The sequence below is a fragment of the Micropterus salmoides genome, unplaced genomic scaffold (genome assembly GCF_014851395.1).
Source record: "Micropterus salmoides isolate LMB-PRFRI ecotype aquatic unplaced genomic scaffold, ASM1485139v1 Ms_hic_scaffold_14, whole genome shotgun sequence".
In the NCBI taxonomy this organism is placed as follows: domain Eukaryota; kingdom Metazoa; phylum Chordata; class Actinopteri; order Centrarchiformes; family Centrarchidae; genus Micropterus; species Micropterus salmoides.
In genome coordinates, this window is record NW_024040485.1 from 3,476,716 (window position 1) to 3,548,804 (window position 72,089).

Below are 72,089 nucleotides of genomic sequence, written 5' to 3' on the forward strand. Positions count from 1 at the left end.
CAGTATAGGTGACTTTACTTGAGTATTTACTCCACTGCATTTCAGAGGAAACTGTTTTACTCTAAATTCTCTAAAAAATTTTAAAATTCAACACAATGATTAAACCAGTGGTCCCCAAACTTTTTGGCTTGTGATCCCTGTCGTGTTTGTGGCTTGTCGTGTTTCTGATGTATGATCTCTCTCCACCAGAGAGACATTTTCACTTCTGAATGATAAAGTTAAGGTAAAATTATCCAGTATTTTCAGCAACAGCACAGATTAGATAAAAGAAATGATTAGAAAATGTATTTTTGTCTTCCCATTAATCATCTCAAGTGAATAAAATAGAGTTTAAAACAAGTTCCACTTCAGTAAAATACTGCATGTACATGAATGCATTAGCATTAACACTCAGTATTAATGTGATATATATCATATATAATAATAAACTAGTCACAGGGGACATTTTCCTGCAGAACAAGTGCTCTTCCTTTTAATACTTTAAATACATTTAACTAATTCTTCTGTAGTTCCACTTTACTACTACAATTTTAAATGCAGGAGTTATACTTACAAAGGAATATCTTTACATTGTTACATTGGTACTTTTACTTAAGTAAAGGATCTGAGTATTTCTTACACAAATGTTTGCATCAGTGATTTATTGTTTCATAAATAAAATATAAACTAGCAATGGTATTTCAATAGAACATTTGTTGGTGTTTGCACCCCTAGCATATTTTTATTATCATTAATACAGTTATTAGATACAGCTTCCCATGTAAACAACCACCTAACTGAAAATACACTTCATTAAAACTGACTGAATAAACCTGATTAATATATAATTACAGTTATGCGATATCAGTGTAGTGCTAAAACGTAAAAACTTTGTAGTACAGTACAGTCAGTCATTTGGGAGATGTGATATCATCCCCCAGTCTGTCAAGAAGGAAACCACCAGTAAATATTTAATCAGTAATTTGGTTCGCCTTTCAAATATTCATGGAATCTAATCATCTTAATCACGGTGTGATCGTTATTTCACAGCTTAATGAAACTCCCCTCCTCTTCACTCAGGCGTGACCAGGGTGACTGACTTCACGGCGTCGCTCTCAGAAACAATAAAAACTAATGCACCCCTCATCTACACACACACACTCGCACACACACACACACACAAAATGATATGGCGGGAGACAGTAGACTAGAAGGGGAAAAAGGAAGCCAGGAAGGGGGAAGGAAGAGAACGAGGAAAGCAAAGAATTAAGTCGCAGAAGTGACGGAAGGAATTACATTAAACGGAATGAAGAAAGGAAGAAAGCTAGGAAAGAAACTATAAATGGTTTCTTACAAAATACTGTTCAGCACTGTTATCTGTAATTGTAAAGTTCTGTTCAGAATAAAGAAACAACCTCAACCTCCTGTGGAGGTAGTTTTCACATCCTGAGGACAGTTGTGTGTTTAAGTTTAGGAAACAGCACTTTGGTTTTAGTGTAGTTAGGAAAAGAATGTGGCACTGCAGACTTTTCCTAACCTTAACCAAGTGCTACCAGTGCCTTACCATGACCATATGAATTAATTTTAATAGTCACTACAAGCATAGTACAAGCAAGTATTGCCCGCATATGTTGTCAGTGATCATTGTTCTGATGCTTTCAGTAACACTTTCCTCATTATGTAAATGACTGCTTTTAGCATGTTTACTATTTTAGATTAGTAGGGGAGACAGCACTACCGGGGTAGGTTGTAACACACACTGGGGTATTACACAAAAGAAGCTAAAACGGATGCGACATTATGTGATATAGGGCCTACTTCAAAACAGGTCTATTAAAATAAAAGAACAATGTTTCCCTCTGTCTGTAACAGACTATGTCTGATTCACTTACATGTGTGTGTTTGTGTATGTAAATGTGTCGACTAGAACAAACTTACTAAATACTAAATAAACTCTACTACAATGTACCTAGTTAAAGACAATCTTTGTACATCTTTAGGTCTAACAAAAAAAATGTGATTATGTTAATCAGAGCCACAGTCAGTGTTTTTTTTTGTGCACCGGTTTGGGTGCCGATACACATACCTACATGTGAACAACATGTGAATAGGGGAGTACTGGCACCACTTAATGCACTGGTCGCAGTGTGGACAACTGAATGCTGGTAACCCTGGAGTGCACAGGGCACTCTATAAAATATTAAAATCAAGAAAGAAGTTTCTAAAGAAGTGTTACAACCCACCCCACACCTGTCAACCACTGTTTAGCTAGATGTATTTCCATAGTGATTTAGAATTAGCAGGGGGAAAATGCATCACATGTTGCCTAAGAAACTACACTTTAATCTGATATAAGTCAAACAATGTTATCTGCAATAGTATAGATACTAAACAAAATGTATTCTTTGTCAAAAAATGGACTTTTTCCCTCAAAATCAGACTTGATAACCACCATGCCTGATTGGGGAAGAATACTGAAATGATCACATAAGTCCTATCTTATCTCTAATTAGTGCAATTGGTGTTGTTACAACTGTCCCCATGTTACAACCATACCCGGTCTCCCCTATGTTAGCATGTTAATTTCATGCTTATTAGCACTATACGCAAAGTACGGTTGAGGCTGATGGGAATGTCACTGGTTTTTGGCCAGTGCGGATCACTAAAGTCAGTAGGATTCATCCTCTTGGGAACATGGCAATCCATCCTATATAGTTTTTGAGATATTTCAGTCTGGAGCAAAGCAGTGGACGGATGGACTGGCCGAAAGACTGACAGCCTGCTGTAACTTAACAGCTCACCCTCAGTCGTCACATATGGACGCACGGTACAAAACCTGTAGGCGTCAGTTTGTAATCCCCTGGGAAGCCACTTAGCATCATAGTTTAACGCAGTAGGGGAAGCCCTGTAGTGTCATTTTACTGTATGAATGCTAAAAGCAGATGTAGGACATAATAACAGAAAAGTCAGAGTAATAGATGGGTGGTCCAGAAAGATGACTTTTGCCCAGGAGACTGGTATTCCTTTACTGTGTGGAACAAAGTCAACACTGATTATTTTAGTGACGTTATATAGGTTAGGTAAGCGTAAATAACGTTACTTAACTTACGTAAGTTAAGTTTTTAACCTTAACCATGACTTTCTGTAGTTTTGGTGCCTAAACCTAACCAAATTACGACATTTCCCAACGTTAACCACTAGTTTTATTTTGAAATTCTAACTAGATGTTGCATATTTATTGTTGCTAACTTCACCACAGAGCCCTACAAGTTAAAGAGTGTGCGAAGTGGTCTTGACCAAGCGTCCGTATGTGATGAGCTGGGAGTAAGAATGTGTTGAAAGTTTGTACACAAAAAAGAGATCATCAGACAACACAGGAAAAGAAAGTGTGGACTGAGAAGAAGAAAGAGACAGACAGAAAAACATAAATATGCTAATTCTGTAATTTCACACAAATGTCCAGATGACTCAGTACGCCTTCATTTATCCTGTACATGCAGCCAAATCTGACTGAAGAAGCTGGAGCGAGCCCGCAGGCTGCAGCAGGGGAACAGTGAGATGGATCTAATGTACAGTATAATGTTTGGCCTCAGGAGTGTACAAGGAAGCTGCTGTGTCCTATTTGCTGGGATGTGGAGCTCATTTTGGAGAGCACTTCATTCTCCCTGCCCTGTGGGATCTTAGCCACAGGCTGAAATACAGTACAATCTATCTGTTTTTCATCAGACACAGTAATAGCCTCTTTGTTGTGTCTGCATGATGCTAAAGTTGCACATCCACTTTATCTCACCTTAACAGTTTAGATGTCTGGAAACAGCAGGAGATGATAGGCATGTCATTATTTTTGCCGTTATATTTTGTTTCTATCACACAGATACACACATCAGTAGGCCTACATGTTGCTGTTTTCAGAGTTTTAGGTCCCTTCTTTATTTCACAGGAGCCGGGAAATTCCAGAAAAGTTAGTCAATTTGAGACAAATAAATTGTACTTTAAAAAGTTTTTGAAAATGAATTGATGCTTTAAGGTTAGAAACCACATGCGTCAGTATGCCTCTGGTCTCATCTAGCCTTCAGTTTAAAGCTTTTCACAGTGTTGAGGAGTAAGGCAGCTAATTAATGCAGAAATCCAACATAAACACCAGATGAAGCTGTCATCTTTTTTTGCAGAGAGATAGATGAAAGATATGTAGTTATAGTTTGCATATTAGCTTAGCATAAAGGCTGGAAACGTGAAAACAGCTAGCCTAAAGCTGATGAGCCACGGAGCATTGGTGCTGGGCAATGTTGCTGTCAATGATAATGAGTAAAGATTACTACTGTAATCCCCTTCCCCTACCACTCCTCCACCCGCCCTGCCCTGCCACTATCCGTTCAAAACATAGTTGAACTTGCCACCAGGAAGATTGCTCAAAAAGTGTATCATCAGTTTAACTCTGTCCAAAAGAATCTGCCTACCAACAGCTTTAAATGTTACTAATTAACACGATCATCACAGCGCCTGATCGCTAAGAAAGTTTCAGCACAAATCTCCCAGTTAAACCACAACTGGATGTTTTTACTTTTCTGAAATTTAAGTCAAATCCCCTAACACTTCTCCAGCAACAGCTTAGAATAATCCTCCAATGGGAAGTCAATAAATGAGAGAGAATTACAGCTGCCTTCAGTTTATTCCTCCATTCACTCTGCTGTGCTCAAATTTACTTTAACACGTGATGAGTGAAGCCACATGATAAAAAAAAACTGTGGGGAATCTTACAAGAATGCAGCAGTGGAGCTTTGGGAGTCAGTGAGGTGAAATACTACAAGAAATGTGAATCCCAGAGGCTCGACACGAGCCCCACAGCGCACCAGCTTCAGCGCACACCTGGAGATAAACAAAGAGGTGCAGCATCTCGCTAATCCTCAGGAGAGGGAGTCTGTCACTGGAAAACTGCAAACCGAGAGGATCGAAGCACACGAAAGGCCGGATAAAATGTGATGATAGCAACAATAAAATGATGTTGGGGAACAAAACAGAGGAGATGATTGGGATCTTAGCTTGGATGTAACGCAGTTAGATTATCAGTTTGAGAAAGGTGATTGGCAGGGATTAAACAGCTGCTGTTAATTGGGAGTAAAAGTGAAGAGGGGAGGATTATGCAAAGCTGGCATTATGATGCAAAATAGTGAAGTTCAAATTGGAGCAGGAGGTCTGGCATCAGGCAATAAAAATGTTTTATATTGTGTCATTTGTTCATTATTGATGTTCACTCCTTAAAAACTAGTTTCCTCTGGTTGTCCCGTTAAGCTTTAATGTTGTTGAGATAATTTTATTCCACACTGCTGCCAGCATCATATACATTATATAATCTGTATCAGCACTTCATTGATGTTATATGATGCACACTGAAGCAAATATTGAAACCCAACACTTCATGTTTATTTTTTATCACTATAATCAAATATATCTTCTGTATAGTTTTATACATATTTTGCCAAAATTCAGCTTCACATATTTTGTATATTTTGGAAACTTTGGGATTTAGACTAGAATTAGAAACCAAGTTCTGTGAGTTTAAACAAACTGCTGGCTACACAGCATAAGGTCTGTATTGTTTGACCCACCAGCAATGAGGAAGCTGATTTAGCCAAAAAAGGAAAGAAAACATTGTGACCTCCACAAGCAACTAATAAAGGCTAATGAATGGTTTGCCTATCACGGGATCACATATGCAGTTTTTTTGACAGGAGCACTAATGAACCAGAAGTATCGATCATCTTGACAACAACACACAGAGCTGAGTTTTCCTACCAGTAAGTCAAAACTGAAAAGAAAAAATGATAAAATTCTTTTGTATGAAGGATTTAACATCTTCGAGGATCTTCAACAATAGCCCATTTGCCCTTGAGTTTAACCTTCCTTGGATAACTTTGACTGATGACTGAGAACCTTCACACACACACACATACACACACACACACACACACTTATGGAAATTCAGAAGACTCACTTAAAGGACAAATTTCCATTACAGGGGGCATGTGAGGGAGGAAAAAGTTAAATTACTGCCTTTGTAACATTTGTTTTAAATATGACAGTAAATGCATAAATAAAAAGGAAATACATAATACATACATAAAGCATTGTATTTCTCTGTATTTCTTTGTTTAAATTTAGGCTTTTTAAATCTTCCACAGTGTTCATTTTGCAGCCTGCAGACCAAACAGGAGAGACAAAGAAGATGAAAGAGTTGCATGACTACAGAAGCTCAGTATGTCTCCTGCTGCTGCAGTAACAACACAGCTGGAGCGTCTTTCTAACCTACATTTCATTGCTTTAATGTTTAATACACATGTATACGTGTGTAAAAGTAGCATGTTACAGCATGCTTGCAGTATTCAACTGCAACGTGTACCACATACATGTATTATTTCACATATATGTCAGGATAGTGCAGACTTTTCCTGATTATTGAAATCATAATCATCAATTCGTTAATTTTTTTGTGCCTTAATCATATTTTGATTATCAGCCATATCATTTTCATAACCACTATGAATTTAGCTCATTTGCTCATAACACATGAAACACATATTTTGCAGTCAATAAGAGCAAGTATATATCAGTGCAATGTAAGAATTCAGACGTCAAACGTTTATTATTTAGATATTAAAGGACACACCCAGTGATTTAATATGTTTTAATCCATGCACTACAAATTTGGTGTTGATTTGAGTCCTTTGAAAGTATTTGTAGACCAACTCTTTGCCTTCATCATTTGTTAGTACGAGTGAACTGTGGGATTACAGTTGTTTCCTTGTTGATAATGTGGATAATGGATGATGTAGTGCGCCCACTTCATACAGGAGGAAACAGTGGTAGATGGAAACGTAAAGGGTGAGTCTGGTTTAATAAAACTTGAATCTCACTTTCATAGTTATGGATATAATTTGTCATCAAGTTACAAATTGAAATCTGGGAAGACGGTGACGCCTTAAAGTTAAGTAACTTGTGACACCCCTTCAATTCTTTTATTCTGGTTGGGAACCACTTGGTTAGATAATCTGGTTCAACTGTTAGGTATTACAAATGATGGTCAAAATCAGGATTGTAGCCAGGATTTTAGACATAATGAAGGTCATGAGTCTAAATTACCCCATCACCCACTAAAGGAATGTATTTTTTTACCACCATCAACCAACATCTCTGGAAATATTTCTGGGTAATAAATTTCATAGAATTCCTTATTTCATTTATTTATATATTCAACTTTTCAATTAGGCTACGTATTCTGTAAATACTATCTCTGTACATTATAGTGTAAGTGTTGTTTTTCTACTCTGCCAGGTATGTACAGTATTTTTGGTTCTTAAAATGTAATTTATTATTTTATATGAATGTATTTCTCAATTTTTGCCTAAAAACAGTCAAACTTTATATTTGGGATCCAAACACCAGATGAGAAATGTAGTTTCATAACGTGTAGCTCTTTCTGAATGCACTTGTTGTACGCTAAATGAATGTATTGTACATATATTTAGATAATGAACAATATAGATGCTGAATCACAGCCTCTCCTCATGATGTCACAGCCTGAACAGCCGCCTGCCTCCTAAAGCCGGCAGCAGGGGGGAGAAGTCAGTCACTGTACTGGGCTTCCTGCTGCAGAGCCGCACTCTGAATCTTCCCTGAGCATTTGCTTCAGACAGGAAAAAGAGAAGAAGCAGCAGAGGATTAACTACTGGGAAAAACACTAAAAAGAAGAAGAAATCTCTTGAATGGCACCGGTGCATGGGACTTGCAGCAAAAACATGGAGAGGTCAGACCATGATATGAAAGGAAAGTCCAAGAGGAAGAGGAGGAGGAGGTGTAAAAGCAAAGGTTAGTACAGTTAGTCTTAAGAAACTTTATTTTTATGCTTTATGGCATGCTGTTTTAATTCCAGTATGATATGTCTGTAAGACTCTTGTGTAGGCTCACAGTTCTGCTGTGATATTAGGGTCAATACATTACATCACATGACATTCATTTAGCTGATGCTTTTTTTCAAAGAAACTTACAGTTAAAACTAGGTGTGTGTTTATGTGTGTGATTAGAATATTTATACAATCCCCATGAAGTATTTTTCATAGTAACTTTGTTTGTAGTGACTTTATTTATTCTTTATTTATTATATGGTGTTTTGGAGGCAGAAATTACTGTTTTACTTGAGTTAAAACCTCTATATATTATCCAAATAATCACAGTTATAATGTTAGACTGAATTCTTTTTAATTAGACTGAATTTTTATTTAAATGTTTTATTAAAATAATGTTTCACTAGAATTTCTTCTTTGGGTTTGCTCTTGTTGTTGGTAAAAGAAAGGTGTATCTTTTGCTGCAGTCACTTAGACTTACCAGAATCAGAGCTCCACCGCAAGTCAACACACCATGACTCCTCCTCCAGCACACTCTTTGGCTCTCGGGTCCTCCAGCGTGCAAATGTATTTATTTATTTTTATATGTGATCAGAACTCTAATCTAATCTTATTAATTGCAATCAAACTTATTAATCAAGTTTATTTACACAGCCCCAACTTAGAGATGCATGGTGATGAAGGTGAATCTGGTTTCAACTAGTTATGAATCAATGTTAAAAACAATTTCTTCTTCTATCAGTGTCATTGTGAAATTGTGCATCAACAGGCCAGCGACTTAATTCTTTATCTTTATTCCTTAGACTTGAAGTAGAATAGGAAAAGCTAGTGTAAGTATACGCAGCAGTGCTTTAAGATAAAGCTAAAGGGTTCACCATTTTAGTTTAGCATGTCAGCATGTAAACATTTTCCACTTAGTGTTGACGAAAAGAACAGAAATTTTGTTGAATATTAACCAAATTTTGAGATGATGATGGCACTAGAGAAAATTCAGAAAGTTTGGTTAAAAATAGGGAAAGTTATTACAGTTGATCCGATTCTAACCTAATTACAATACCCAACTGAGGACTTCATATATAGACAAGGTAACTTTAAGTGTATAAACAGAAAGTTCCTTTGCTCCCAGAGATAAATGATAAAGTCCCATGTAGTCCTCATCTTTGTGTCAGTGTATGTTTATATCTGCTAATATTTTTTATGCACTGTGTTCAGAGGCTCAACGGGTGGAACAAAAGTCTTATGAACCTGAAAACACTTCACATTCACTCTCCATTTACTCTTCTGTATCATATGAATGTGTGTGCATACATGAATTGTCTCATCATGGTGTGAGCTCTTCTAATCATAATTACAGTCGTCTGGGCAACAGGTCGGCCTTTTAGGATTAAACTGCCATTGTTCTACACATGCTAATCCTCTGTAAATGCTCCAGATTACTCCATGATGGCTTCTGTATTAAGTCCAATGGTTATTCAAAGTGCTCTAAGCCTATTCCACTTTCAATAATGACCCACTGGCCTTTTTTGTACATCAACTCTGGAGTGAAAGCGTGTCCTCTGGAAAATCATTACTCGATGTAGCTCCTCAAATCACACTATTTTAGGGCCAGAATGCACTTAGCTAATGCTTCCACTGTATCAAACAATGAGCGGCACTTTAATGCCAGCTGTCATTTTAGAAACAGAAGGTGGCATCTTTTTCTCAAATGGCAGACGTCTCTGAATGCAGGAAAGAAACTCATATCATGTGACTGTCATAGTCCCTCTTCATCCGACAGTGTTCTCTGTTGCTCGGAAGCTTTGTCTACATTATGCTCTCTAAATTTTAAAACACAAAAGAGACCTCCGTCTACAGTAAAACACCTGAACAACATAAAAATGGCCCCTTCCTTGTCGCCTTCTTTCTTCAGTTGGCAAACAAGAAGACTGCATCAGAGCCAACATCTGGTGAGGAGTGGGACAGACCGCCGGCTGACCAAATCATTATTTCATGGTCACGACTTCATCTGACAAAATCAACATAAATCCAGATTAATGACGACAGCTCTGCTGTGTGTTCAGGTATATTGACTTTTAAAATGAACGACCAAAGAGAAAGTTAGAGGAGAACAAAGGTTGTCTACTTGACTTTACTAGCACACAGCTGACTCTCTCTGAGCTGGCTTACATCAAGAAGAGCTAGGTTTACCCCGCAGAAACTGAAACACCAAGCCAGCATTTCAAAGATGTATACACTCTCAGGTCATTGTGGAAAAGCTCTGTTTTGAGGGGCAGAATAATGCTGTTTTAGTCTAGATGGAGGGTTGAAACAGGGTTAAAAAAAAAATTTAACTAGCTTAATGTGAATAGCTGTAAATCAAAAAAAAAAAAAAACAAGTGAAGGCAGGCAGGGAGAACTGGATTCTCTAACTTTCTGTTTGCAGTTTCATGCAGTGGCGTAATTACAAACGATGCAACTGGTGCTACGCACCGGAGCCCAGCTGATTGCAAGGGCCATACGAAAGACAGCAACAACTGACACGTGGATCCATTCATTGATAATGTGTTGGCATAATGAGTTGCTGGGCTTTTCTTGATTGCTATTTGTTCTGTGGTTATTGACAGACTGTGTCAGCTGTGTAGATTTGATAGTGTAGGCAGGTTAAAGCTACTTTGGTTGTTTGATAGTTGGAGACAGCAGGTTTGAGTCGAGGGCAGGCTGTAAGAGTTATGTTTGGCTGCTGTCCGTGGTGCTGAATGTTTGCACCAGGTCCAATCACACTTGATGTTACACTGCTAAACATTCTTGTACATAAATATACATCTTGTAGTGAGCCTGAGAGTCACATGTTTTCTAAAAGATGTGAAAAAGTCTTTGAGTAATTCATTGTTTTGGATGAACATTTTGCAGAAATAGGCTTATTCACTTTTACTTCTGAGGTTTTATGATCGGGAAGTTTTTGCTGACTTGAGTTGAAATAGAAAAAAAAATTAAATAAATGATTTTCTAGATGAAAACAGTGAACAATATTAATTTAGCTTCTTTGTTAACTAAAATGATCTTTCCCTGTCATGAATTACTAGACAAGGCCTTTTGAGTACATAATGAAATTACTTTGTTAATAAGGTTTTTTCTCTGTGTGCAGATGACAGGGTGAAGCTGTTGCAGGCTTTTAGTAAAAACAAATTTCCGTTTGGCTGTAAAATCCCCTTCTGCTGGCTTTTCAGTCTATTTTAACGAACTGTCATTTGTTGGCTGTAAAATCTAGTCTGAGAAAACATTTGATTGTCCCGCTTTCAGTGAGGATTATAATTCTCCAACATGGAACAAACAGCTGCTGTCTGTGATGCGTCTGTCAGTGTTTTTTTGATGGCACGTCAAGCGTTTGGACATATCTGTATATTGGATGCATTTTGGATAAGTGAGCTCTGTCGTGCAGTCAAATTTAGTGGGGCATGTCAGTGTGCAATTTCACTGATGTATTCCGCAATCTCCACACTTCTCTGTGGCTCTGGCTTCATGAAAACATTAGCAATATGGTTTGTGTGCCCATTTAACTTAATTGCAGTGATGCTCAGTGGGTAAAGTGTGGTACTAACTCTGCAAGGGTTAGGGGTCTTATTTCCTCTGCAGCTCAGTGTGAAGGGAAGTCCTGCTAACCCTGCCAAGGTTTGAGTTTTGATCCCCGCTGGGGCTGAATATGCAAAAGAAAAGTTACATCAAAGGTGAAATGTATAGATTTTCTTGCATGCTCTGGATCTTATCGAATGCTTCTTCTTCCTTGTGTTGTTTCTCCTGTTCATCGGCATTATGGAGAAACTGGAGACAAAAATACCCCAAAATATAATCCTACTTCTACTCATTTGCAGACTCGCTGACTTGGCGTCCCCAGGTACACCGTGAATAACAAATGTTTACCAAATCCATAGTTTTAATTAGTTGTTGGACTTTTCACTTAGATCCAGCAATGCAGTGTGAGATCACCACTGAAGAGGTGCTGTTTTGCAGGAAGAAGCACTAAATTCCAAAAAAAGCTACATACTTCAACCACACTCTGTTGGCCACCGAGCAGCTTTATTCAGAGGTGTAGGGATGTGTATGTGGCGTATACCTACCTCTGTGCAGTGGGATTTACCACATTCCTACCTAAAAGTAACCAGATACGTATCAGAGCTCGTCTTGCAGGCTATAGACAATCATGTTACTGTCTTTTAAGCAATCTGTGATCAATACTACACATAAGAGACTTTTGTTAAATATAAAAGTCTGGGGAGAAGAGCTGTCTGACGGACAAACTCGGTGAACAAATGTTGCTTTCCTTACTGTCGATCCATAACTTGGAAGTTCATGGGGGTCTGACATGGATCAGTAGAGCTAATAGCTATAGACAATGAGACAAACATAACGTGCATCAACAACCATGGTAAATACATTCTGTGTAAAATGTAAAATTTTAAATCTGATCTGAATGTTTTAAAAGACAGATGTCAGGTCAGCCAGTGACACCGGAATGGGGGGGGTTTGTGCGCTGGTACACAGACCCAACCCTCATTGGGCTGCCATGTCATAGTTAAAGCCCTGTTTACCCTATAGGCTACACATTTCCAGAGTTTTAAGATTTTAAGACACTGGAGGCTTTTTGGAAAAGCTCTGTTTTGGGAGTCTGGTTGAAGAGCTGAAACCAAGACAAAAATCTGCATTTATAAATTTAACAGGCTTAATGTTGACATATTTTAAATACAGCCTCATACCGCCCCTAGCATGACTTTTAGTTTTGTTATATCTTTTTTTTGGTCACTTTTACTTGAACAAAGGAATTCCTCTTCCTCTACCTGTCATGAGTGACAGCTAGATTTTTTCTTTAGACTCACAGAATTTCCGCTGGCTTTCTTTTAGAAGTTCCTAAAGTGTCCCAGAAGAAATCTGGTGAGGCTGGTTTCTGTTTCTATGGCCCTAAACTCTGGAACACCCTCCGTTTGGATCTCAGAACAGCAGACTCCCTTGGTATTTTTAAAATAAATCTTTTCAACTAGGCGATTAATTTGGGGTTGATATCATTCCATTTTTTTCCTGTTATCAAACTCTTTCTGTTTGGCTTTGTTTGTTTCTTTTATTACTGTTGCTATTTATTACAGCTATTTTTTTTTACCTATTGTTATTCTGATCTTGTTTTGTTAATCACTTTGAGCTGCATTTCTGCATGAACTGTGCTATACAAATAAAGTTGTTTTAGTGATAATAATAATAATTGCTATTATAATTATTTTGTTAGTGACTGTTTTATAAAAATCTAAATGTTCATATAGCTTTACCCAGAACTCTGTTGCCTAATCAAAAAACTAAAACAAAAAACAACAAGTCATTCCGTCCAAAATTACAGACAAAAGAAACCTAATCTTTCAAACTGATAAAGTGACAAAGCAGCAGGCGAGGGCATTAAAAGTTGAAACGAGGCCATAGTCAGCAGTCAACAGCCGGCCATAGATTATTGCTGTCATTGTTATTATCTCTCATTGCAATTTCATTACACATTACCATATGTTTCGGGCAATAATTTCATCACTCATTTCCAAATAATGATCATCAGTCTGTTGATTTGAAAGCAGACGTTTAGCTTTGGCTGGCTTTGTTGCTGGAGTGTGATTTGATGAGTTGCTGCACTGAACTATATTTAGACTCAGAAGAGCTTTGTAGTCTGTTCACACTGTGCGGGAAAGAAAATTATATTTGACGTGGATCTGCAGTAAAATCACAAACACTCAAGTGCAAACATTAAATTAGACAATAAATGATTCAAAGCAGTACACATACATGCAAATGCTGAATGCAATTTCCAAAATCACATACCCTCCATTTGGTTTGGAAATTTAGGTGGTTTAGGTTTAGATTTTAGAGATGCTGTGAGACGTGTTTTTCCTGACTGCCAGTGTCTAAAATCACTTATTTAAGTGTCCAGGTTCTAACTTAAATATATACTATATATTACCCTCAAAAATTCCCTTAATGGAATCAAACAAGTAGTATTGGTTGTGTGTACACTACTTTCAGCTAAAAGTCCTCCGATGCAATGCTTCAAAGTTGATAGATGTAATGTCAATGTATGTGACACTGAACCTGTCAGTGATGCTGCAGAGTGAGGATGACCCATAAGGGCCTGAGTTTGTTAGAAGCATTATTAGAAACCTGGTTTTGATCTGATGCAGGATATGACGTTTACAGGGAACCTGGTCATCGATACTGCTGTAGACATGATTCAGGTTTATGATCATCTGTAGGCAGATTTGTCTTTCACCTCAGCCACTATGTTTGCACCAACAGAGAATGTTTACTTGTCGACACCAAATCTTAACCAGGATACTGGTGCACATGTAAACACAAACAATATACCAGTGATGTGCGATACCACTTAATTCCTATACGATCCAATACCAAGTAATACCCAGGCTGGTATTGCCGATACCTATACAGATACCAATACTTTTACTCCCTGTTAATAATAATAATAACTTTTTATACAGTGCCTTTAAAGGCTCCCAAGGCAGTTTAACAAAGAGGTGGGGTATGAGCGTTATGTTTAGGGCCTGAAGGCGTCTGTCTGTTCAGCACTTAGTAGTAGCACACTACATCAAAGCAGAGTTGAGGGCTGCGTTTGAAAAGTCTTTTTTGCTTAGGAAGGTTCCTAACTGAACTAAAATTGGGATTGATAAATAGGCCTATAGGTGGGCAGGAGGGTGATTGTGAGCATTCTCAATGTGACAACCCTGTCCATTATTTGGTGACTGTTACCATATCTGCCTTTTTGCTATCTGGGTTATGAAGTAGCCTAATATTTTCCACCATGTTGTCCACCTTTAGATGGCCTGCATTACAACAACACAGAGCGCAGTGTCAAAGATGCGCTTTTTGTAGTCTATCTTCAGGCCACCACAGTAACATCAGCCGTCGCATAATTACGTCGCTTAGAAAAGAGCAGTTGGATTCTCTGAGCCCTGCGGTCCTCTTTTCCTAAATCCTTATGAATTCTCCTTCACATCTTTCCTTATGCCGCATTCAGACCAAACACAAATTTTCGCCTTGCGATGCTTTCCTCGCGTGAGTACATTCGCTGCAAGTGTTCACACACAACGCAAGAAGGCGATTTTAACGCGATAACGTTAATAAATACAACTTGCCATTACTACAGCTGTATGAACCCAAAGTAAACATTACCAAGTATGCTAACTTGGTCACAGTAAAGTACAACGATAGCTGGACCAAAGTTACATACACATGTTTTCTTAACTCACCCAGCAATGTCCAGTTTTGTCCGTTTTTTATATAAATATGAAGTAGTAGTCCAACAGAGCTCTGCGTGCCAAACGACGATAACAACACTGGAACCGGATGTGCATGGAACCTAGCTGCTAAGAAGCTTAAGTGAAGATAAATCAACGTTGTAATCTGAAAAACTAAAGTTTTTAGCTAATTTAATAAAAGTAGTTTACTCCAAGCTCCTCCCTCGAGCAAATGGCGTAGTTGCGAGCAAAGTCCTGTCCAACCACGGGTGTTTGTTTGTCCGAAATCGCAGCTCTACGCGTCTTTGTATGTATGCTCACCGCCTCGAACGCTCGCTTTTGGTCTGAAAGCAACATTAATCTCATGACGTTTTCCATCGAGGTCCACAATCCTGTGTGGTCATAAATGCTGGTTACACTTGCAAAGACGGCATGAGCAAATGACTTAAATGATGTCATGCTGATCTTTTTGGCTACGTGGATGTGTAAAGTACCTAAAAAAACTTTCAACCCATAGAGGTCAGTGCAGCAATACTTTGCCCCGAGTGAGTCCTAATGTGCAGTTACTCTTTACAATAAATAAATGTATCTGAAAGGAGGCTTGGGCTACAACTTCAGTATCATTTTTATATGATTCTCCAGTTTTACACTGCAAAAACTAAAAACTAAATTAAAGTAATTGTCTTAATTGAAGGCAAAATATACTTTTTACCAGGAGGCTTTTATGTTAGAGAATTTCACTTGTTTCAAGTTTTTTGTCCTTACGTAGCAAGTGAAATATTCTTGTTCTGTTGGCAGACAATTGTGCTTATTTTAAGTAATATTTCCCCCATTTTAATGCTTTTTCCTCTTGTTTTTGAGAGCTCACTTTTTGCAGTGTGTTAAGAGGTTGTTTCACTCGAGTCACTGTCTGCCTTGATTTGCCCTCAGACCTCAAGTCCTCGTTCATCCCCACTAAAGTCTCACCACTTCTCTCTCACAACTGATTCAGCATGTAGATTATGTCAAGTGGGATGCAGACAAGCATGAACAGTAACACACTGAGAGGTTGGAACATTGACCCATTGCTTATGGTCGTGTGTCAAACTGCAGAGATACTGGTCGGAGGTGCTGAAGGAAATGGGGAGGATTCTGGGTAACCAATTGGAAATGGACCCAGTGTCCTTGATATTAGGGCTTCCAAATAAGAATATAACTAGGGCAACTAACAAGAGACTGTATAACATATTGACATTTGCTGCCAGAAAAAATATATTATTGCAGTGGATCTCAGATGCCAGCCCCTCTATTCAGGGCTGGCATAGAGTTATATTTCAATTAATTCCATTGGAGTATCTTACGGGTATCCTCTGCTCCATAGGTCGGATCAGTTTCTTGGAGTTTGGGGGCCCTGCCTTAGGTCTCTGGAGTCTGGCCTGGCAAATGCTGTGTGGCGGGGAGTCTGATTGGGTGTTTTTTGTTGTGAACTTAAGATATTTGTCTAGGCTGTTGCTTTAGCTATTGTCGTTTCTTTTGTTTTTGTTGATTGTGTTTATTTATTTAATTTATATTTTGTTTGTTGTTTTTCTTTTTTCTTTTGTTTTTCTTTTATTTGTGAATTGGAGTTATGTTTTTGTTTAAAGAGGTGGTATTCTGCTTTTTGGCTTTTCCCCTCTCCTTTATTGAATCTCTTTTTTGTGCATGTAACAGGTTTGCTGGGTGAAAAAATCCAAAGTCCAGCCCAAAGGGAGTTCCCATCTCCCACAGAAAGCTCTGCTCTGAACCGCTTGAAAACAGCTTGTTTGTAGTCCAGCCCTTCACTTCCTTTACTTGTGACGTCACAATGAAAACGCGTCATAAACTTGCCAAGCGGCTAGCGGGGTCAGCCACGCCCTCAAACCAAGCTAGTCTGAGCGGAGGCCCTTTGGCTCGACTCGCCTTTGTTTGGCTTTCCATTGTAGAAATGCTGGACCTGTACCTGCTTCCAGGTACCTTTTTTTCGTTTTATATTTTACAGTTTTCGTATGGAATTTCATCACTAAATCCACTTCTGAGAAGTTTTGAGGTGAGAAATCAGCTGTGTAGATTTCCAGTATTGACAGTTTCACGAGAAGTGATGGCGGAACAAAAATGTGCTTGAATATTTTTAAATTACAGTCAGAACTGTTGGGCTTCTGTAAGTATCATCACAGAGTACGGTCTAGACCTGCTCTTTTATGAAAAGCGCTGTGAGATAACTGTTGTTGTGATTTGGCGCTATATAAATAAAATTGAATTGAATTGAATTGAATATTTTTGGAGTTGAGGAGCTCTGCAAGTGGCTGTGGGGGGAAGCCTGCACCAACCCGCGGGAGGAGCGTGTGAGGCCGGCCAGCCGCCCGCTCACAGAGCCCTCTGCTCCCGCCGTCACACAGACCGCTGCAGCAACAACGGCAGAGGAAAACACAGCTGGAAGCTTTTCATACCGCTTATCTGTCTTTACATTCTGAGGAAGGTTGAAACGTTTTAACTTAAAAAAGAGAAAGCTGTGTGGATCGCTGGTGTGTGTGTCGCATTGAACATTACGTCGTGGCAGTTGTGTGTGGCGTCGCTATGACAACAAATACGTACTATCTCTGGGTACTATCTGCAATGGAGTCGAGTCTATCGATTTGCGCTATGGTAGCATTCCCATAGCCCGACTCTGTTTGCGCCTGGAAATTTATTGGTTGTGAATTATATTTAAAATAAACACAGCAATGTAACTTCACAGACTGTTCAAGTGCGGAGTTGTTGGCTAACACAGCTAAAGTTATAACTATAATGATAATGTTACACCTGATGTGAAAACCACTGAGCAAATGTTCAAATTGTTTGGCCAATTTTTATGTGAAATTGAGTTGAAATATGGTGATTTTTGTGGTGGTTTATGGTAAGATGTGGAACAATAATGTACTAATGGACTTGTGAGTAACTTAAACCGTCTGCTAGGTTACGGTCGCAGTCTGAAGCGGCTTTGATTTGGATCACACTACCTTGATTGGCTAGTAGTCCTTACCTGGGGACTGCGCATGTGCAACTCCCAACAAAGATTTTGTACAAGTAAGATGCATCACTCTGTAGCTCAAGAGCGGCGCGTACAACACATAGGGTGAAAAGAGGAGCTGCAGCAATGTGCAGTATGAGAAAAATATGGTGTTTTTTGAAAATTAAACCATGTAAACCTGTTCTGGTACAAACCCCTAATTAAGATTTTGAACCTGAAAATGAACAGAATGCCACCTCTTTACGTTAATGTTTGTGTGATTGTCTGTTTTAATAATCCAATAAAAATAGGGGGGAAAAAAGAAAAAAGGAAAGCGGTACAATAACTGTGTCTGTGTAAAAGCATACTGCAAGAAATTCTTCTCAACAATATTTACATGAACCTGCTTTCTTTGAAAAGAGAGTCAGAAATCTACATATGGATTAAAGAAAGAAAGCAAAAACATCAAACAAACAAAATGTGGCATCATCAGAAATGAGGCACTGTGTGTAAAGACTTCACTGAGATAAACAATGTACATTATTGGTGTGGAATGAGCGTCCAGGGTTTTGGAAGTCTTTCTGCAAAGATTCGATCATGCCGCTGTTGACATAAGAACACGTGCACTCGCCTGAACTAACATCAGTATTAGACAATTATGCAAAACCCTGGATCACATTCATTGATAATGTTTTTGAGAGCTCGCCAGCAACATTTTTTAATTCCAATACTACCCATGCAACTCTGCAGCAGACAGCAGCAAACAAAGATAAAGAGTAACATCTGGCAACTAAAGAGCCAAATAATTTTCTTTCTTGGTGGAGCACAAACCAGAGCTAAAAGGAGAGTGAATCTGTCTGCTGGATGTGTAAATTTCAGTGCCAATATGTGTCCCCCCTCCTGGGAGCAACTCCCCTAGTTGTAATATAAAAAGGCCTATTGACATGCCAACATGTGAACAGCATGTGAATGGGGAGTACTGGCACCTGTTTGTTTTCACTTCAAGTACTGCATGTGCACATAATACCTAAGCTGGTATCTTCAACGTTGTAATCTGTATGTGTAAGTAGTGAGTAGTAGTAGTACTAGTGAGTTCCTTTTATTAACTTGTATTCTATAAGTGTGAGCTCCGTGTCTATAGATGTGGGCATTTGTTTGTGTGCATATTTGTTTAAGGGTGTGAGCATTATGCATTATGTGCAAATGTTTTCTTGTTCATCTGCTCACTTCAACATGATGTCAGCTGTTTGTTTTCTCAACACCTACAGAGACCTGATCAAAGCTCCAAGTGTGGCATTATCAGAGCATATTTTCTCAGAGATGAAAGATAAAAAGGAAGGTTTTGCTTTTTATGTCGAGTTAGGAAAATGTAGACTACATTAGTTCAGATCTTTTGTGAGCTGAAAAGCAGTTGATTGATTCAACTTGTCTTGCAACAAGGAACTGGGTCATGTGTTGGCTCAGCTTCACTGCAAATACCTTTCTTTTTCATTCCATAGGTTGCCTACAAAGTGAACATCAACAGGATTTCAATAATTAGAAAATTCTGGCTATTATTCAGTGTGAACCACAGTCTTTGGTAATCACACTTTGTCAGAGAGCCAGAAAGCGCAATCCAAAGATGCATCTCAAAAACACTTTTTGCAGACTTGCTGGTGAACTAGTTAATTTTTATTTTATTTATCCCTAATATTTGTGGGGGGAAACAAGGAACTTGCCTGACAGCAAAAGCTCCAAAAGTGAAAAGGTGGCAGACCTTGCAATCTCAAACAGACTTTTTGCAAAATACTTGAGTCAAAATGTGTTCAACCTTAAGCACAGATTTTTACAGACGTGCAACTGAAACAAAAAGGACCGTTTGAAGTGAGAAATCACAATCCAAGTAATCACAATCCAAGTAATCACAGCAGGTCAGGTTTGAGCAGTGTCTACAGAATTAATCTCTTGGCAACAGTTGACAGTGTACAGACATCCTTACACATTTCAGACATCTCACCGATCATCCGACAAACAGATAGCTTAGACTATTAATCAGGCATTGTGAGCTAAACATTTTAGCGCTGTGAGCAGGATTTGAACCTGCGCGGGGAAACCCCATTGGATTTCGAGTCCAACGCCTTAACCTCTCGGCCATCACAGCTTGCCTCCAAGTGCATGTATTTTTACTGCCACACCCTAAACCTCTCTCAACAGCACTTGTTCAGTTGGTATTGCTTAAGAAGGATATGTAATGAAGTAGTTCTATTCTTTGTAACTTTACTTGGTTTTGTATTTTAACAGACAGATAGGCGGTTATTGTTTAGACCAAGGGTTTAGACCAGAGGCGTGAAAGAAGCAGGGAAATATTTTCTTGTAATTAAATCTGCCGCCCTGAGTGTTCGACTGTTCTCCATTCTCTGAGATGGGTGCACAGTTCTGCCAGCTGGTTGTCTCGGTGCAAGGTCCTTACCCACCTGTGCGATTTGTGTGTGGAAGTCCTCCTAATTCTTGCAGAATCAACTCTCCGTTGGTGAAATATATGGAGGATATGATTTGGCTGGCAAGATTGGCCTGTTTATCTGATATTTTCGAAAGGAATAATGTACTCAACACTTCTCTGCAGGGAAAGGAGTGCCATGTCTTTTTGGTACACGATAAAGTCTCTGCATTCTGGAAAAAGTTGGACCTGCTGTGTGCTCATGTTGAACAGGGCCCTGTGGAATTGTTTCCAACCTTGGAGGACATTTTGGAGAAGGCAGGACTAGCCAATGCCTCTGAAATCCATTCAGCTTCCCTGCAGAGCCCCATGATGGATTGAGCATCCAAGAAGAGGAGACCCTACTTGACCTGAGCTCTAACGTTGGAGTTGTAACAGATGATGCATGGATATGTTTCTTGCACACTTTTGGCTATAGGTGCAGACAGAGTTCCTATCCGTCTCCAAAAGGGCTATTAAAGCACCTATCCCTTTCACGTTCACACCCTGATTAAAAGCAAATAGCGGTCGAGGCTGCAGGTGGAGGGCAACGTGCTGGTTCCTGTCATCACTACAGCCCCGCATTCACCTTCTGTGTGCAGCGAAGACGCAGACTCACTGCTCACATTAAGGTAGAGAAGAACATTATAATATTCTCCATTCTGTTTTGTTAAAAAAAGTGATTGATATTTGTTCAAATTCCTTCAGAAACATGCACAAATAAGTATTGACCTAATTATTAATCATCATTGACTGTATTGTTGTTGCTATTTTTATTATTATTAATATTAATTAAATAAATATTATGACTTTTATTAAAACCGGGGCCTGACCTGATTTCTCTGAAGAGAAAAGCCCTGGTTTAGACAATTCCTCAGACTTTGTGAACGTGCAAACCATTTTTAAAACCAGCTGGTGAGAAATCATTTCATTTCTTGATAGCTCTTACTTTCTCTGAAACATTTCAACTTGTTCTATGTTGTCAGATACACTCAACTTCTCAACTCTAAACATTTAACGCTGTGAGCAGGATTCGAACCTGCGCAGGGAAACCCCATTGGATTTCGAGTCCAACGCCTTAACCTCTCGGCCATCACAGCTTATTTCAACAAATTTCTATTTTGACTGTCACACACTAACCTCTCACAACAGCATTTGTTCTGTAGTTATCTCTTACAAAAATGTAATGCCATGTTATGTAATGGGGCATTTCCATTCTTTGTAACTAATTTTAGTTTAAATATAGAATGGTTGTTATTTATGTGCTGATATTTGTTAAACAGGTAACAGCTGCATGGAGAGCATATGCTGCCTTTTTTAGTGTCAGCACAGTACATGCGTGCAGACACAAACTCCATCAAAAGTATCTAGTATCATCTGATCCAGCTGTGATCTGCAGTGATCAGCTGCCGCCGTCATCAGAAACCATTGTTGAATGTTGAATTAGCATACTCTGCGTGACTTCTGAAGTTACCATAGGTTGCAGTGAGGCAAACGTTAGTCCCATATCAGTGGGACGTGCGGATGATTTTCTTAGATTTTTTGAAGTTAGGAATGAGAAATGTCTAGAAATTTGCATTTCTTGTAACAAGCCACGCCCACTTTGTGCAATCATTACCAAATTTTTTATATCTACTGAGTAGGGACCCGAGATCGTACAAACCGAATTTCGTACGAATACATCCAGCAAATTACGAGGTATAAACTTTTTACAAGTGTAGCGCCCCCTAGTGGAAGAATATCACAGCGAAGCTTGGGCCGAGCATCTGAACAGACATGTCGAGTTTGGTTACAATAGCTTAAGCCAATTTTGATTTATGGGCATTTATGTAAAATTGTATGTGAAAACACAAAAGTAAAAATTATTGAAAAAAAAACAGATTGACGTATCAAAATTCTTTTGATAACTTTTGATTAGCGACGTCCATTGATGATCCTGCTAAAGTTTCAGGTCGCGAAACAGTCTGGGATGAGTTTGCAAAAATAAGTTTAAGAGAAAAGAGATGAAGTAATATAATTTGACATTTTTAGAGCAGAAGACCATTGGAACAATGATGCAGATGAATCCAGAAATTAAAATAACAAAAGAAGATATAGATATATCGAGATAATTGCAAAAACGCAAAGTGGATTGTTATAGTGCCACCATGAGGTCTGTGAGGGCCATTTTTATGCCTGAGCAGCATGCACAAATAAATATTGACCTAATTATTAACCATCATTGACTGTATTGTTGTTGCTATTGTTATTATTATTAATATTAATTAAATAAATATCAGAGACTTTTATTAAAAGTCCCAGTGACCAGATTTCTCTGAAGGGAGGCTCACTGCTTTGCACTTTGAAAAGCCCTGGTTTAGACAATTTCTCGGACTTTGTATCATCTCAACTTGGTCTTGTTGTCAGAAACACTCAACTTTCCCAAGTTAAACATTTAACGCTGTGAGCAGGATTCGAACCTGCATGGTGAAACCCCATTGGATTGCAAGTCCAAGTCTGGGATGAGTTTGCAAAAATAAGTTTTAGAGAAAAGAGATAAAAAGTAATATAATTTGACATTTTTAGAGCAGATGACCATTGGAACAATGATGCAGATGAATCCAGAGATTAAAATAATGAAAGAAGATAGACTCTAAACGAAGCCGTTTTCGAGATAATTGTTAATAATAATTTTTATGCCTGAGTAGTGGGTGGAATTTCCAACCTACATGCCTATTTTGGTGAGTTTTCGTCCAGCAGTTTTTGCTGCCCAAACACTTTTAATGAATCAGAACAAAACCAATAGGGCTCCAGCAGTTTCGCTGCTTGGATCTCTGACTACGGTTACCGCATCCATCGGGGTCTTCCACCTTCCACTCCGTAAGTGCACGCACATGCATGTTGTCTGGTAACGAACGTGCTTTCAGCGGGATCACAGAGTTTACCCGGAAACAACACACTTCAATTTCTGATCAGCTAAACGGCTCTGGCATTTAGTAGGCTACAGAGAAAGCAAAAATGATCGTCCATTAATTGAATATAGCGGGACAACTTAGAGGACGTTATCTCTTAAGTTCTCAGTGTGAGAAATACAAGGTGTGGCGTGTGAGTGTGTGAACTGAACTGAAATGCGTGTGTCTCACGGTGAATGTGTGAGACTTGAGAGCCCTGTTTAACCCCCAAAAAAGTCCCTTCTCGGGTGGTAGTACTTTCCCAAAGTTACGGTACTTTGGGGAGGTGGGCCTTGCCTTGCAGTGCAGTGCATTTCTCAGTGGTTGAGTAGAGGCTACTCGCTCTAAAGTTCTCATAGAACGGAAACCGGAGTCCTATTTGCTTCCGTATATTTAGATATAGTTAGCAGTATTTAACAGTTTAGCAAAAAGTAAAGCTATCTGTCTATCCTGAAGCTCTATAAATCACCTCGGTACCGTATTCTCTGTTGGTCTTAGAGGCTATGTTTGGTCCTGTTCGCTCTGGGCACCCATTCCGGAGCCGCTACCCGCCATCACTCCCTGCTGGGTCCCTCGCCTGTGGCCATAGACTTCACAAAGCCACCTGGCCAGAAAACCTCCATGGCTTGAGTAATATTAGAAGTCTAACGGTAAACACTAACACTCCCCCAGTGCTCCGAGCTCCCAGTCCAGGCAGAGCGGCTAATATGACTGCTAACTGAGCTAACTAGATAACAGCAGCTAGTAGCAGTTAGCTGTTACTTTAGCAACAAGTAAAGCTATCTGTTCATCAACAAACTCCTTAAATCACAGATAGTTGAGGCAGGGCAGCCGGGGAAAACAGAGGGAGAACCAGAAAATATTGCTCTTTATCAAATATGATCCAGCTATCAGTTAATAAAGATGTGTTTTTGTTTTTGTACAGTAACCAGTGAGGTCCGGTTGGCCCCCAGAAACATTACACTCGGGTGGCGTCATAAAAATTAGAAAGCTTTTCATTGGACGCTGAAGTGATACACGTCCCAGAGTGCAGGATGAGTCATCAACATTTTAAAAGTTTTTCAGGAACTGTCAAACTCTAAAATACCATCAAGAGGCTCGTGTTATTTGCACAGTACTAAATATTTTAATAAAAACACGAAGTCAAAAACTCTGTCAGCAGCATCGTGTTTCTACTTTGCATGACTTATGAGACCCAAAACAGAGCCAAACTTGAGGGTCTGTTTCATAGTTTCTAAAGTCCTCTGTTTTTGCCCGTCCACACTAAAACGCTCTCCGGAGTTTCAAAACGAAAAACGGGGTTGGCAGCTTTTTCAAACTTCTTCATTGTGCAAACGTAGGTCTCCGTTTTTAAAGGAAAACTTGGAAGGAAGTGTGGATGTAGCCTATATCTAGGGGTTCTACATCAAGGGCAACTGGCGTGTCAGGTGCTATTTCTTTAGTTTCTGGTGGGGAGTCCCAGAAATTTAGGCCCTATCCACACTTCTCCGTTTTAGCTTGCAAAAGGAGAATTAAAACGAATACGATCTCTGTCCATTGCAAACAGCAGATGGTCTCTTCCTAGTTACAGAAGATTTGGTGAAAGAATAAATAAATACAGACTAAGAAGTTTTTTTGGGAGTGTTTCCAAACTTCTCCGTTTCAGGTCTTTGTTTTCACCCTTGTAGTCTGGACGGGAGGTGCAAATGTAGCAAAAGGTCACCGTTTTAATGCGAAAACGCAGTAGTGTGGATGGGGCCTTAGCCTCTGAAGGAACGTTCACACATTAAGGGTCTTTGAGATCACATGTTAGTCCACCTGGCTGTCGAGTAAAGGTTGTTAGATTCACGTGAGTCAAGGTGTGAAAGGGTCTTGAACTGCCTGAAAAGGAATGAAAGGATAGCATTGTAATCAAAGATTGACCCGTCTTTTTTGTTAGCCGGTTAAACCTGTTAGGGTGCTGTAATGAAAACATCCAAGTTTGATTAGATCTTTTGTTTCCACATACTACTATAGCTACTAAACATCAGACCAATGTGAGAACCCTTTGGATCCAATAAGTCCAATGCCTTTGACCATCAAAACGCATGCTTTCCAAGACCAAGCATCTTGGTTGATGTTCATTTACTCTGACTTTTACACATTTCCTCTCCTGTGCTTTCAAACCTAACCTGTTTTGTTCAGTTCAAACAAACCCTTTGTTTGCCGGTTGTCAATTGAACTCTGGTGTGGATCAAACAGCCGGGACCGCTTGAATATGTTGGTCTCGGCCCACTCCCAAGCAAACCCAGAGAGAATCAAAGTAGACCATAAAACAATAGATATGTGATTGCAGCATGATTTCAAAAGTTAAACTACTGTTAAAGTTCATCTGCTGATCGTGGGAACTGTCAGGGAAGGGACAGACAATTATGCAAGATTATTTGATGTGAAGGTAACCTTATACTACTACTTATAAAGACCAAAATTGATCAAATGGTCCAAAAAGAGGGCCTGCCTTTTCTGCTGTTTGCATTGCTTTAATGTTGCTGTGAGCAGGGTTTCAACCTATGTGTGGAGTCCCCGTATGATTTTGATTCCAATGTCTTAACAGCTGTTCTCATCTGTGACACCACAATGGTGGAACTTATACCTTATAACACCTCTAACCTCGCCCTGTGATGGACTGGCGACCTGTGCAGGGTTTATGGCTATGGGGTCCAATGTATATTGATTGCACTATTCACTAACTCTTACTTTCTTACTTCTTCCCCTAGGTATTCACCTCATTGATGCCTGATGCGCTAATAGCTCTTACTAGTATCTATTGTCACTCATAAGTCTCTTACTTTACTGATGCTTATATGTTGTTCCTCAAATGTAAGTTGTTTTAGATAAAAGCGACTGCTAGATGAGTAAATGTAAATGTAAAATGTAATACCAAGGCATTCGATACAGAAATTATTCCAAAAAAGTTTCCATATTTCTTTGCCCTTGAGGAAAGACAGTCCACATTACAAGTAAATGAAACCGCTTGCCATTAATTACACTTAGTAAATGAGATTATCCACAGCTGTCAGACCACACACACACACTGGACAGTGAGCGGGTGCTTCTCTCTTCCCCCCTGCCATGCCTAATTTCATTATTCTATTAAATAAGGTTCATTAACAGCGGCTGGATGGAACAACTTTGCTTCTAAGGTTTGATAAACACAACCACTGTGTGATTCTCTCTTGTTCAGTATATTATAGTCTTCTGGTTCCAAGTGACTGTTTCCCTGCGTTAATTGATGCTTTCACTAGATGTACAACAAGATACAAGAGTAAATAAAGTAAGAAATGCAGGTTAGAAGCCAAAAAGGTGTGAGCTTGTGAAAGATGTAGTTTCACTGGACTACAAGATGGTTGTGTGTAGACTAAGAAACAGCTGTGATGGCCGAGTGGTTAAGGCGTTGGACTTGAAATCCAATGGGGTTTCCCCTCGTAGGTTCGAATCCTGCTCACAGCGATGTATGTCTTATACTACGTGGTACACTGTAAACAGGCTTCTTGTCACATCGTAAAGGAATGTGATCACACTGTATAGATTTCATTTCTTGCTGTCATAGTGTGAGCCAGATCACTTACAGATGTGCTGTGACTGACATAATTGCGTTCTGATTTTGTGGCCATATGCACATCATATTAAAATGCAGCTGTGATGGCTGAGTGGTTAAGGCGTTGGACTTGCAGGTTCAAACTCTGGTCACAGCGATGTAGCTTTTGTGTCTTATCTTCGTAACCATTTAGCTAATAGTACTGAAAAATATAGCTCAAACACCCCAAGATAATGCTACTGCACTTATACTGTTCTTCATGCAACAATAAATACCTAAAACCTTCATTTAAAAAGATGTGCCAGTCTGCCAGCAGTTGTATTGTAGGTACACACGGATACAGTATACTATAAACAAACTTCTTGTCAGATCATCTACAGGCATCAGGCTCCTTTCTGATGTGCTCTAGTTAACTCTGTGAGGGCTCAGGGCTTTCCCTGTGGGCTTTCCTGTCACATGCTTTTTGAGGTCTTTAAGCATGTAAGTATGCAACTCTGCACACGTTGCTAAATCTGAAAACCCATGCATAGCATTCTGACTGGAAATCCAATGGGGTCTCCCTGTGCATGTCCAAACCCTGCTCACAGTGATTAAAGAAGCTAAACAGTTCTTAATTTTAGTTTTGATTTAAAGCATCATACAATTAAAACTATTTTCTATGTGTTTATTTACATCCAGATACAGACCGCATGTTAATACCAATGCAATCATATTCAAGATGTGGCCAGGCTTGGCTGCAAGACAAAAGAAAGATCACAGCGCAGTAGAAATCACATGACTTCTAAATCATGTCTCTAGAAACTATTGACACACGTTTCGGTTTACACAATATGAACTTGAGGGTTATCAAGAGAAATCATTCATACTGCTCATTTGGAAATCGAATACAAAGATGTTACACTCAGATTTAAACCCTTGCTTTTAGGAAATAATAAACTGTATATTATTAATAGTCCAATTGTTTGTTCAGTGTAAGAAATGCAAAATACATAACGTTACATATTCTGATGTGAAATAACATCACTAAATAACTGTTAGGGGAGTAAACAAAAGGTTTATTTAAATGTGACAACAAAAGACTGGGCAACGTGTTTCAGCCGAGCAGAATGGCAGGCAAGAAGGGAGACGGAGTAGTCCAGGCAGTGTGAGAGCGGAGCGTGGTATTCACCTTGGACTCCAGAGGGGAAGTGATCCTAAACACAGGGTTAGTCCAGGGTGTACAAAGAGAAAGCACAAAGAACCTTTCTTAGAGGCAATAGTTGGCCTAAGCACATACACCACATGTGGACCGTGAGAAGGACCAGGGTTGATATACTGCAGGAGCTTGATTAGTGGAATGAGGACCAGGGCCCGTATTTATCAAGCTTATCAGAATTACTCATAAGAACACTGCAAAGAATTTACTTAAAAGTTTAATAATCCTTGGCTCAAAGCTGTGCTTAAAAGTGAGTTATCAAGCATCTCAGTCCTAATTTAAGTGAAGTGTAGGACTAAAAAGTGTCATTCTTAGAGCTGATTCACAACAATTTGGGATTTTGGACATAGACCAATCACTAAACAGATCCAGATTCCTTATTTAAGAATATCTGTGGATAAATTCACAGTGAATGGTGAAATTCCTAAGAGGAGTTTAGGTTCAACACACATTTGATAATGAAGAATTCTCAAGAGAATTCATTATGTACAGACATACAAATTGGGAATGAAAGATAAAACAGTATCTTTATATGTGCCATCAATTGTGCCTACTACTCCTGGGAAGCCAGCTTAATTCATTGGCTTCATTGCATGAATTGCGTTTGCTTCTGTTGGATTGCACGGGGTGTTGGGAAGTCGATGAAATGCCTGACATCATGTGACGTCATCACAAACTTCAATTTAGCTGAAAACTCATTGCTGTGTGAAGTCAGTGGTGAGATGACGTCCCTCACCAACTTGCTGACATATATGATGCCTGCTCTGTCCAAATGATACTGTATAATTAACTGCGCATTGTCAAATAATTCAGAAACCTTCTTCCTCTCCTGAAAGATTTGCACATGTCTCTGTCTCCACAGTGCCATTACTACTGCCCCTACTGGTAGCTCCTTAGCACTTAAGAGACCTCTCGAGCTGTCTTAAATAACTGGGAGAGTAAGAGTCATTCTTATGACGATGTAGCCAAGGACCAATCACTGAATAGATTTCCTTATTTAAGAATATTCTCAGATAAATTCACATTGAATGGTGAAATTCCTAAGAGGAGTTTATAGTCAACACACATTTAACAATCCATCCATCCATCAATCGTCAACCGCTTATCCTGCGTACAGGGTCACGGGGGGCTGGAGCCAATCCCAGCTGACATCGGGCGAAAGGCAGGGTACACCCTGGACAGGTCGCCAGTCCATCGCAGGGCCACACATTGACAGACAACCACTCCCACTCACATTCACACCTAAGGACAATTTAGGGATACCAATTAACCTAGTCCGCATGTCTTTGGATGGTGGGAGGAAGCCAGAGCACCCAGAGAGAACCCACACGGACACGGGGAGAACATGCGCCAAATCACAACAACAGTTATCTCAGAGCGCTTTTCATAAAGAGCAGGTCTAGGCCGTACTCTATGATGTTATTTACAGAAGCCCAACAGTTCCCACCAAGAGCAGCACTAGGCGACAGAGGCAAGGAAAAACTTCCTTTTAAGAGGCAGAAACCTCGAGCAGAACTATGGCTCAGGGTGGGCGGCCATCTGCCTCGACCGGTTGGGGGTGAAGGAGAGAGAGAGAGAGAGAGAGAGAGAGAGAGAGAGAGAGAGGCAGTGTACACAATATCCACACAGAGGTACAGACAGTAAAGGTGATGTTGCTATAGACTAAATGAAAAATGGTACAGATATTTATAGTAGTGTTAATGATAACAATCGTAATGTTAATGATTATAATAACAATAATAACAATAGGACTAGTAACAATAGTCGTTGCAGCAGAGGGTGTCGAGCAGGAACACGGGGGCAGCAGGTGACCCGCAACCACAGATCCAGACTCCACAGCTCCAGAGCCAGAAACACCTGCAGGAAGTGATAGGAGAGAGGAGAGAGACGAGAAAGCACAAGACTACCGGAAAGGGGAGAAGTTGTGTTAGTAACATCCAATAATGGGATGAGGTTGCATACAGAGGGAGAGAAAGTAGAGGAGAGAGGAGCTCAGTGCATCATGGGAAATCCCCCGGCAGTCTAGGCCTATAGCAGCATAACTAAGGGATGGTTCAGGACTACCTGAGCCAGCCCTAACTATAAGCTTTATCAAAGAGGAAAGTCTTAAGCCTACTCTTAAATGTGGAGATGGTGTCTGCCTCCTGAACCCAAACTGGAACCTGGTTCCACAGGAGAGGAGCTTGATAGCTGAACGCTCTGGCTCCTAGTCTACTTTTGGAGACTCTAGGAACCACAAGTAACCCTGCATTCTGGGAGCGCAGTGCTCTGGCGGGGTAGTAAGGTACTATGAGCTCTTTAAGATAAGATGGTGCCTGACCATTAAGAATTTTCAAGAGAATACATTATGATATAGGCCTACACATTAATAAATGAAAGATAAAAAAGTTTGTCTTTATATGAGCGCCATCAAATGCGCCTACTAATCTCGTGAAGCCAGCTATTTGCATGAACTGCGTTTGCTTCTGTCAGATTATGGGGCTGTTGTTGGGAAGTCGATAAAGTGTGAAAATGACACCCCTCCCCAACTCGCTGACAAATTTTTTGCCTGCGCTGTCCGACCCCTTCAATTCACAAATTCTTTCGCTCATGAAATATTCACGCATGTATCTGTCTCCACAGCGCCATCACAAGCCCCTTCTAACCACTTGAGAGACCTCTCGAGCTGTCTTAAATAACTGGGAGAGTAAGAGTGATTCTTAACAGAAATTTGATAACTTGCTTTATTCTTAATGTAGCACTCCCACCCTCAAGAAAGTAAGTTTGGGCAGGGCCCTGAGTTCTTTTAGAATATAGTTTCTTAATATCAACACTGAAACCCAATGTCAACTATCTTAGCTTCCCGTGTAGTCAATATGTGAAACTCAAATATGATAACTGGTTTTCAAATAAAACAATAAAACAACACCACTCTGGTATATGATTAAAGAAGAATATTCTCAAAATATTAAATAAAATAAAAGCAAAATAAACAATTAGCACATTATACAATAAATCAAATTTCAAGTTTCCCTCCTTTCACACAAGATCTGAGGTAATTCAGTAGTTCTGTGGCAAGATAACAATACCACAGTTCACTGTAACAAATATCAGTGGGCCCACACTATAACACTCAGACATGCAAACCCACTTGAAACAACGTTGCACGCCTCATGCGTGGCTCATGTACGTTGAGATCCAAAACCAAATGGTCGTTTCAATGAGCAGTAAAATAAAGTAAAAGAGTACCTGGTATCTGGTGCAGTTCTGTGAGTTTTTGTGATGTGTTTGTTGAAAACGTTGTATAAGTCCTCTTGATTAACTTTGTTAGCTAACTGAAGATATACTGTCCATTGACTTTTCCAATGAATGTACTATGTTGCTTACTATGCTGCTTCTTTAGCTACTGTGCGACTATTTTATCTAGCGTTAAGTACCCCGTGAAACAGTCAATCAAGACTCCTCGGTGGATTCTTCGACTTCCCACGAACTAGCAAACATAATCCCAGCACAGACTGTCGAGTAGACAATCCCGAAATTAGTCCACAGTTTGGTATGAACGTTAGTAAAAGATTTCTGACTTTACTTCGTCTGCCAAGCTAATACAGTTCTCCCAACTCCTTTTCTCCCTCCTCGTCCCTCCCGCACCTGCTCACTACCTGATCATGCACTTCTCTCATGCCCATCAACCAATGAAAACCCACTATTAAGACTCCAGTACAATTACCACAGATTTACCAGTTGTATTTACAACCCATGAACTCCTCATAACATGTTTTTAAAACATTATCTTTTTAGTGTTATTTATCATACAACATATGTGTAACATACAACAATTTGAACAAAAACACATCACCATATTTTTACCTTGTTCATCAATATGAAATGACGTTTAATCTCAAATTTACTTATAATGAACTCTTTTATACTCTGCTATTTATACTGGGTTACATTAAGTTTAAAAGTAGGAGTAAATTTCATGAATTCTCAGCACTTAAGACTTTGAGAAGCTTGATAAATGCCGGCCCTGGTGCCTAACTGGAGCGTGGCAGCAGGAGCCAGAGAGTATAGCTACGCCCAGACAAACACACAGACAACACAGGGAAGGGGGAAACAAATGAAAACACAAGGGATGAGGGGGAGATACTGTAGTATCACAACAATAACTACAACATTTGTAACTTCAAATAGCCTTACAACAAGCAAAAGTGGTTCTACCCAGATCTTATATATTTTCATTTATAGTGGTGAATGGACAACCTGACTATATAAAAGATGTCATGTATATTCAATTATTTTTTAAACCTGGGAACCTTCACATATGCCAACCTGTGCTGCAAAACAGCAGCTGCAATTTCATCTCTAAATTGTTGCACAAGCCCATTTGGCAGATTTGCTTGTGAAGATTACAGGTAGATTAAGCAAATCATTTGTCATGTTGCAACCTGGTTAACCTCTACTTAAATCAAGTGTAAAGTCTAATACCGCAATTCACAAATGGGCCTGAGTTAATGAAGTGCTACTTGAAACAGAGAGAGAGAGTGAGGGGAAACAAAGTGAGAGATGAGTGAAAAAGTACAACAAAGTGTGGGAAGGTGCGAGGGCCGATATATAACACGAAGACAAACACAGTTATTATCGTTTTCATCCTAAAATAAATGCCCTCATTAGCTGGGACGATGCAGGTCATTAAAACATCTCGAACCTCCACCTGCTGCTGCCTTCAGGAGCTCCAGACTCACATCATTGCATTCACATCCCATCTCACAGCTCTCACTCATATCAGCCCACCACTTAATGGCATAACACGCCTAATATAACGGCAAGGTGCAAGGTTAATGCAGAACAGTTTAGTGTGCATTATATTCATTATGCTAATGACTTTTAGTTTGCATTGCTGTGCCCTCCAGAATCACCACCTGGGGTAAAAGTGAGCCAAACAGGCAGTAAAATTACCCATCAGAAAAACATGCACTTTCATCCTGTACTAATTGTCTCAGAGATAAAACGACTTATTTAATACTACTATTTTCAGTTTCAGTAAGATTCATTTGAATTTGATGATTAATGCAATATCAACTCAGAGCACAACGGATTTCATTTGATTTATGCATTTTATAGCTTTATGCTGCTTGTAATTGGTAATAATGGAATTTTGAATTATTTTTCCTTTGAGTAGCTGAAAGCTAAAATAAAAATATATGAGTTTACCCAAAATGCTACAGAATGTGTCTATGTCTGAAAACAACTGTAACTAGTATACTGGTACATACAGATAAGTATTGCCTTAAAATGAATAAAACAGTGTCTCCTTATTTTTAATGTTGATTCATGCACTACTTGCAGCGGGGGAGGCATTAATATTTCATAAACAATAGATTTCAAATATTATCGCCACTTCAGCCCATATTTCTCTGTGTTCGTCTGGTCTACATTCACTGCTAAACAAAAGCTGTGAAATGGTGGCGGGGCACCAGATAAATCTAAATGGGGATAAATGGGGTCACTGGTTCAGGGGCTGGTAGGGATCAGCAGGCGATCTATTACAGGGTTGGAGCTGCGGGTGTTTCCTGAAGCCAAATCCCAAAATCACAAGATGTGAAAGATCTAGTAAGCTGTTAAGGTTAGAGTAGAGACCTGCATTTGAAAAGAAGGTGTTTCAGTATTTTACTGCCGTTTCTTGTTACTTATCGGCAGATATACACAGATACTGATTTATCTGTGATGAGTTAAAATCAAACAATATTGTAACCTGTGATTTATCGGTCTAGCTCTAGTGACACATTAAAGAGGTGGTATTATGGTTTTTGGCTTTTCCCCTCTCCTTTATTGAGTTATATATCTTTTTTGTGCATGTAATAGGTTTGCAAAGTGAAAAAGTCCAAAGTTCAGCCCAAAGGGAGTTCCCATCTCCCACAGAAAACTCTGCTCTGAACTGCTTGTATTCCAGCCGTTTCCCTTTGATCCCTGTGACGTCACAGGGATGAAAGCAAAATGCGTCTCATATAACGCTCGCCAAGCAGCTAGTCCAACACGCTCTCAAAAACAGAGGTGGAAAAACAGTGAGCTGCAGCACATACCTCTCCTCTCCCTTCCAAACACTAGCTACCCTCCAGGCAGTCAGTGGACATAAAGATGTTCCTGTGATGTAGAGACAGTGCTCAGTTAAAACTTTATGGATGAAAGATACTTTTGTTACAGATTAATAACTCACCACTCAGAAACTCTTGCTCCAGTCCATGTTGCCAAGCTGGTCGGCAACATGTACAACTGAACCAAAGCCGTGTTTACTGGCTTCTTGCTGACCCGCCCTTCTCTGCTTCTGATTGGCTAGTAGTCCTTAACTTGGAACTGCACATGTGCAACTCCCAACAAATATCCTTTAGAGACAAGATGTATCACTCCATAGCTAAACCGAAGCATTCAACAGGATGACAAAATAGCAAAAATATGGTGTTTTTTGAAAATGAAACCATGTAAACCTGTTCCGGTACAACCCCTAAATAAGATTTTGAAGCTGGAAAATTAGCATAATACCACCTCTTTAAGGCATATTTCTTGTGTATCTGTACTGGTCAAACCAATCCAAATTCCTTTGAGACCAATGTTTTCCAAATCATCCTGTTTAAATATATGTTAGTACTCCTAGTGCATGTTAGTGATTTCACATTTTTAATGAATTATTAATTACTTAATTAATTATTAATGAATTAATCTGTGTGTTCATGATAAGAAAGTCTCGTCTTTAGCAACTTTTAGTCAAGTAAGTTGACTGTTTGTCAGTGAATATTTTCCACCAGCTTTCATCGGTCATTGCCATGTCTGTCTGACTTCTTGCCAATTGATTTAAACTCACTTTACTCTGAGGTGTCTCAAGGTAGATTGTCCACAAGTAATTAAGTGTTTCTCCAAACCCTCTAAAAGATGACCTCATGAACCATCATAGCACTTTTCACAAAACGGGCAGATTAATGGGACATCTTTCTAAACAAAAGTGATGGCAGGTGAGAGAGGACATGGGTAAATCTGGAGAAACACAATTATGTGTGACAGAATATTATTGTGGAATATTTTATTTTATACCTAATTCAAATCACACCAGGGACACCTGTATTTGTGAAAGCTTAACAACCACTCACCAAATCAGTTGAAATCTAATGAAAAACGATTGTGCTCGATTCAAAAACTGTGTGACTGGGTTAACAAGACAAAGCTTCTCATTCAGTCAAGCCCCTCGATGTTTCCTGTCTGGAAACCTCAGTCCTTATCACAGACACCTTTCAATTACCCCGGCGGGCTCTAAGCCGCCTTTCTGTTTGTTTTCACCGCATTCATTTAGTGGGAACTCTAATGGCCCTCCTGGCCTCACACATTACGTTTGCACTTATCGCCATAAATGTGTTTACCTCAGTTCATTTCATTACCTTTATGGTTTGGAGTGAATAGAAAACTATGCAGTGTAAGCATTCAGAATCATGACTGTAATTGGGCTCATTGCACAAACACAAAACTGTCAGATGTCAGATGAGTTGTTTTTTATGTAGAGGTACATGGTAATGTAATCTTTCCGTTTGTTAGATATAAGATCTTGCGTCATGCTGTGGAGAAAATGTTCAATGACTTCACGTATTTATGATGCTGTTTTTCAGGGCCGAGCAACATGTTATCAACCCTCATCAGTCCCATACGATACTGGGATACTGGAGCATCATCAGCTGACAATTCAAGTAAATCTTTTACCTTCTTGCTCTTTAAAATGTTGTTCTATGGTCTGCTACCATGGACAGATTACCATGACATGATACCACAGCGGTCAAGTATCTAGCCCACATTATGTTGAAATTATGTTGATTATTTTGGTGTATTACATTTACCATATTTAAGTTTATACTTTTCAACCCACTCCAAAACACCCATATAGTGTGTGCTTAACATGAAACCCCATGAAGTTTTGGATAGTCATTCATGTTTGTGTCATATTACAGAATGATTTGTAATAATTTTAGTTATCCCCTGACTTTTCAACTAGCACCACGTTATCAATCAGTGTGTTTACATGCTGTTTTTACAGGTTAACAGGTTACAGTTGGCCATGTCCAGTCAGCTGACATCTTAAATGTGATGTCAACCTAGTTTCCCCAGATAGATTTTGTCTGGACAACGCAGATTTCTCTGCATCGTATATAGGAGTTTCTAATTGGCTTTTACAAAAAAGACTGTAGACAAGAGACGTAAACAGCAGAGAAGATGGATGAAAGGTGAACACTTCAGGAGCGACACATTCTCGTATTTAAGATGATTCTATCCAAAGGTGAAAGTCGCCTGTAGAACTCTAAAGTTAGTTTCCACTGCTGAACATTTGACTAATTGCTAAATTCACAGCATCTTCTATCATTTAAATAAGAAAGCCGTTGTTCCAAAAAGGTTGGGAGCAGGCGAGAGATCGGATGTGTCCATCTGTGTGCCCATGGGAGTGTTGGTATGTGATCTGGCAAACTGTTGGCACATTGCAATCTTAAGACAGCTGGAAGCGATTTCATGCTAAGTCCAAAACCTTTATTTCATTTGCCTGGTGCTCTGGCCATTTTTTATGATGTAAAACTAGCAAAACTGGAGTTGGACAGGCGCCAAACGCAACTGCGCCTTGCGCTTCACACCGTGAGTTTAAGTTGTAAAATAGCGTCCTTAGTGTTGTTACGCACAGTGCATGTTGCTGTACAATTCACACATACAAAATGCATTGTGATTCTTACAGAAATATCTAATTTCCATTCATGTTATGTTTCCCATCATGATTTTGATCTGTCAACAGGTACCAGCAGTTTGGAGGTGAAAGAGAATCAGGATGATAAAAGTCAGGTGGACTGTGACCTACTACGAAAGTTTCATCCATCAACTTTTTGCACAACTTTTCCCAAACACAGACCAAGAGCTCTGAAGAGGAATCAGCCTTTGGTGGATGGAAAAGAACGGCTGCTCTACCAAAGCCACTTGCCTTGTAAAAGAGCAGCCTGGGCTGTCACTCAGAAAAACGCGCTGGTGCAGCTGAACGAGTTACGACCCGGTCTGCGGTATGAGATTGTTTCAAAGACTGGCCCACTGCATGCTCCAGTGTTTTCTGTAGGTGTGGAGGTAAATGGTTTCCACTTTGAGGGCCGAGGACCAACAAAAAAGCAGGCCAAGATGAGGGCTGCAGAACTGGCTCTCCGGTCATTCATTCAGTTCCCCAACGCCTCCCAGGCTCACACCACCATGGGGAACTTCACCAGAACTCCTATGGATTTTACAGCGGATAAACTAGACATCCCCGACGCATTCCTCAAGGAGTGTGAGCCATCACTCCGTGAAAACTGTGACCTCCTGCACTGCAACACAGCGAGAAACGAGGTTTTCTCCAGCGTTTACAACCACAGACGACTTGTTCGACTCACACTAGACCTGGTCTCAAAAAGATGTGCACTTAGCACCTCAATTTTAGAGCACCTTAGTCCAGTGGTGCTGCTCAATGAGCTGCGACCAGGACTCAGGTACCTGTGCCTGACAGAGAGAGTTCATGGCAGGCCAATGAGGAGTTTTGTTATGGTGGTACGGGTGGAGGGGAAGGTGTTTGAAGGGTGTGGTCACAGCAAAAGACTGGCCAAGGCCCAGGCAGCAGCGGCCGCCCTACAGTCTATTTACAACATAAGTCTGGGACCGGAGAGAAAGATTATGGGCCTCCAGGGCAGCAGGGCCAAAAATCAGCTACCTCAGGTGAGTAGGTCAGCCTTCTGTTTTTTTTAATAAAGATCTTTTTTGAGGCAAAAATATATATATTCAGTTCATAAATACAACAAACACAGTCAAAGGCAATTATAAAGTGTTAATAGAGTGCTTATAGATCTGTTTCAATCTTTTGTATGCCAGTATGTTCCAGGGAAGACGCTGAGATCTATCCAAAGTTCTCCTCCTCCAGTATTTGTTTAATGACCATATCAATGTCAATAACAGTCAGATCTAGCACATCGGGGTTTTCCACAGTTTTATACAAACAGTGCTGATTATCAATAGGAACAGTTCTTTTTGTTTTGCGTCTTCTCTCCCAGCATGCCATACATAATACCAGTAAAATAGATGATGTTTCATTTTCCTTACAATTAATCACGGCACATTCTTTTATTTTTACACAACAGCTCTGTGAAACTACAGCTCTCACTGGAAGTCTGCTGACAGAAATGAGCTCTCAGAATGCCTTCTGTGCCGTTATTATCCGTTAAGTTTGTATATTTAATCAACCCCCCATGTTTAAAATCATTTATTTTATTAAAGATTACTTTGTTTGTTAACCCACACCAGTCTATCTATAGATGCCAGTGTTAATAAAAAGTCCATACAGTAATCTGTAGGGGCCATGTCCTTTATTCATTTTTAGCTGACGCTTTTATCCAAAGCGACTTACAATTGCTATACATGTTAGAGGTCGCACGCCTCTAGCAACTCGGGGTTAAGTGTCTTGCTCAGACACAATGGTGGATGGGTCACAGTGGGAATTGAACCCAGGTCTCCCACATCAAAGGTAAGCATCTTATCTATGCACCATCACCACCCCTCTTATGTTGCCTCAGCTTTTTCTCCACATGGAGCGATCTCCAACCCAGAGAGCATTATCAGAGATGGCAGCAGATACATTTTTAATAAAATGCAGTTTTTAATCGACTACCAAGCACCATTTTATATATATATAATTTCACAGTAAGTATGCAGCTCCATATATCATTTGCCCCTTGTGAGTTACTCTCTCCTAGTTGTCCTGGTCAAATATTCCTCTTGCTTGTCTGTTATGTTATTAATAAATACAGTGGAATGGAATAATTTTATGTCTAACTTCCCTAATAGTGCTTCTGACCCCTTAGAATTGCCGGGTTTTGACCCTATTACAGTTTTCATACTGCAAAACTATTATTTTTTCCCCCCTACACAAACTGCCAGGTCACACATTTGTAGAGAAATGTCTAGTCAGCATATTACACAGGGAATAAAGAGAGGAGACTGGGAAGTGTAATGTAAAAAGGAATTTATTTCAGATTCAGCGTATCAGCACATGCCCTTCACATGTTGAAGAAGACGCATTGGAGACATCAGTGTCATGTCAGCTTCAAGCAGTGACACTGAATTTGCCCCTTCTCTTTTTAGCTTTCACCAGTCTTCTAAACGCTATGGATAAATGGGTCTGAGGTGCGCCGTATGCTACCAAATGGAGTGTGCTGCACATCAGAATGGCCATCATGTCCTGCGGCCTGAGAACTGGATGGTGTCCTGTATGCTCGTCTGAAGCATCTAAACAACTTCATTATATCCCTGAGCCTCCGAGAATTGTCCTCTACGTCTTTTGCTGTCGTGCTTTATGAATACAAGAAGATTTGTCTCCTGACATCGGCTCCACAGAGCTGAAGGGGGTGACTGAGCATGGCTAATGCTGAAGCATGCTGTCATCCAAATATGTGAAGGAAGGAGGAAGGAGTTGTCAGGCAGACATGTAGATACTTTATTAAACCCTGCGGCAGATATGCTAAGAGACAGGAGGAAGCAAATGTAACATTTTGGATGAAAAAAAGCTTTTTGATGCTTTTTGAACAAAAGGGTGACTTTACCCTGCTTTAGACAGATACACCAAATCCTCTTTGTCTAGAAGACAGTTTTTTTACTGCCTCCCCAACTGATCATTTAGCATCATCTCCCCTTCAATATGAACTGTCTGTCAGGCAGCGTGACGCATTAATGAACATTATTACAGCACATTAGGGATGAAGGAGGAGCAGCAGCAGACCAAGGAGATTGAGGTGGAGCGAGAAGGCGGTGTGAAGAGCATAATAATCTGACAGATAATTGTTTAACACACTCATTACACACGACCTTGTGCAACTGTCATCCAGAAAACATTGAGCAAGAGAGTTTAGTTCCAAAAAAACCTCTGCTCTTACAAAATGATGGCCACAAAAAAAGTTGAGACATACAGACAATTACAGACACCGAGGTCATGTCTCTGTAATATCTCTTAGCTTAGGGCGGTTAACAAGATGAAGAGTTTAAATTTCATACATATATTACACACATTGGGTTATTTAAAGCTGACACTGAAACAAGTCGCTCATCGGTTTCTATAGAGCGATTGTGAAGCTCAGTGTGGTGGCTCCGGCTGTCCCCATGTCGGCAGTTCCTGACTCGCCTAACTCCCAACTAATTCAAAAATGGGCAAAGAGGTGGAGCGTGGGTGGAGCTAGCAGACAGCCAACGGCTAGCCACCTGTGATGGCACCCACCTTTGACTCAAAGTGGCCACGCCCTTACTTATGCATAATCCAAAGCCTTAATATGATTAAATCAGATGAGTTATGTAAAAATTCACCCTCGTACAAGCAACACATTCTCACTCCATACTCGTCACATATGTATGCTTGGTCAAGACCCCTTGGCGTCGCTTTATAACTCCCTTTTGTGACGTTTTTGGACATGTAGGGCTCGATGGTCAAGTCAGCAACAATAATATTCAATGCCCTGTCAAGTTAGCAATAATAAGTATGCAACTGGTTAGACTTTCAAAATAAAACTAGTGGTTAATATTGTGAAAGAGCACGTGGTAACGTTGTGAAACCTCGCAGTTTGGTTTAGGAACAGATCATAGTTTTTGGGTTAAATTAACTTTGTTAGTAACATGACTTTACTTATGTACGTTAAGTAACTGTTGACTTTTTGTTTTACATAGGAAACAAACACCGGTCTCCTGGATGAAATTCCAGTATCCTGTCCACCCATCCACCCCAACCTCCTCCTTACTCTGACTTTTTTGTGATTTATTCCCTATATCTGCTTTTAGCATTCATAAATGATGCTACAGGGCTTCCCGGAGTGCGTTGAAGTATGACGCTAAAGGGAGTTTTAGGCATTCCACGTTGGTAACTTTATCAGCCCCAGAGATCAAATGTCAAATATCTGACCAGTTTTCGTACAGGGTGAATATTACGTGTTCATAACAATATGATATGATAACACAAGTTGTCTGAGTGGCCGTTCAAAACGTGTGTTACTATAACATTATTGTGTTAATATTTATAAAACACAGTCACAGTGGACACTCATCTGGTTAGTTACACTACACAGTCCAGTTTAACATGACATGGCCTTATTATTGTCTAACAAGCTGATCATTTCATCAGTGCTAAACTTGTTAACTTTGTAGGTAACTTTTATGCTCCAATTATTGTCTTTTTAATCTGATATCTGTGTTGGTGTCAGGTCACATGACCTTCTTGTGAATGTGTGTTCCTAGCTTTCAGAAATATATTGCAGGGTGTGTGAACTGATCAGATGACTTCTAACTTGTATTTACTGTACTACATGCTATATACTGTAGCTAGCAACAGCAACCGGAACAGGGGGTGGCTGCGGCTCAGGAGCTAGAGCGGGTCACCCACTAATCAGAAAAACAGTTCGATCCCTGGCTTCTCCTGTCTGCATGTTGCAAGACACTGAGCCTCAAATTGCTTTCGATGGCTTGTGTGGGTGTGTGATGAGCAGTTGGCAGCCTCTGCCATCAGTGTACGAATGTGGGTGAATGTGAGATGTAGTGTAAAGTGCTTTGATTAGAAAGGCTCTCTACAGTCCATTTAACCAAATGGAACAAATAAAAAATTAAAATGTTCTTAACACACATTGTTCCACTGCCTGCTAATTAATCAATTAATGAAGATTTGACAAGGCAGTGGTAATATCCATTTCAGAGGAGCCTATGTCATGAGTCAGGTGTTGCAAACAGTCTTTGGTCTTGAAATGTGAACTTTGTTGGAGATGTTTCCTGGTTTACGATACAGCAGACATGTTAAATTTACGGGTGGTTCCAGTAAAACTATAATGCCATTACTTTGACCGTGCTCTGCCCACTAACCTAGACTAGACCACATTAATATGCTGTCACAAATCTGAAATTAACTTTATTCTTCATGTAATTAAATCTGCTAAAAACATGACCTTCAAATCAGTTGTATGTTTTTTTATCTGATTGGGATGATTATGTATGAGAGTGCATGCAGTTTAAAGTTTAGACAATCAGTGGAAGTGTAGTTTATCCACCCATCGCATACAAATGTATTTATTTAACATGAATTATTTGCAGATACTATTGTGCTCAATTCAGACTGTCAAATATTTCATCTGCTTCCTCCAAACTGAAGAAAGAGGTTGATAGGCTGAGTAGTCTTATTTTCTTTAAAATATTCTACAGACAAGTAAATAACGAGAACATTTTGCAGAACCTATATTTATATGATCTTATCAAAGCGTCACTGGTCCTCCTCCAATTAAGCCTCCACACAGCTGTTTTGTTTTGATGCTCCTCTTTGCTTTTTTGCTGAACTTAGCTACATATAGCGAATAACTGTAACTTCCTGATGTCTGCCAAAAGAGTGGCACTCGTCTAAAAATATAATTAGACACATTTTGACAAGTAGAAGTGTGACATCTCCCTCCACAGACTGGGGGAGTTTAGAGAGCGAAAAAACTCTTGGCCATCAGTGACAGACTGTCAAGAGACTTTTGGCGAGCCTGTCGTGGTCCAAGCAAATGTCACAGCTGTTGGTGCATCCCTGCAGACTTTGAAAGTTTTCTGTGTGTTTTTGGTGGCTGTTGTCTGGTGAAAATAAAGACAGCAGAAAGCACAATGTCCTCTGTTTAAATATAGGTAGAATGTAGCAGTTTCTCCTGCCAACTTTACGTTAAGTGTAGGAACATTAAGACTTAACAGCAGCAATACGCTTTTAGTAAGCAGAGAAGGTTTTATAGGAAATTATTGTATTTTGGTTATTATAAACCTTATGATCCGTTCATTTGCCATTGTAGCACTTTTTACTTTTGGTAATTGGATTTTTAAAATGTATTTAAAAATCAGTATACAGTGAGCACACAGTGAGGGAAGCAGAACCCAAAGCATCTGAAACAAAGGACAGTGTTGCTATTAATGAAAGAATAATGCAAGAAGAAAATCTCTGAGAGCTCATTCTACTTATGTGAATTTATGGGACTTTGTTCTTGGCTGGTAGCACCCTGAAGGACATTTTTTATAAGGAAGCAAGCAGTCAGTTTTTTCTTTATTTTACAATTAATTTCAGAGACTCAGCAACATGGAAGTCAACCCAGAAAGAGCAGGTTGAATTAAAGGTTGAAAACACAGAGCAGGTCTATGGGTAGCGGATAATCCAAAGCATCCTTACATAAAGAGGCAGCAAGCAGGCTGAAACATGAAACAGGCACAGGTAACTAAGGCATCAACTTTATGGTATGGCAGGTAAATTGCATAACAATCTAGCAAGTGGGAGCAGGACAATGCCTGGGGTTTATACACGGAGGCTTGATGAGGGACAGGTGCAGCTTGACTATGAGCAAAAGGTGTGCATGGACATATAGGGTGAGGAGACTGGCAACAGTGGGAGGCTGTGAGGGAAACTTGTGGACAGGCGGGGGGGACTGGAGGGGTTAAATGACAAAACAGAAATGCAATAATGCAAAGAACAACTTGTTTGAGTGGGGATTTGGTTTTATCTTAATGTGCAAGATGGCAAGGTCTGCTTATTATTTAAATTCCATTTAATGCAGAATGTTCCATTTGGATCAAGGGTTACAGTCTTCAAGTTAAAGCAGGCCATGATTCACAAAGATGTCTATATCAGGGGTTTTCAAACTGTTGGGCAAGTTGTTGCAAGACTTGAGGCAAAGATATTGGGAGAGGTGAAAGGGACAGGTGTATGCTGTCACAACAGGAAATTAGATATTGTAGTTTGGCTGCTCATTTGACCCACTTATCAACACGGCCAGCAGTTGGAACTGCACTGGCTCTGACATACAGCACACAGAGGCAATTAAGGTACTTTAAAGCCCTTAGCACCTTGATTGCTACAATTAGCGCAACACATCATACTCCTTCTTGGTGTCAGAACTGTCCAATCTGAACATACAGACATGATGCACATTTATTTTGCACATTCCGAGGATATCATTGTCCTAGATGTCCATTACAAAAAGGCTCCCCTTTAACCCGCTTAGAAATCATATAAAAAAGACACTTAATATAACTCCAGAACTTGCCAGAGAATCATCACATTTTTAGTTTTTCTCAGTGTCAAAGTAATCCAGTGATAGTTGTGTGTACATCCATGGGTACACTGAAACACAGCCAGGATAAAAAAGAAATAAGACAAGTAACAGGTGTGGCAATATTAGTTGTCAGTTTCATACTTTGAAACTTCCCGGTAGATAATCCTAACCTATAATCACAGCAATAAATAACACATCTCATAATAAGTAATAACACAGGAGAATCACATAGAGTTAGCATAAAAATGAGGACATGTCCATTGTGCATCCTCAACTCTTTAAACCATGTTTCTACCATTTCTTCTTCTGCAGTTCTTCGCAGAGTCGATGTTCCACCTTGTGAGAGAGAAATACACAGAGCTGACACACAGTTGCTTCTCTACCTTGCATGTCCGTCACAAGGTCCTGGCAGGGATCTTAATGACCAGAGGTGAGTGGTGGAGACAAAATGGTCAAAACTCTCATATGAGAAGATGAGATCAGACACTGAGACGGAATCACTCACTTCACCATTTAGCCCACCTGTATTGGTATACATAGAGTGGACAAAATAATAGAAACACCTGTCCGTATAATACAGTTCAACAGTTCCATAAACTGCAGCCTCCAAAGTGATAGAGTTTATAAAGTTGAAGCAACACCTCTCTTCAGCTGTTTTAACAAAAACTGAACATTTTGTGAATTTCTGACTGTGATTTGTAATCTGTCCAAAATAGTGTGTAGTCTGATCCCAGAATTACAAAACACTTTTCAGCCACATTTAATCCTGGGCAGTCCTTGGTGGTGCATTATGACTTCAGAAGATCGAACCCCTGACTTTGGACACATCTGATCAGCTGAAATTTAAAGACAAAGCCCACACTGTTATGAAAATTCTTTAAGCAGGTTATTTTCTCTTTTCTCAGAATAAGGTCTCTGAAACTCTGGATGTCTTACAAAGCGATGTTTATTGAAGCCCGACCAGGGAAACTTGCAAGAGCATACAACATGCAGACACAGTGTAGTACCAAACCAAATCTGAAGGGTACTTCCTGTCTTGGGTTATTTATCCTTCCTAGACCTACAGAGATTCACTAAGTGTCTAAATAAGGTTAATGTTCACCCCTGTATACATGTGAATATTCTAGTGGACACTGTGCTTACCTACGTTAACCTAAGTTTCATTGCGTGTCAATCAAACCGCATGCAACCCTTTCTAGACAGAGTCCGTCTGTCTGTAATGAAACAGAATAAAGACAACCTCGACCTTGGGTTACCTAACAAATGGATCACAGTGCGTCATTATCAAGGCAGCTACATCAGACAGTCAACCAAGCCGGCAGAGCGCTGACACAGAATCTGATTTACTGTTATGGCTTAGTTTAGTTTTTTGGCTTTAGCTTTAGCTCAGCAACTGACCTTAATATGACCTGGGGAAACCTCACAGTACCCCTAAAATCCCTTTTTTTTGTCACATGATGTCTGAAAAATTAAGACCCACAGCATCAAATAGAAAAAGGGGGATAGAAAAGTTTTGCCACTTGTCAGAGCTCATCATTTAAACAGTGCAGGAGGATTTGATCGCTGCAATTCAAACAAACAAGTTACCTTAAATTACTCTGCGGAACCAGAGGGGAGACAGTCATCTTTACCCTTCTGTGAATCTTTGATGAGGCCAGACTGCAACACAACAGCCTGTTTCTGAGACGTTGGAGTGATTGTTCAGTCATACACTTTTCATTAGCTTGTCTCATCGTGTCAACGTACTGGTTATGACGGCACACCGAGGCAAGGGAGAGTACAGAGGAAATGTCTTGTTTTGAGAGTTTGTACTGCATTGTGTTGAATGTCTTGTTCCATCAGAGAGTCATTTGATCAACAAGTCACTGAGCTGTTATTTATATTTGTAGTTCTCTCTTCTGTTTCTCTCATTTTCCCACATCCTCCATTTCTGTCTGTTTATTTTCTGCCTCCTCCTCTTCTCCATCCAGGATTTGACCTCAGATCAGCCCAGGTTGTGTCTCTGGGCACAGGGACTAAGTGTCTGGACTTGGAAAACATGAGTGACCACGGCAGTACGCTCAGCGACTGCCATGCCGAAGTCATCAGCCGAAGGGCGCTAGTTCAATTCCTGTATGCTCAGCTGGAGCTGCTGCTCTGGTACGACCCCACAGCTCCAAACCTGAAATCTGTATTTTTCCTATTGTCTACAAATCCCATGGTTTTGTAGTTTATTTGGTCAGTATGCTTTTGCTTTGGTCTGTTCTGTTCTAGTTATTCGTGTCTGCCTTGTCTGCTCTGTGTCTCCTTGTTCTACCTGTTCCCCCTGCTAATCCCTCTGCCTGCCTGTGTGTCTGTGGCTGCGTCCGAAAAGTAAAAAAAATCTCCTTTCCTAACCACCTCATGATGTTTTCCATCGAGGTCAAGGAAAGATGTGAAGGAGAATTCATAAGGACTTAGGAAAAGAGGACCGCGGGGCTCACAGAATCCCACTGCTCTTTTCTAGGCAACGTAATTATGAGACGGCGGATGTTACAGACGTGGCCTCCCGTGATAAAACTACAATGTCCCAAAGATGGACTACAAAAAGCACATCTCTGACACTGCGCCCCTGGAATATAGTAGTAGGCTACTTTATAATCAAGACAGGCCTGTAGGGTACCAGTCACGAAATAATGGAAAGGGTTGTCACATTGAGAATGCTTGCTCACACTCACCCTCCTGCCCACTCACATTTATCAACATGAATCCAAATTATAGTTTGTAAACACAATGTTTCCCACAGAATGACAGCGGAGAGAGAGAGGGACCGAGCGAGAGGAGGTGCTGAGCGAATATATGCGCTGCCCATTTTAGATAATAAATAAGTTGATAATGTGGCATTCCGCCACAAATAAATCAGTGTGTGGGAAACACTGAAAGAATACATTACATTTACTGTAGAGTTCATCCAGCTTGATCAAGGCCTTTATTAAGGCGAGGGTGTCGGCATCTGTGACTGAAGTAAAATCAATTAATGATATTGCTGAAGGCTGCAGTACATAACATGAGGCTACACGCTGCAACATTATCCTCACTTTGATCACGTTACAAGACCAGTAACACAGCTCGCATGGGTCTCAGTTATTGTTGACAGCTTAAGATATATGCATATTAGCAAGTTATGGCATAAGAGAGAAAAGGCTTAATAGCCAATGGTAACTTACATGGTGATCAACCTCCTTTATCCGTCAGGGTCGGTGATTTCCTTTTTATTATTGTATAGCTTATTTCAACAATCGGAAACATAAAAAGGTGTTGAAACAGTATCAGATTACAGCAAAGCCAAAAGAAAGACCCTGACAGTGTCAGTCCATCTCTCAGTACTTTTTGACTTACTGACTTTGGCTCTAAGCCCAAAGCCCACTTATTCTTCCTGAAGACGTAAATCTTAAAAAACACCTCACAAATATATATATTTTTTAAAAAGCTCAGTAATTTCCCAAAACAGCTGCTCATTGTAAGTTTTTTATCAAATGTTACGTAAACATTTGTGGGGGACTATTTTAAGTGGTGGATTAATCAAGATTTGGTGCTCTAGGGAGTTTTTGGGGCAGCAGGACAGTGTATTAGTCAAAATAAACTTCAGTGTGCACGTGTTCGTGGTAATAAAGGAAGTTTTGTCAAAGGAATCAATAGGTCATCTAACCTGTTTTCAGTTTGTGTGGTCAGTCTTTTTTTTGTTTTGTTTCTTTTAGACTGTCTTTGTCTCAAGTTGGAATTAATCTTCCTCTTGCTTGTATTTTCTTTCCTCTCTGAAGTAAACCAGCAGACTGTGAGGAACAATCCATCTTCATACCAAATAAAAACGGCGGCCTCCGGCTGCGGGACGGCGTCCTCTTCCACATGTACGTCAGCTCGTCGCCATGTGGAGACGCTCGTCTCAACTGCCCCTACGAGACCACGGCTGCATGTGAGATGATCATGTTAAGATTCTGATTTTTGTTGTTTTGAATTCTAGTGTTGTAAATATGTCAAGAAGTCAGATTTTTGGGGACACATTTCTGCTCCTACACACTTATTATTAAGTTATTATCAATGCAGTGTTGTAGATAAGGTATTTTCTGTACTTTAATAGCCTATTTGTTCCGCAACTCTTTATATTCTGTTCTTAGATGCTGCACAAACCCACTAGCCTCAGATGGTTTCATTTATTTTTAAAGGAAAAAATCCACCATAAAACACTTAACTCTGTGAACACATTAATTAATAAACACCACAACTTCTAGCTTCATTAAGGAGCTTGGTCTATGTTTCCTCTCGTCATGGATGACTGAATAAAATGTAATCTATGTTGACGTTTTTTCTGCAGCTACTTTGGAGTTTGATGCAGACAATTTTTCATCGATCTTAAACATCATCAGTAAGCATCAGTTTTTACCATGAGTAAAAGCTTTTGTCTGAAGCTGCCATTTAGTGACAATCATTACATTTACACAGAGAGGAATCCCTCAGAGGGAAAGAGGGTCACAGTAAATAGAGTAGATACAATGCAGCTGCAGGAGAGTTTTGGGTTTCAATAAGAAGCGCTATATGTTAAGGTGACCATATTTTGGTTTTCAAAAAAGAGGTCAGTGGGGGCAGGAGGCAGATGGATACCCGCAGTAGGTGGCAGGTTGGGGCTGGGGGGAATTCAAGTAATTGATGGCACCATACCAATGTGTATGGACGCACACACACACACACACACACACACACACACACACACACTTTACACTCACCAGCCACTTTATTAGGTACACCTTACTAGTACCTTGTTGGAACCCATTTGGCCTTCAGAACTTTCATCAAAGTGTTGGACACATTCCTCAGAGACTTTGGTCCATATTGACATGACAGCATCACGCAGTTGCTGCAGATTTGTCGGCTGCACATCCATGATGTGAATCTCACGTTCCACCACATCCCAAAGGTGCTCTAATGGATTGAGATCTGGTGACTGTGGAGGCCGCTGGAGTGCAGTGAACTCATGTTCAAGAAACCAGTTTGAGATGATTTGAGCTCTGTGACATGGTGCATTATCCTGCTGGAAGTAGCCATCAGCAGATAGTTCACTGTGGCCATAAAGGGATGGACATGGTCAGCAACGATACTAAGGTAGGCTGTCGCCCCAAAGTGTGCCAAGAAAATATCCCCCACACCATTATACCACCACCGCCAGCCTGAACCGTTGATACAAGGCAGGATAGATCCATGTTTTCACAATTTTGACCCTACCATCTGAATATTGCAGCTGAAATCGAGACTCAACAGACCAGGCAATGTTTTTCTAATCTTCTATTGTCCAGTTTGGGTGAGCCTGTGTGATTTGGAGCCTCAGTTTCCTGTTCTTGGCTGACAGGAGTGGCACCCAGTGTGGTCTTCTGCTGCTGTAGCCCATCTGCTTCAAGGTTCCACATGTTGTGCGTTCAGAGATGGTATTCTGCATACCTTGGTTGTAATGAGTGGTAATTTTAGTTGATGTTGCCTTTCTGTCATCTCAAGCCAGTCTGCCCATTCTCCTCTGACCTCTGTTTTTCAGACCATTCTCTGTAAACCCTAGAGATGGTTGTGGTGAAAATCCCAGTGGATCAGCAGTTTCTGAAATACTCTGGCTCCAACAACCATGCCACAATTAACTCACTTAAATAAGTCACTTAAATCCCCTTTCTTCCCCATTCTGATGCTCGGTTTGAACTTCAGCAAGTTGTCTTGACCACATCTACATGCCTAAATGCATTAAGTTGTTGCCATGCGATTGGCTGATTAGCTATTTGTTTTAACAAGTATTTGAACAGGCGTACCTAATAAAGTGTATACTGCAACATTAACTTTAGTAAAAACAGAACAAGGGATGCGTGCTGCTCTCAAGAAGAGAGGGGGTGACAGGTGCAAATATTCCTGCGATTGCTCTGGCTAAATACATCTGTCCACTGCAGAGACTCTATCCACCTGGAGGAGTAACTAATATACATGTGTGTACAATATTATAACAATAAATAAAAAGTTTAATGTTAGTATAATACTAATATATGTTGCAATACAGATTGTTTATAGTATTTGTAACATTTCAACAGCTTTTTGATATTCAATAATTCAAATGATTCACAAATAAAACTGTTTTCTGTCTTGTTAAGATTTGATTAGGGACAATATTAGTGTATTCATTAGCCTATAATTTCAGATAAAAGTCATCATATACAACTTCAGGTCCAATATTAATTACAGTTATAGCAGTTTCTTTATGGTACATTGTTCTAATTCATTAAATTCTTGTGCAAGAAAAATGTCTACATGTTGGTTAGTCTTTTGCTTTCTATAGTCGACATTCATAATATGCATTTTTTCATTGCTTTGACTTTTCTCTTTACCTTCTCACATTCCACCATTTGTCTAAACTACATCTTAATCATTACCCTCAGCACAACAGCGACAGCAGAGAGACAGCTACAGCATAAAAAACACAGTGTTTGAAATGAGCCAGTACATTTTACTTCTCACAAGCTGCCGGTAACGTTACTCTTTCCTGCCCTCTTCACCAGTGGAGACAGAGTAGAGAAAAGGTTGGGTGACTTTTAATCAAAGCGTGTGCATAAAGTTGTTTGTCAATGTCACTTTTCATGAACCGACCAATCACAGCCTGGATGGAGCAGGACATTAACTGTACTGACATGGGGCTACAGAATACTTTCACAATATTGAATTTGTTCTTCAAGAATGGTTCTGATTATTGACAAGCAGTGTTGGACAAGTTACTCAGAAATGGTAATATATTACTAGTAACTTATTACTCCTTAAAAAAGTGATATTATTTTACTTATTACTGGGTGATAAAAGTAACTAGTTATGTTACACGTTAGTACTATATTACTTTCCAGTGTTTCCCACAGAATGACAGCGTAAGTGCAGCGCGGGGGGGGGTCGCTAATCTCGACAACTCAGCTGTATTCTAACTTTGGACAGGTTTGTGCAGCAGTGTTCATGAGAGAGAGAGAGAGATAAATCAATGTGCAACACTGCTTTCACTACCACCCAAACAAAGCAGTCTCTCACAACTGAAATTAAAAACTAAACGCCAAACGAGTCCAAGCATCACTGGCAGTAGCTGCTGGAGTTTCTTTCTGTAAGTTTAATGTTGCTGTCCTGCTTCAGCAGATATGCTTCAATAAATTAGAAGTAGAATTGTTCATGGTTGGAAGTTTTTTGCTGGTCGCAAAGAGTTTACAATAGACAACAATGTTCTTTGCATCTTATAATGGCAGCTACTTACAGCTGTGGAAAGACCGCCTCTCTCTTGTTCTCCTTTGTTCTTGTAGTTTTTGGTCCTTTAGTTAACGTGTTACTGCCCCACACTGTTGACAAGTCAGTAGGCTACAACAAATCAGAAACTTTTAGTCATAAACCACAGGATTGGACATATTATATTTTGACCTGATGGTTGTGATGGAGGAAATGTCTGGGGATCAACAAAGTTATTACAACTCATCCTGAGAAGCACATCAATGGCTATACTAAATTTCATTCCAATCCATTCAATAGTTGTGCAGATATTTAACTCATAACAGCAAAAATTTAACTTACGGTGCCACTAGAGTCAAAGTCAGGAAATCACCTAAGTCAGTAGGATTAATCTTCTAGAGATTCAGGACTGTCCGAACCAAATCTTCTTCCAGTTTATCCAATAGTTGAGATTTTTCAGTCTGGACAAAAGTGGTAGACCTTCCATCAGACCAGCCAAGTAGTATCCAGGGTTTGTTTAAAATGCCTTACTTAAAAGCATTTCAGCAGTGGCAGCAGAGGAAGGGGGGAGTATTTGTCACTCCAGTGACCTGACGTTTTCTGCTTGTGTCAGATCCCAGCAGGAGGTTCCGCTGTCACCTCAGGGTGAAGGTGGACGGAGGCGAGGGGACGCTGCCTGTCACAGCACGAAGAGCCAATCAGAAATGGGACAGTGTGGCACCAGGCAAACCTCTTGTCACCATGTCATGCACCGACAAGATGGCAAAGTGAGTTTATAATCAGCCCTATAAGCTCTGTCCTGATATTTAATAAAATGTTTTTAGTTTAAGGCAATTCAGTTGATAGTGTAATAAAACGTGGATATATTATTAGGTCTTGTTTTTGTAGTTTCTATCAATTATGATTGATAGAAAACTATCTACTCTAAAATTTCCACTTTACTAACTGAACAGTTTTCATGTGCAATGAAAACACTATTAAAGTGACCACTAGCTATGGTCACTTCAAGTTTTACCTCCAAATAAAGTGGATTACAAGCCCACAGATAATCTGGATAAACTGTTTCTTTCAACCTGAATCATCATCTGATTGTTGACTCAGTTGACCTCACACTGTTCCCAGATCTCAGCAATTAACTACAATATTATTACATATACTGTATTAAGACACGTTTTGAATAAACTGCAATTATCCTTTACTGCATGTCAATATTTGTATAATGACTCTCTTCCAGTGTTGGAATATAACTAACTACATTTACATTTCAAGTACCTTCCTAAGTACAATTTTGAGGTACTTATTTGAGTATTTTCATATTTCATTTATCTGGCAGCTTTAGTTATTTTGCAGATTCTGATTATTAATACTAAATACTAATTCTATTTAAGATTTTCAATGTAGCACTTTGATTTGTTTTTTTTAAATGTGGTATTACTACTACTAGTACTACTATTACTTTTACTGAAGTAAAATATCTGAATACTTCTTCCACCACGGCTCTGTTCCCACTGCAGTTTAAAATCTGCCATTTCTGCTTTCTAGTCAGCCTGAAAGTACTCACAACTGCCTGGAGTCGACATGCCTTTATTCTAGGAAACACCTGAAGATCAAAGGTCAAAATTCAAAGCCAAAAAGATGGAAATAAATAACTTGAAAACAAGCATGAGATGCAGATTTTGTCAATAAATTATGGTACCAAATATGGTTTATACTCTTGTCTCCACCAAGAAAGCAAACCAGACACAGTTCACAGCTGCCTCAGTGTTGTGTTATCAGGAGTCTCTTTGAGTTGCTGCTAAACCAACTACCCCTCTCTTCACTTCTTCCTTTCCATTTCCTCATTTCAAACACAGAAGTAAAAGAGAAATCACATCTCTCACCCAGCTGGTCTACGTCAGGGCCACTGTAGCTGGTTTTCATATAATGTTCACTCAGTTCAGGCAGAGGAGTAACAGTTTGGTGCAGTCTAGACAGTCAAACGGCAGTCAGATCTTAATGGGCCCTGAGTGGAAATCTTCTCAGCTGAAAAGCCGTCAGACTGCCCTCATATCAGCTGCTCATCTTTTAAACTTCTCAACAGGTGGAGCATTGTGGGCCTCCAGGGGGCACTCCTGTCTCACCTGGTGGAGCCGGTTTACCTGCACAGCCTGACGGTGGGAACGCTCAGCCACACAGGTCACCTGGGCAGAGCCATGGCACGCCGCCTCGCATCCGTCAAGCACCTGCCCTCCCCATACCGACGGCAGCAGCTGTTGCTTGGCTGTAGGTCCAAATGCAGTCCTGTTTTACACACCTAAAAATATGAATCCTGCTCAGTAAGACAGTTTATTCACTCCGTCTGGTAGGTGTAAGCTGTTACACAGGAAGTGATGCGTTTCTGTTTCATTTGAGATAAACATGCATGAGCAGTGAAAGCTACAAACTACAATAACCAAAAATAATAAAAAAAGCTAAACATTAAGTTTAAAACAATGTGATCATTGCAGATAATCACTTTCAGAATCAGAATTTGCACAATGCATTGTGGGACAGAATCGTGTGGTAGAAAAGAAATAAACACATTTACTCAAGTGTTGTATTTGATTACAGTACAATAGGTTGTTATTTAAGTACTACATTTTATGCTACTTTAACCTACTCCACTACATTTCAAAAGGAAATATCGTACTTCTCTGACAGATTATGCAACCAAACTGTACTTAAAGCTATACAGCTGCAACATTATATTGCTCTTAGCATTATTAAAGGAGACCAATTATACTGCTTTTCCAGTCCTATATTGTAAATCTGTGACTCCTGTATGGCAGCTTTGCATGATTAAATGTTCATGTTAAATGTAAAAAATCATTTTCTATCTTATACTGGCTCTTCATGTAGGCCTTCATTCAGCGTCTGAAACAAGCTGTAGATGCTGCTGTCCCTTTAAGGCCCACCCTCTCAAAGCTCACTGTCTTCTGATTGGCCAAGACTTGAAGCATGTTACCACGCTGTTCTTGTCGTGAGCGGTACAAGCAGACTGAGTGTTGCTGTGCGGAGCAAATGACCATATATGGAACACCGGCTCCGTGTAGCCCCGTGTGTTGTAGAACGGGGAAGCCGTTGGTTGAAAAAGCAGTTCAAAACAGAGCGTTCATTACAGGAGGAAATCTGAGGGATTTCTTTTAAATACTTTAACCTCATTATTTGAAGCTTTGGCCATGTTTAACATGCACATCCAACATTGTAACATTGTAGATAAGTCATATATATTATATGGAAAATCAAAATAGGTGTCCTTTAAGCCAATAATATAGCCAATACTTTTTTTAGTTACTACTATTCAACCTGAAGGAGACATGAATGCATACAACATTTCATGGCAATCCATCCAATAGTTATTGAGACTTAAAGTACAAACTATTTTGAAAAAACATTGGTATTTGTGAGAACTCACTCAGTGAGAACACCAGTCTCAATAACTATCTGCTATCAACCTTTCCTTGTGGTTTCCTCTCCGTCTGCATAGGTCTGAGCAGCAGCGAGGTTCGGCCAGCAGGGAAGGCGCCGAACGTCAGTGTGAACTGGAGCCACGGTGACGGAGGCCTGGAGGAGATCAGCACCTCCACAGGAAGGAGGAAGGACTCAGGGACGCCGTCACGGCTCTGCAGGCGCTCCATCTTTGCCCGCTGGCAGAGGCTGCAGCAGCAGGTGGGTCAGAAACACTAAACCGTCAGGAGATGCCCCAGTGGGCTCAGGCAGGGAGGGGATGTGACCTGAGCTTATTTTTCCTAAGTCCCTAAACTCTCTCTCTTGGTTGTGGGATCGTGGGATTTGACAAACATCTGTTTGATCAATTAGCTAATGTAGAGCACAAAACAAAAAACATTCTTATAAAGGAAATATGCTCATAACATTCACTTAAAGGTGCAATGTGTATGAATTGTTGCGTAATACCACTTTGTGCCTTGAGAGGCGATAGTCTGATACTATACTCTGGGCCCGTATTTATCAAGCTTCTCAGAATTACTCATAAGAACACTGCTAAGAATTGACTTAAGAGTGAAAACATTCTTGGCTCAAAGCTGTGCTTAAAAGTTAGTTATCAAGCATCATGGTCCTAATTTGAGTGAAGTGTAGGACTAAATCTTAAGTGTCAGTCTGAGTGCTGATTCACAACACTTTGCTGTGCCGCAAACAGGATTTTGGATGACGATGTCACCAAGGACCAATCACTGAATAGATTTCTTTATTTAAGAATATTCTCAGATAAATTCACATTGAATGGTGAAATTCCTAAGAGGAGTTTATATTCAACACACATTCAACAATAAATCATTTTCAAGAGAATACATTATGATATAGGCCTACACATTAAAAAATTAAAGATAAAAAAGTTTATCTTTATATGAGCGCCACCACATGCGCCTACTACTCCTGTGAAGCCGGTTATTTGCATGAACTGTGTTTGCTTCTGTCGGATTACGGGGGTGTTGTTGGGAAGTCGATGAAACACGTGACAGTCCATGACTATTCGCTTATTGATGGTTGTGACGGCCAAAATCATCAGCATTGCTGCGTTTGTCCTGTGGCAAAGAAAGGAAGTGTCATCACCACCTTAAGTTTAGCTGAAAACGCATTAGGCCTATTGCTTAAAGTCAGATGACGTCCCTCCCCAACTCGCTGACAAAGATTATGCCTGCGCTGTCCGACCCCGTCTTATTAACTTGCGCGTCGTCAGAATTCTTCCTCTCCTCTCCACATGTCTCTGTCTCCACAGGGCCATCACAAGCCCTACAGGCAGCTCCTAACCCTTCGAGAGACCTCTTAAATAACTGGGAGAGTAAGAGTGATTCTTAGCTTTAAGATATTTGATAACTTGCTTTTATTCTTAAGTTTAAAAGTAGGAGTAAATTTCATGAATTCTCAGCACTTAAGACTAAAATGGCACTTTGAGAAGCTTGATAAATAGCCTACCGGCCCTGGTCTCCCCCTTGTAATTTCAGCTGGGAGATGTGTGCAAGCACAAGCTCTTGTAGCTTTTTTAATAAACACTAAACAAAATAAACTCACAAATCGCCGAGAAAGGAAACATTCTTATTTTTCTTATCAAACAGAAAAATACAACTGTACATCTTCTGAATTTAAGTTTCTCTACTCCACCAAACTAATTGCCTTGTTAACGAATCGTAAAATACACTTAATTCAAACACAACAGACAAAAATAAAACTCACCAAAACTATTGTGGTCAGTTTTTCCACTGTTCCAACAGTGGAACACTATTTCCACCAGCTCTGGTTTGGTGGCAATAAACCCTTAGTGCAGGAGCTAGAAGTGAAAATATTCTGGCTCTACAAGCTGTCACTGCACCTCCCTCTCACTCCTCTCCCGGTTGATGTCTCTCCTGTCCCCACCTTAACTCACCTTGTCTTTGTCGTCCCCAAAGTCAGAGTCCTGGTCTGTGCTGCTGTAAATCACTTTGGTACTGTATTGATCACTGAACAGAGAGATCACTGGGTGGCTGCTAAGCCCGGCTCGTTGCCCATTCCAGACTCAGTCAGCTAATAGGAATGCAAGTTTGCTGCGCCGCTAACTGGCCGAAGTCTGCCAACTGCTTTGTTCTTCCCAAACTGTCTCAGGCCAAAACCACCACAATGTAATGATGTTTTTAAAAGCAGGGTTTAATTTCCACTGTGAATTAAAATATTTATGCCGAGAGAGTTGCTGGACCAAACAGACTCTTTTTAAAATTTGGTGACAGCAGACAGAGTCGTAATTATTTATAAAAGCAACTGGACTCATTGTAAGAAAAGATGCTCTAAATATCACATGAAGAGAAGACAGACCATGTTGAAAACAACTGAACATGCACAGGAAGAGGAGAGAAACACAGACTGAATGAGGGGCAGAGAGACAATGAGTCTGATTGGTGCATGGAAACATGTGATGTCACAATTCCCCAACTGAGCCCCGTCCAATCCAAACCCGTGTGAAGAGCACAGAGAAGATAAACAAAACTGAAATCATTCATGTAAAATAACCAAAAAAGTATTATGAAATAACAATAAAATGACAATGTTGTGCTTAAACTGTTACTTTAAGTTACTTAATCTGTGTTCAAATTAATGGGTACTCATTAAATCCAGAGCATTCGACCCATAGACAGTCTAATTAATGGACGCAGCCTTACCCCCTTATTTCAACCCAATCTGATGGTCTTCGTGAGCGCATGGAGCTGGATCACATGTTTTTCACATGATCTAAGTGTGGAACTTTGGGATGCGGTTGAAAGCTAAGAAAAAAGCTAGTAATTAAGGTTCGTCACACATGCTGTTTCCAGAGCCAAGAATGAACTTCCAAGCTCAGGTTTATTTTACTGTGAGCCATAAATTTATATTTTGGACACTTTATTGACACATCAAAGACAAAGCATTTTATTATGAGATTTTAGCAAGAAACCACATTTTTTCTACTATGAAAAGTCAAAACGGCTGCAGTGAAAAGGCCTAGTCACTTTAATACACACAGTTTTCTAGTTTAATTGGTTTCACAACAGTTTGTGATAAAATGGTCTTAACACTTTTGGCAACAAAACATTCATCTTTAAAAAAAAGAACATTATACTTGTTATAACACAAAAAAAACAGTTAAATCACTTCTTTAAAAGTTCTTAAAATTATACCCACTCCTTCACCTTAATTGAAAAAATCCAGAATTTTTGAACATGAAGTATGTTTTCATTGTAAAAACTATGGCTACTTCCTATTTCACTGAAAGGTCCATTCAGTGTCAGAGAGGCTTAACAGACTTTTCAGTGCTGATACTCTGGCTTGTCAAACACAGGTGTGACCAATAACATTAACGACCATTTAGATGTGTCATTTCCAGGTCCCTGCTGCTCACTGGTGTGGTTTACAGGGAAACCTTGAAATAACCTTGTTATTAGTCACACCTGTGCTTTTCCTGCATTGCAATCAAAATGCACAGCATCCTGCAGTTAAAATGTCTGCCGTGCAAAATAGCCATTTCATGGGACAGGTGTCATTTTGAGGAGGCTGAACAGTACAACAGATGATTGACAGGTGTTATTTTAGCTGAGAATTCAACATGAACCCTTCTTAAAAAACAAATGGATGAGTGCAGCACTTACTCTCACCAGTCTTCATATCAACATTTCAAGTTGGAAACAGTGTGTGTTATGGTAACACTGCAAAATATCTCCTAAACAGATCTCAGTTTATTTGTGTATTTTGATCATTATCCATTATGGTAGCAAATTGTGTTTCTGTCTTTCTTTCTCAGTTGAATGGTGCAGAAGCCACCCCAGGGACATATTCTGCTTCCAAGATGACTGCTGGATGCTACCAAAGGGTGATGCAGCAGTTTACAGGCGCTCTGCAGGGCGGAGGGCTTGGAATTTGGCTCAGAAAACCTCCAGAACTGGGTCACTTCAACATCAATGTGTGAAAATCTGTTTTAAATTCTGAATATTGACGGTTAAAGTGAAGGTCATGTATGCTTTTCTTTGTGAGTGCGTGAGTGAGGAACAAAGATTGTCACTCTAGACAGAGAAGAAGATTGGGAATTTCACTTCTGTTTATCTTAAATGAGGAATTATTAACTGTGTGAAAATGGCATCATTGGAGCGACTCGGGACAGACAAGTAAAGAATTCTCCATTATGCAAATTAGCAAAGAATATTTAAAAAAAGTCAATCAACTTTAGACAAAAGCTGGAGTAGACGTCATAGTGCATAACATTAGCTGAAGTAGCCTAAACTTCCGCTCTGGAAGCTAATGCTAGCTCATCTGGCTAGATCAAACCTGAACAACAATGTTGCTGTAAGCACTTAGCTAGCTAGCTAGCTCACTTGACTAACGGTGAAGACATTTTCTATAAGTTTAACTAAGCAATATACAGCAACTGAGTAATAAGTAAATAACTGCACACTTAGAGCTGGATGTGTAAATGTGGAACATGTGGAATAATTCAGTGTTACTGTCATATCGTACAGAATGTAATTATAAGCAGCCATGTATGTTAGCCTTGTAATATTTGTCTGTTATCTCCCACCTGTGAAAACAACTATCCTACAGTAAGTATCAACGAGCTGCCGGCAAAATGGCTGCAAAAATCCAAGTTATATCTAAAACACAACTGATTTGGATAATTAAAAGGGGAACCACACATCTGCATCTGGTTTTATTTGCTGACGAACAACTACAAATGTTTTTTAAAAAGCTAATTAAGGTTTAATTTCAAATGATCTAGTGTGACTACAAGACTAGCCATTGGGCTAACAATCTTGGGATTATGTTCGCAAGTGAGAATAAAGGGAGGTGGAGATTTTGTTTAAAAACTTATTTTCTTTTTACAAACATGACATGAATGGTGCAATGTCCCATGGGAAGCAGATCCTTATTTGTTGTAGTAAACGTGAATGGAGAATCACAGGCACGGGTCATGTTTGCTGCCCCAGTGTGGATAGCATTAGATACCCAAAGATAATCCAGTTGGACCAATTAATTTTTAATCTGTGTGTATAAATTTGTATTTACATTTGTAAAGGACCTTCACTGACATAATTCCAAACTCTTTACTCTTAAATCAAGTCTAACCCTCAATCAGCCCTTTGTAGAAGTGAAGGCCAAAATGTCCTCAATGTCCGATAGTATCCTCAGAAGTTTAAAGCACATAGTGGTCCTCACAAACACTTCAGTAAAGGAATGAACACATACAACACCTGTTGTTGTCAATTACTATATTACTTTGACATATTAATTATTTGGTGACCAAACCTTACCAAAACGATTACCACTACATACCTAACCCCATCCCAAAAACCCTTAACCAAGTCTTAACCCTCTTAACCCTGCAATACTTTACCTTGAGGGGGCCAGCTAAAATGGGAGGCGAGTCCCATTTATCTCCCTGATAATGTGATAGTAACAAAAGTTTTTGAATTAACTTTACTACTGAACTGCAAGTCACATTTAAATTGTATTCTCTTGTTTTTGAGTTTTCTTTTAGAAAATATGTCTTCTGTTGTTTTAGTAATGTGTATCTGATATAACTGCATGTCTCACCTGTTTAGTTTGTTAAAGTTTTTAACCCTCATGCATTTTTAAGTGTTGTAGAGAGCCAGTGTAAATTAGGCTCAGGAGAGAAGGCATGCTGCCACCTAGAGGGGGATTATCTGCATTACAAGATGTGTAATACAGGTTTTACTGAAGAGAGAGTATAAGTTTTGTTGAGTGTTTTCCTTTATTTTTTGTGTCCTCTAGATTTATTAAATATTAATTTAATTACAAATATTCCAAAGACTTTTATTCTTGTGTAGTCAGTGTCTCTTGGTGTTTATGGAAAAGTTTTTGAGGTAAGGAATGTAAAAGAGTATGTATACTGAGAGCCACTGGCGTTGAATGCTATGTAAACTTTTATTAGGTATGCAGAATGGATGTAGTATATTTTTATCACTGGGAATAAATGATCTTATTTGTGTTAGTTCTTGCGTTTGTGTGTCCTGTATTGCATTAGTCAAAGCTCAAAGTCATGTCAGGTATGTGAAATTGGCCACTTCCAGGAGCACTTCAAACAAACATTTCTTTAGATATTTGATAAGATGAGTTACTCTCATCCACACATTAAGTAATTTTGACTGAATGAACACATTATTTTAAAACACTTTGAAAATCCCCTTGATAGTGTATTTAAACTGCCCTCAAAGTGTTGATAAAGGCTGTCAGACATCATCAGATTGCTGGGAGCAGATTTGAATCAGGTGTTGTGACCCCTCAAACAGAACGTCAAACAACCTGTTCTAAAAGGAAGCAGAGAGAACCAAGTGAGAGATGAACCAGTTTAATGTACCCCTGTGGATTTAAACTTTTTTTGGTAGAATTGTGCTGACTTGGCCTTCATTGTGAGAAATCTTTGACAAGATGCTTTTCGCTGTGAGCAGGGTTCGAACCTGCGCGGGGAGACCCCATTGGATTTCGAGTCCAACGCCTTAACCTCTCGGCCATCACAGCTGCACGGAAACTACATTATGGCATGCTCCACTAGCACTGTATGAACATGTATGACTGAAACAAGCACATTTTTAATATTAAATAGTGAACATGCAGTGGTCTGTTTTTTAGGGGATAGAAACTGCACCAACAGAGCACTCACATAACAAGTAATTCCTTGTTGCATGGCTACATTTGTTGACTCAGATTAGTGGACTACATTTGTAGACTCAAATTCACTTCCTTTTTGTTGGATATCTTGTACCTTATCCACTAAAACATACAAATAAAAAATACAAATCACCTTATTCACGGAACATCTAAAGTGTAATCCAACAAATAAAGCTAACCTACAACATGCTTTACATGAACTATGTCTGTGGTGGTTTTATAAAACAAAATAAAAATAAAGAAAATCACAAAAAAACATTTTGCAATTTCAAACAACTTTTATTAGGACAACCACTTCAAGCTCCATTTCCTGTGTGCATGAACAGCTGCAACCACAAAATGCAGTTTTAATTGGGCAAAATATTCACAAATTAAAGAATTAACCGGAAATTCCATTTTCACTACCTACTTGTTGTATTAACCCCTAGCTTAATTATTGTTAACCTAGAAAATTGTTAGTAAAAACTGTATTTGAAGTGGCCTTATACAAACAGAGACAGAAGTAGAGATAAACAGATTCCTGTTAAACCCCCTACTGTTCGAGGCAGATGGCCGCCCAACCTGAGCCATGGTTCTGCTCCAGGTTTCTGCCTCTGAAAGGAAGATTTCCTTGCCTCTGTTGCCATGTGCTTGCTCTTGGTGGGAACTGTTGGGTCTCTGTAAATAAGATCACAGAGTACGGTCTAGATCTGCTCTATATGAAAAGCGTTCTGAGATAACTGTTGTTGTGATTTGGCACTATATAAATAAAATAAAATTGAATTGAATCGGTAGAAAGTCATAAATTCTTACATTTGCAAGAAAATGTAGGGCCCATAGTTACTGCATGAATGCAGGAGACCTAAAAACAGACTGCACCTATGAAAGGCTTTCAAAGTCAGAATAGCAGCTTTCAATCATTTTAGAAACCTTGACTTGGCAAAAGCATGGCCACACTCGTGTGTTTGAGGGGCCAAACATGTACAGCATGTCCATCACCCAGATGTTGCTACTCGGCGGTAGAGGCATCTTCATCCGGAATTGGGTTCAGAGGTTTGACGCTTTTTGGTTTTCTTTCTTAGTTTCATTTTATCCCTGGGCTTTTCAAAAAGACCCAGTTTTCACTTTGAAAATGCAATGCTGTCTTCAAATAAGGGAATGTATTTGACCCAACCTGTTTTTGACCGGAAGAATCACGAGTAACATAACTAATGTCGGCGCGTGTGGGCAGTTCGTTATAAAAGAATAAATTAAAAGGGTGTAACTAAAATATGTTAAAGGCTCGCCGACAACGCCACCTAGGGATAGCTACCCTGAGCCTTAGGACTCACACACACACTTATTATACATTTATTACAATTTAAAAATGTTTAGAAGTTTATAACAGCCTAACAAATCCCATGTGATGCCACAGATAAAAAAAACAAAAGCTAAATAAGAGAGAAGTGTTGCGTGATTTGACAGCTCCCAGCAAGGCAAACAGTCCCTCTGGGGATTCCTCCGTCCCACGGCCCAGCAGCTCCACGGGTCGCTCCACCTGCTCCGCAGTCCTCGCCGCTCGTCCTACAACAGAGGAAGCGCTGGAGAGTAGTGTGCCCACGTCAGTCTACCCGCACCCTATGCCTCACGACACCTCCTGCAGACTGGACGCATCTGTGGCGTATTGCTGCCCTCCTCTGTTCGCTATTCACATCTTAACGCTAATTACCTATCTCCTTTTGTATAAACCAGTTTTATGTAGGTATTCGATCGGTTTCTTCATTTTGTTCCAACTATCTAAGTTAACTAGAGTGCGTATGCTAAATATAGTTTCTCCAATTGCTCCCAGGTCTCTAAACAATTTCCTCCTTTGGCGAGATTCTACAATGAACTTGTCTCCATTTCCATCTCACATTTTGTGAACTCTTTCCTCCAGCACCGCCTTCTTTGCCACCACATCCACCTCATTACCCTCCACACCCATGTGCACGGTACCCACACAAACCCTACCTCATACCCTGCTTTGTGAATTCTATACAACACCTGCATAATTTCCACAAGTAAATCCGGTCTAGATTCCATTCTAATATCTTTAATTGTAATCAGAGTTGCTGCTGAGTCGCTACATATAACTGAATGCTCCTGTTTATTATCTTCCACCCACTTTAATGCCCATAGAATTGCCACCAGCTCTGCTGTGAAGACCGACATATGATCTGGAATCCTACATCCTTTTTTATAACCTATTTCTGGAATGCTTACACCAAAAGCCACTTTACCGCTCTCAGGAGCCTTTGACCCATCAGTATAGATTTGTAGGTGGCCCCCCCATATTTGACACATCCGGGCTTTTATCTCCTTCACTACAGCCTCTGACATATTTCTTTTGGCTTCCACACCTGTTGCTCATTGGTGATTATGATGTCAGTGGAGGTGTGATGTTTAGGGGCAGTCCAGCCACTAAGTAAAACTTTAAAAAGCACAGCACGCAAATTAAAACACACCAGATGCATAAAAAGTCATCTGCCATTTTCTGGCCCTGTCACAACCAGTTTTTGTAGTATTGTTTTGAATTTCTCTCACCAGTGTGTAAAACTGTTGTGTGTGTGTGTGTGTGTTTTGAGGGCTTGTGTGTTATGCCTGAGGGCAAAGTTTGGTTTTTCAGGAAGACTGAATGGTTTTGAGTGGACTGCTGCATTTTGACCTGCAAATAGGATGTTTGGAGAACTGGGTGAGAAGTTGTGGATTTGTGTTTAGAGTTTTGAGAAAAAGAGGCATACTTTCAAGAAATGGGTTTAAGCAATGCAGAAAAACTGTAAATAAGTAAAGTCATTTTTAAGGTCCTCCATTTCAGGGTTGCAAAACTATCTTCATAAAGTTACTACGTAGGGTCATTTTGTCATGCTTTTCATATGTGCAATAATTCCTGTCAAGCTCTGTTGAGGTCTGCAACACATTCATGTCACTATCCTCTTGATGTCTTATTCAGGTGCTCCTCCTAGACATCAGTGTGTCTGTAAGTAATCAGCAGTGACTCTGAACACACTAAAGGCATACTGAAGCAGTACAGGAAACATGGTTGGTAAAGAGTCAGTAATTAAGAGAATTTAAGTTGATAATTGACCCAGGCCTGGAAACAACCATTGGTGTTATTTATGTCTATCTTCAGGCTCTTTGTCGGGAGCATGATGAATTGAGGTTAAGTCAATCAGAAATATAAGTAGAAAAAACATTATTCACAAATCACACGGCAATCAACAATGCTGTTAAATTAACTTTATATTCTCAGAGAATAAATTAATTAATACTGGACTTCTGCATCTCAGCTGCCATTTCTCTCTTCCATTAGTGTGACGGCTTCCTCTGGGACCCCTGGTCTCGTAGGAAATCTGTCACGGTGATTGACATTTTTGCCAGGTAAAGGAAACTATTGTTCTAGTGAATTTTGGTATTTTAAATTTAATATGAAAGAGTCACGGCCAGCGCCAGTATTTAGTTGAGTGGTCTTTTTAAATCACCTTTTCTTGACCACTGACTAATTCTCAATGTTTTTTCCCAAATCTCTTATCTAAGACCCTGTCTACACAAAACCGTGACTTCTTCTACGGTGTTTGGCCATTTGTCCACATGGAAACGCAGTATCAGGTCTCTGAAACCGAACATTTTTGAAAACTGCTGCCAGGATGAGGATTTTAAGAAACTCCGGTTGCAGTGTTGTCTGTAGACAGTAAAACCGGAGCTTTTGCATTGCGACGTCAGAGTGCGCACTGTTATCTGCTGTGTTTGATGTCAGCTTGTACGCCAACGTGGCTTTACTGTTAGGGTCTTATCGCCGCCTGGTGGTTTGGCATTCTCTGGACAGCGCTTGATAGCGTGTTTTTGCGTTTTCGTGTAGACAGAGATTTTTTTAAAACGAAGGAGGAAAAACTGTTTATAAAAATACACGTGTCCGTGTGGACTAGGCCTGAGACAACACCTTAATCACTCAGGCACCATCCACACTACTACGTTTTGGTTTTAAGACACCTTTTGCAACATTTGCACCTCCCATCCAGGCTATAACGGTGAATCCGAAGACCTAAAACGGAGAAGTTTGAAAACGCTGCTGACCTCGTTTTCGTTTTAAAGCTCTGGGTAGCGTTTTATTGCCGACGGTCAAAAACAGAGGACTTTAGAACGACGCACACGCTCACATTTGGCTCTCTGATTGGGTCTCATCAGTTATGCAAAGCAAAAAACACAGTGCTACTGAGTTTTAGTTTTACTATGTTTATTAAAATATTTTGTACTGTACAAATAACACTTATAGCCTACACTCATACTTTTGCATTTGCTGTATTTACTTTGTGTTACTGTCAGTAACAGTTCCAGCTCATCGTTGGTCCATTGAAAATAAATACCTGGTGTGGTTCTTCGTCTGTAGTACTTTATTCTTTCGTCAAATCTTCTGCAGCTGCAGCATGGCTGAAAATTCTAATGTAATGTGTACCCAGATACTTTACAGTGGACTCGTATTGTATTAAAATACTTCCTGCATAATTCATAAAAAAAAAAGACCAGGTCAAAATGTAGTATATGGCTGGGCCGCATATAAAACCCTTAAGGTTACGAACTGATCAAGCCTTTACTCAGTTTAACACAACCCTCCCCTCCTCAGCTCCGTTTGAGACTGTTCTCATCTGCAGAAATAATCTTCCATCTGCACCCGAAGCAGTAAACACCAGAAATATTTCTACTGTTTGTTTTTCTTAAAGGCAGCTAAATAGGCTACTAATTGAAGTAGTTGGGGCTCATACAAGTTTTACATACACGTACAAGATATTTTTTTTATTTATTCAAGAGTATTTTTGTTGTTTTTTCAGTTTTCTTTAGTTACAGTAGCATTCAATTTCGTGTTCTTCCTTCCAGTTGGGTTCAAACACTCAACAGCCGCTGTTACATTAAAACATTCTGCCATTTTGTACATGTATTTTACCTTTAGACATTTGCAGTGACTGGCAGGTAGCATTCAGTGAAATGAATCTAAATCTTTTGCCAAGACAATAATATGCAACCCAAAAACCACTCAAGTAGAAAACAGCACAAATGTTTTATTTTGATTTCACAAGCAGATGCTTGTTCCTTATCACACAGCTATAATCCACAAAACTGCTGCCAACAGGTTGTCATTTTTTTTTCTTCTGAGCACTGAGCTGTAGCGTTTGTTGTTCTACATCAACCATTGTGATCACACTAAACACTTAACACCAAGGAGCCACAGTTTACCAAGGCTTCAAGACGGTGGAGCTGAGATGGCCGGTGCTCAGTGATGATGTGATCTGCTTTCATTGTGACTGACAATGTGAACAGAGTGACTGAACATTCGGTTAAAACAGGTGAATTATGAACACAGCAGCAGAGTGGCTCAGTGCAGTGAAACTTGTTTAAACTGTCCTTAAGGAAGAAAAACAGTATTGGATAAACTGGGGATCAAATACTCACACACACACATTCAAAGTTTTTCTTCATACAAATAAAATGTTTTGTCAATTAAACCAGGGTGGACTACTTTTCTAGAACTAATTTAGGAAAAAGCACATAAGTGGTCTAATTTATAATTAGCCAGATGCCAAACTTTGTTTTACATTCGCCATCCCTGGAAAAACAAAACAAACTCAGTTTTTTTTGAATGTTAAGCATTTGGCAGATAAACTAAAATCATCCATCAGGAACAATAAATCTGATTTAAACAAAATAAAAACAAATGAAATGCAGGATCATGTCGTCAAAGTTATAAAGGCTAATAAAACTGCTGCAGCTGAAATAAACTCTACAGCCACATCGGCTACCTTCTTAATATATTACAGTTTATCATGATACAAATGTTGAAGTAAGAGGAGGTTACCACTTTACATTTGCCTTCTGACAAGCACTGTAAGATTATTGAAAATCTCTTCAATGTAATGATGCTGTTTTAACACCTCAAAATCCAATTTTATTTTAACAAACATGGTGTGTTACTTTCTGTTGTTAGAAATACATCTCATCGGGCTAATACAGTGCAAAAAGGCAGCTGTAAAGTGTTACCAAATGTACACACATAAAAAACTGTGGGTATCCACAAAAATGTGCTTTTTACCCTCTGTGGGGAGACGTGTTCGTCAGGTCAATGTGCTTTTTTCAATAAACACTTAAGTTACAAACCAGCAAAGAGCTCCACAGACCTAAAGCTGGACTTAGAAACAATTAGTCTGAATAAACTACTTTGCTCATCATGTAAGGCATGAAGAGTACAACAGCAGTACAACAGTTGTACAGCAGTCGAAACGTGAACTGCCTGTTATTACAACATCCGACACATTTTTTAGACGTTAACTGGTATCACCGTACAGACAGACACACAGACTTTGTTCTCGTAACAGAGTGAAATCATCTCTCTCACACACACACACACACACACACATCACTACAGCCTCTCCCATTCGCTTGTGTGCAATTGAGTGTTTTAGTGGCACTGTAATAGCAAAGCAGGTGAAAGCAAACGCACCACAACACTCTTGGGAGATTTCACCAGTTTTAAAAGTACCATAACAAATGTGACACAGACAGAATCCCCAAAACAGTGTTTCAACAATAATGACTAAAGGGCACTGCGATAAACTAGAAAGAAAGTGGCTTTTTTGTACAATCATGTCAAGTATTGGTTCAACAGCAGGGCTGGGCATTCCAAGATGTCAACACCAGTTACTAAATATTTCGAACATGAAGGCAGTTTTAAATGAATCCCTTTTTTGTTGAAAGAAATCAGATATCATTATATTATATTGAGTATAAATAATTTGCCTGACTCTACTAAACACAGCAACATTACATACTAGTTGACCAAACTCCCTAAAGCCCCCTTTTGACCAAATAGTTCCAGGAACTAAGAAGCACCAGAAACTAAACTGAGGAACTAATAAGTCCTTTTTTCAGTTTTCCTGTTTATGTCCCCTGCATCTTTAGAACTGTGAATATTCAGTAAATTAGCATTATTAAAACAAACAATGGCTTTCTTTAAGAAATCATTTTTCCCATCGTGTTGCTCGTTATAGTTTACTACTATAGTACTACCACCTCAAGCAGGGACTTTCTGCAGGCTAGGAACATCGGCCCAGGTTCCTAAGTTCTTAAAAAAGGTTCCTTGATCCCCGGAAAAGTGTTGAAAGGGGCTGTTAGAGTCGCTCAAAAATTAACATTAAAAAAATGTGTATTCTGTCTGTATTATGTCTGGGTACCCAGCCCTGCCAAGCAACCATTTCAACAGGTGCTGCTCTACGAGACTAAATATTTCATTTGAATACATACAGAAACACTGAAATCACCTTTCCAAGTCTTAGATGGTGCAAAGCAAAGCCCCGTATGTCTACACATCTATTATCCTCTAACAATAAACTGTCAACCGGGCAGGAAGACACACAGTGGATGGTTCATGGCTTTACAGAAACACAGTCAGATCCAGACGTCAAAACTGTGAGCAGACTGATCAATCACATGAAAGATCACATGGGAGGTCATACTGGAGGAAAACCCTACAACTGGGACCAACACTGGAGAAGTGTAGGTCAATAAAGAACACACCCAAAACACTAAAGCCTCCACACAGGAGAAGAAGCCGACATGTGGGACCAATGTAAGAGGAGTTTCCAACATCTCCCAACTGAACACAGACCACACCAGCATCAGTGCTGGGAGAAAACCCCAGTCTCCTCCCTGGAGACAAGCTGTACTGGTGCAGATTCAAATTCAGGGGCTCAAAGCTTCACTTGGCAGTCATTTGACTACATACTAGCCCTCACACAGGACTGTCTCCTGTGTTTTATGTATCATGGTCCTGGATGGCTTTCAAACTGAACTCAAAACATTTCAGTCACTCAACCAAGATTTATTAAAAAAGCATTTTAGCTCCTCCCCCCCTCAGCCAGGCTCATCTCTAAGCGACTCTGCTCTTTTCTAAATCACATGTAACATTAGAGCTGATCTTTATAAGAACTTAATAAAATAAGCTTTATGTGTTCCTGAATTAGGAGGCGTTGCTTCTTCTGTTAATGACTTAAAGCCAACAGTGGGTGACACCCATTGTCCGCTTTACAGGAGCTTAAAAGACACAAGATTAACAATCCAGATCCAGAAAGAAGCTCACTTACTTTTCCAAATGTTAATACAAAGAGTTCAGAGCTCACCTCACTTACGTAAGGAGATTTTCAGATTTTTCATCAAGACAAGATCAACAACAAAATTCATAAATTGCTATTAAAACATGAAATTGTAACCTGCTAGAGAAATCAACATAAATACCTAATAAATAGTGACTTCTTGACTACTTTTGCATGCTTTGAGACTAAATACTAATTTGACCATTGTTTTAATAATTAATGTGGCAGTACAGCTTCCAGCCACCAGTGGCAGCTCTCCAGTCAGTGAGCGCGGAACAAATCCTTTGCCATTTTTAATTTAAGAAGATTTTGAGAACAGGTTTCTCGTAAAAGTGAATGTTCAGGATCAGTCTGACAGCCATCCAGTATGGTGAAAATTTGAGGGCCAACAACATAACAGCAGCACAACCGTAGTACTAACACAGCACCACTGCCAGCACAGGTGAGGGTTTACTCTTTTACAAAGAAGATGAACCAGCCAATTTCAGTTTCTTTATCAGCCATAGGACCATAAACCCCTTTGGGTTAGGTCCCAATGTGTCTGACTGTGCAGACAACAATCCTACCTCGCTGTTGGGAAATTTTTGTTGACTATGTACAGAAGCTGCATTCTTTTTTTCTAAAAACAGCAACAAAATTCAAAACAGCTATTGGTATTTTGGAAAAGGTGCATTATTGAATCACACAGAGACTCTGAGCAGAACCCAGCTGTGACAAACGAGAGCTGCATTCCAAAATGAGATTTAACACCTAATGATAGGCGCGTATATGATAGGCGCGTTTAAAGTCAAGTTGTCACCTGTCCAATGAGTTTTGTTTGATGGTATTATGGGTATCAGCTGCGAATCTCGGGTGCAAAACAAAACATTTTACAATGAAACTCAAGGAAAAATCCACTTTTCAACACTGTTAACAAACAGCTAACCTAAATGGCACCAATCACAGAAATCAGGAAAAGTAGGACCTAAATGGCAAATTATCACAGATTAACTCCTGAAATGCACTAGACACCAAAATTGATTATACAAAACTAGTGAATTTAACCTTTAAAGCATCAGTTTGTTGTTTTTGTCCAAACATAAATCTGCTGTTAGTGGCACAGATTAGATTTGCTGTATTGTATCTTAAAGCAGCATCAAGCAGAGACGTGCAGCATGTCACTTATTTAACTCTTCAGCAAAATGTTTTCTGCTTTTTAGTTTTTAAACAAAAGGAGACGAAGAACCTCCCATGTTACGTCTCTGTGCTTTTTTCATCAGTGGCACACAGATTGTCCCCCCCTCCCTATAAGATGGTGAGGAATCGCTTCAACGCAAAAAACACACAAATGTGTTCAGTGTATATTGGCGGTGGTGAGTTAGACAGCGTGACAGATACAGTAGACAGCAAGCGCAAGTCCTTTTTCTTTTGTGCAACCCAGACTGGGGGAGGCCAGACCTCAGGGGGCTTTCAAAAACCGACCTCCTGTAGACTCAAAAGACGGCTGTTAAAAGTCTGTCATTGTGTCAGTGCTCGAATGACATCAGTGACAAGTTTTCACGGAAAATAAAAAGCATGAAACAAAACTGTTTACAGCCACCTTTTAAGCCTGCAGGATGTGAGCGTTTGACATTCCAAAGACAAACTTTGGGTGGAGTTTCACTGTCAGGTGACAGTAGGAGGAGGTCATTTCTCCTGCAGCAGGGCGGGGATGTTGATGTTCCAGCCAATGGCCTGCCGGTCGAAGCCGCATGTGAAGAGGTTGCACGAGGTGTTGTCTTCACACCAGGCGGAGCAACACACCATACGCCGGTGACCCTGAACAACGACAGACAACACAGTGACTGTTAAACACTGAAGACAAGGACATGCATTATGTGATCAAATGATGAGATACAGATATTGAGTTTTGACTTGGAGAAAATACAAAATCTTTTGGGCTTGTATGTATTTGTTTCTCTATTTTTTATTTTGTGTTTTCGTCGTTTTTTGTCTTTATTGGTTTCCAACAAAGATCTCTGCCTTTAGACTTTAAACTGTAGATCTTGCAGGTGCGTTGCCACCATTATTGTATTTAATTTCTGACCATTTTTAAGCCATGACATTTAAAATGTTGTCAAGTAGTGGAGCACTCAGGATGGAAAACCTGATTCAGCACTCAGAACAAGAAACACCAAAATAAACGTTTGGAAGATTTTATGTCAGTTAGAAAGATTCACATCACACGTTGCAAGAGAT

At 39.7% G+C, this 72,089-nt stretch overlaps 2 protein-coding genes and 4 non-coding genes across 7 annotated transcripts in view; 2 read left to right on the forward strand and 4 right to left on the reverse strand.

The window, feature by feature from the left end:
• Positions 1-20,171: 20,171 nt before the first annotated feature.
• On the reverse strand, positions 20,172-20,253 carry trnas-cga. The gene has a single exon. It is a non-coding gene; the product is annotated as a tRNA-Ser (tRNA).
• A 1,333-nt stretch (positions 20,254-21,586) lies between these two features.
• trnas-cga lies at positions 21,587-21,668 on the reverse strand. The gene has a single exon. It is a non-coding gene; the product is annotated as a tRNA-Ser (tRNA).
• Positions 21,669-26,884: 5,216 nt separating this feature from the next.
• Positions 26,885-26,966, forward strand: trnas-uga. The gene has a single exon. It is a non-coding gene; the product is annotated as a tRNA-Ser (tRNA).
• Positions 26,967-35,888: 8,922 nt separating this feature from the next.
• On the forward strand, positions 35,889-59,746 carry LOC119902949 (double-stranded RNA-specific editase B2-like). The gene is made up of 11 exons (XM_038719354.1): positions 35,889-35,955; positions 36,451-36,486; positions 37,041-37,978; positions 44,659-44,776; positions 46,317-46,485; positions 48,126-48,277; positions 49,740-49,754; positions 52,196-52,349; positions 53,663-53,844; positions 55,088-55,269; positions 58,862-59,746. The coding sequence occupies exons 1-11, from the start codon at positions 35,889-35,891 to the stop codon at positions 59,024-59,026; spliced, it is 2,178 nt and encodes a 725-aa protein (XP_038575282.1). The 3' UTR covers positions 59,027-59,746.
• Positions 59,747-61,508: 1,762 nt separating this feature from the next.
• On the reverse strand, positions 61,509-61,590 carry trnas-cga. Its single transcript has one exon. It is a non-coding gene; the product is annotated as a tRNA-Ser (tRNA).
• Positions 61,591-66,768: 5,178 nt separating this feature from the next.
• LOC119901679 (WD repeat-containing protein 37) overlaps positions 66,769-72,089 on the reverse strand; it is a 25,320-nt gene continuing 19,999 nt past the window's right edge. For both annotated transcript variants that reach the window (XM_038717259.1, XM_038717258.1), the window contains exon 14: positions 66,769-71,669. In XM_038717259.1, coding sequence (XP_038573187.1) covers positions 71,538-71,669 — 132 coding nt within the window. In that variant the 3' untranslated portion in view covers positions 66,769-71,537. The remainder of the gene's footprint in view (positions 71,670-72,089) is intronic.

What these genes read in the sequence shown, in the direction of transcription:
- LOC119902949 (XM_038719354.1), top strand. Translation starts at nt 35,889, where the DNA reads ATGTTATCAACCCTCATCAGTCCCATACGATACTGGGATACTGGAGCA. An exon ending in CCAAAAATCAGCTACCTCAG is followed by an intron (nt 37,979 to 44,658) that starts GTGAGTAGGTCA and finishes CTTCTTCTGCAG; the next exon opens with TTCTTCGCAGAGTCGATGTT. An exon ending in GCAGCAGCTGTTGCTTGGCT is followed by an intron (nt 53,845 to 55,087) that starts GTAGGTCCAAAT and finishes CCGTCTGCATAG; the next exon opens with GTCTGAGCAGCAGCGAGGTT.